Raw genomic sequence first — 71672 nt, forward strand, 5'->3', positions numbered from 1 at the left:
TTTCAACACATTTGTTACCCCTGAGATCCCTGCGTACAATGGTGTCACTAGTAATGGTAGAACGGCCTAAAATGCGACACTCAGACTGCTTTTGATGACACTCTGGCTGCTTGCAATATCAATCAAGAGAGCATTGCCCCCTAAGCTTTTTAACGGGACAACTCTTCCAAGGATGAGATCTGCTACCCTGTACACCACCGTGCGGTTGGAGTGATGGCTGCTGGGACCGACGAGCAACATCTCAGAGTCACACTCTATCAGTTCAAAAGGAGTGTGGATCTTGCCCTTTGCACATGTGGCGATCACCTTGGGTGGCTGAAACGAAGTCGAGATGAATCCAGGCGTCTTCTCATGGCGAGGTGGGTCGATCTGAAAAATCTGTAGTTCATCACTGCTTGATGACGTGGGTTTCTGCAACATGTAAATTTTGCCTTTAGATGATGATATGATGCTATTATCCGGGGAGAAGGTCCAGGCCGAGAAACTCCATTGCTTGTCCTTGGTGGTAGCGAATAGCACGCGCGACAGATCTACAAGCATGATCATGAGCATGGGAACTCTTTCAGCACCAATGCTCAGGGAGGTGGTCACCCTGCCTAGCGACAAGTAAGGACGCTCCATGCGTGAACTCCAGTGGATTGATCCCAAGCTCATTGTGGCATACGTGATTGGCGGGAACTTGGCAATGCTCCCCGTGAAGGGGTGAAGTAGGCAAACATCACCGCCGTTTTCATTATCGTGTTGCCGGTGCCGCTGCAGCAGGAGAAGGCCTTCAACTAGGTAGAGGACGCGATAGTCCTCGAGAAGAGGGGCCCGAGGGCAGACGAACACTCCAATGTCGAGGTTGAGGAAACCCATCCGTCCGTCTTCAAGGTGTAGTTCGTGTTCCTTGGGCAGCATCATCCGTCGACGTGGGTGGAAGCACGGGACAATGATGCCGTTTGCGTGCGGGTAGAGCATGTTGGACCGCACGTACGTGCACATGGCGCGGAAGCAAACGTATCCATGTAGGTCGTCTTGGGCGAGCACCAGCCAGCCGACGAGATCTACCAAATCAGCGGGCAACGACGCTACGGGAGACACGTCGTCGGCGCTGGTGGCGGAGTCGACCGCATCGATCGATCTAATCGTTCGGGATTTTTCCCCTACCCTAGCCACCAGCATAAGCGTCTTGCGACTAAGTATTCGTGATGGGAGCTACGATGCATTGTGTATGGGCTCGTCGAGAGCCAGTCCAAACCATTTTTGGGCCCGAGGTGACGTGAAACCATTATTTTTTATACCAAATATTTATACTTATTTTAAACTAAGTGTACATATAACAATTTTAATTAATACAATTTTTATTACTTAGCCACATAACAATGTTTTTAAATAATTGTTATATTATTTGTTGTTATACAATTGTAGTACATCTTTGAGAATTTTGATTCTACACAATTTGGATTGTAAGATATCTATACCAAAAAAATATCTTCTTTGTTGAAAAACCTATTCGAACTAATTTTACAATATTGCATTAATTGTATAGTGTATATACATATATTTGCATAACCATGCGGGAGTCCATATATCTTTTAATATTAGATCATAAATATTATAATAGAGTTTCTACTGTATATCAGGCAACCATATTCGTAGAAACTTCTAGGATATATCAAATGTGACATGGAAGTTGGGTTTAGTAATAGAGTCATCTAAGAACCAATTATGTTCTTGAGTGTACTTTTGCGTATGATTCAATTATATTTGACATGATCATCTAGATTCACGTAATTTGATTTGGTGCAAATGAGATGTACTATCTGTTTCTCAAATGAAAAATTATGGATTGATTTGAACAATGAAAACTAATTATCATAAATTCCATTATGATATTAAGAAATCTATCATAAAGAGAGACTAGTGTATCTAAACTTTGCCAGTCGAGTTGGTTTGACTCCGTGTGGTATTCTAATGATCACTCTATATGCTGGCTGGGCTATGCTTTGTCTTGAGCACCCACTTTGTTCTTTTTCTTTTTTCTCTTATGTTGCTTGTCTGGTGTATCCGTGCCATTTTCCTCATAAATAGAGCAATTTTGTTTAGCTTTTTTTGTCTGATTTTCTAATAAACTGAATTAATCTTTTTTAAAATCATATTTGTGTGAGGATTTCTCCCCCTTAGCTTTTAAAAGAACGGCGAAATGATGACCCATGTTCACGCCAGCCATGCATGCTGCCTCTCGATCCTCATGAATCACCAAAGTTTTCTTGGTTAATCCTCCTCGAAGAAAAAAGTTTTCTTCGTTAACCGCCGCCCAAAATGATTACCGGGAGCACCGACGCGCATGCTTGCGCCGACTACGTGTAACTCATCCCTGCACATAGCCGAGACTTTCTCTTATCACCCACTGAGATCTTGAAAAATGGAAAGGCTTGTCTCGTTGACACGTCCAAAGCGTAACACGCCACCATGGGCCGTACCGTTCGATGCGCCACCCTGCCGTCCCGATCATTGATCGCCAGTGGAACTGTACATGTGTCCGCGCGCCACGCATGGCATACGTAGTGCACGCATGCTTGACGCTCCCGCATCGCACACCGTGTCTCGCGCTTCACCTACTACGTGCTGCACCGGGCCTATATATACACCTTCGACCGCTCTCCATTTCCCGCAACACACTCGGACGAACACTCCCATATCCTATAGGAGCTCACTCTGTCAAGCTTCCTCTTTGCTTCCGAAGAACCCAAGCAGGTATGGCTGCCAAGGCGACCCTCGTCTGCTTCATGGTTGTGGCTCTCGCGACGGCGCTCCTGGCGGCGCCGAGCATGGTGGAGGCGGCGACGTGCAGCCCGACGCAGCTGACCCCGTGCGCGCCGGCGATCATCGGGAACGCGGCGCCGAGCGCCGCGTGCTGCGGGAAGCTGAAGGCGCACCCGGCGAGCTGCCTGTGCAAGTACAAGAAGGACCCCAACCTGCAGCGCTACGTCAACTCCCCCAACGGCAAGAAGGTCTTCGCAGCGTGCAAGCTGCGCCTGCCAAGGTGCTGAGCGGTCGACCCGTGAGCTCCGTCCATCCATGATCCATCTCCCTCGCGTTTTGCACGTACGCTACGTGTGGTGTGGGTGTGTGGCATGGCATGGCTTTGTGATGTCACTTGAGGACGTATGAGGTAATAATAAATCGTACGAGAGTGCTATATTACATATAAAGAGAGAGAATTATACGGTGAGTGGAAATAAATCACGCTGATCGATCGATCGGTCGTGTACTATGTGTGGTATGGAGGGAGTTGCCTGGACTTATGTTATGCCAATGTGACGATCATGTACTCTGTGTGGCACCATATGATTGTTCCAGCAATAAATATCTTGTTCTGATGTCTTCAAACTTTAGCCGAGCGGGCGTGGCTACTGGTCAATCGACTGAAATAAATTTTTGGTCAGTCGATTGACCCCAAACTCTGTTTCAGTCAAGCATGATTAATTAGGCAGCCACACAAGCCTACGCAGCATCCGCACAGGTGCAAGCTGGACCATGGGCTGCTCCAGTCCAATACTATCAAGTCAGCCTACTTTTTTTTTACGTTAGTTACTAGCTGCTCTAGTATAGTAATTGGCCAAGTCTTTGCAGATGACCTATGAATAGCATTCTCACACATAATTGCATGCAATGGTTAGTGGCTATATGTGTAATCTCACACATGTATATTCATTTTTATACATGTGCAATCTCACCTATGAATAGCATTCTCACACATATTTATTTTTATACATACATATATTTGGAAAATATATTATTACTATGCAAAACTTAGCATATTATAGTGAGATTTCCGCAAAAAAAATTAAAAAGTAATGGATTAGTGTCATCCGTATTACCCTTACAAAAGAAAAGAAATGAAAACTAAAACAAAATGAAAAATGAATAAAAAACAAAGTTTTCTATGGAAGAATGAATTCGTGGCACTGGTATTACCCTTTCAGAAAAAACTAAAACAAAATCAAAATAATGAATTTTTCTAAGAAAGAATGAAACCCTTTAAGAAGAAAGAAAATGAAAAAGGATAACTTTCAAAACTTACACACAATTTGCACTGAAATTGCACTTTTTGAAATATGCAAAGAATAAGCATATAATAGTGCATTTTTCGCATTCTACTATAGTTTACACATAGTGTAACTGAAATAATGTATTTCCTTTAAGAAGTCAGAAAATAAAAAACTTGCGCAGAACTTTGCAACGAAATTGCACTTTATCGTAATATGCAAAAATAGTCATATAATCATGAAATTTTGGGAAATATTATATATTATTTGTTTGTATATAATTACACTTAGCCAAAAAAACACAAAAAAGCAATAAAGGAAAGAAAAAAGAAAAACACATAGAAACATAAAAGAGAAATAAAAATGAATCAAAAATACCCACAAAAGAAAGAATTAAATTTCCTTAGGAAGAATGAATTACTGGCATTGGTATTACCATTTGAGAACAAAAAAATGGGAAAAAGAATCTAGAACAAACATTGACAAAATTTGCACGAAATTTACATAAAAATTGCGCTTTTTAAAAATATGCAAGACTAAGCATATAAAAGTGGAACTTTTTTCCCGAATACGCAAAGCTTGCGTATCATTTCATTGATAGAAGAAAGAGAATTGAGTACAGAGGAGGGTTACAAAACATGACATGAACGCGAGAAGGCATGAGCATGGAACCCATAGCAGAGAGACAAGGGATGCTCAACCCGAACAGGAAAAAGACACAACTAAACCCACCAAGCCTAGAACTAGGGAGGCAAGCCAAACTAGCAAGACGTCAAACATCTTCAAATCCAACACCGGGGACGCCACGAGTTAGCAAGATAGCGCCTTCAAAAAGGGGAACGACATCGTTATGCCGCCGCTATCCGATCCGGAGAACCGGATCTAGGGTTTCCCCCGATACTCGAAGAGGGGCACAGATAAAGGCCATGGCAGCGCCTTCAGGAAGGGAAACGACACCCACAAGTGCCGCCGCTGCCAGCATCGGCAAGCCGAGCAAGGATTTCGCCTGGCCTTAGTTCGAGCAATCCCATTGTCGCCAGATGAGGATCCGAAGATGAAGAAGTCAGCACGCCAGACGACCGCCGCCACCATATAAGGGGCAAGGTGAGGCTGCACCTGCCACCGTCGAAAAACGCGAGCTTTGGAGCCGGCATGGCGTGTGGGGTGGACGGGGTCGGGAAGGCAGCGGGCAGAGAGCTGATGCGGAGGGATGGTGGTGGCCGACGCCGCTAGCAAGCCAGGAACCGGAAGGAGACGCAGATCCTTACTGCGAGAGACGTGGCCGCCAGAACACCGACAAGCCAAAGTAGCTGGAAGGGACGCAGCTACCGGAGCGTTGAGGCCGAAAATCCTCACCAGCATAGCACCGACAGACCATGAACACTGGAGAACGCAGGTTCATGGCCGCCGGGACTGGAGTGATGTCGACGGGGATCCACCACAAAGCTTTGACCGACTGCCAAGAGAGACCACCATGACCAAACATGCGCAGAGGCCGCCACCGCCGCTCGGAGGAGGCGCCGTCGGAGACGAAGGGTGGTCAGCGTCGGAGCAGGACCAAACCCCGGCCAGGCCAGCCATGGGCGTGGCCGCGCCACCGCATCAGACGGGCAGACGAACCGCAGCAGTTGGAGGAGGTGCGCGACCACGGAGCGCCAGATCAGATCGGAGGGGTGGTGGTGGCGGCGCTCCGGCATGAGGGGAGGGGGGTGCGGGGGCGGGGGCGGGGTGAGACCTCACCGGCACCAGCTCCGGGCGCGGCGCCGCCTCGCCGGCCGGCCTACCGGTAGCGGCGCAGGAGAGGGCGTTGGTGGAGGTGCCCTCGGCCAGATCGAGGGTTGGCGGGGATCTGGCGCAGGGGCAGGAGGACGAGGCCGCCCCGCCGTCACCATCCTCGGGCGCGGCGCGGCTTCGCCGGCCGGCCCTCCGTCAACGGCGTAGCGGGGCGCGGTGGTGGAGGTGGCCTTCGAGCGGTGGCGAGGTCTTTCCCCCGTGTCGCCAGACGCGGGGGATGCTTTTGACCATAACTCTTGCAAAAACAAAATCCAAGAATAAATGAATAGTGGTATTGGTATTAACCTTAAAGTAGAATGGAAATGAAGTAAAGACTAAAGCAATATCAAAATAATGTTTTTTATGAAAAATAATGAATTAGTGGCGTTGGTATTTCTTTTAAGAAGAAATAAAATTTATAAAAAAAATGTGCACAACTTCGCACCAAAATTGCACCTTATCGTAATATGCAAAAATAATCATATAATGATTTTTTGGCACATATTATATAGTATTTGTATGTATATTACACTCACCCAAAAACCCACAAGAACAACATATAACAATAAAGGAAAGAGAAAAGGAAAAAAATGCAACCCAGAAAAGAAAAACGAGCCCAGGAAGCAATTCGACTGACCCAAAATAGGGGTCAATCGATTCGACACAGCCCAACTTATTTTTTCATGGACTGTCATGGGCTCAAATTTAAGGGTCAGTTATAGTACGCACGGGCCTATGCTCCAGTTAATGGGAAAGTTGCTGGAGAGCGAGCGAGGGGGGAAGGCGCGCAAATTCTCTCGTTCTCCCGCCTGAAACTCCCTCTCTTTTTTCGACCACCCACCGATTCCTCATCGGCCGCCCCTCTTTTTTCCATCTCGTAGTTTCTCCAGCGATTATTTCGCTCGCCGCAAACGGACATCAAAATTCAAGGTATGGTCTTCGCAGCCTGGATTTACCGAAATAGCTACCAGAAATTTTGTCGGGATCTTTGTTGAAGAAACCATGCGGCGTCAAGTGTAGATCCTTGCCCATCCAGTTCAATTTGTGCTAGATTTCCTTTCCTGTACCCAACGTGTTCAGATCTGCTAGTGTGCTCGTTCGGGTATACAATTTTTAGCCCTTCTTCAGTTCTTCTGTGGTATGGCATGGGGATGGTCGCTGATTCATGACCTGATTTATTGGGGAAAAAAGGCCCGTGGTTAGATCTCTAGATGGACGAGGTTATTTCGCCTTTTCTTGGTGCGATTTGTTGTATTTTTGTAGCTTCTTGAATTCCTCTGACAATTTTTATCCCTTTTTTGTCTGTGAAGATGGCAGAATCTGCAGCACTTGCTTCTGACCCTAAGAGGCTATTCAGAAAATTGGATGGGATCCTGGCACTGACAGACCAAATCCCTACAAGATCTACCGCTGACTACGCTACCATGACAGAAGAAGAGATATGGGACGAGTGTCTCGAGTGGCTAACATCGATGTGGCCGCATCGACTAAATGTTATACTAGGGGATCAAATGGGAGCTGGGGGTGTAATCCCAACACTTGTGTTTCTTGACCGTCCCAAACAGAGTGGCCAGCATGGTCCATACCTGATAGTTTCTTCTCTGGACAAGGACAACGGTATTGGAGACTGGTTGAGACAGATAAGGTAAAGTTTCTAAGTTTACACTGCATTTCACCGTTAGTTCATATCTTACATGGGGATTACATGGTTTCAGGCTTTTTCCATCTATGAAGGAACTGTTTTACTTTGGAAACCAACAGGGTCGCGCAACAATGAGAAAACAGTTTGCGCGCAAAGCTGTTGGCCCTGATTTCCCGATCATACTGACCACATATAATATGGTCATGGTAGAAAAGCAATTGCTTGCTCAGTATGACTGGAAATATGTTGTTGTCGACGAGGTGATGGAAAAACACTTATATCAATAACAAACATTTTATCCCTTATCCCTTTTGTATTTACATGTCATTTCCATGCTTCGTGTTCCAGGGCTATCAACTCAAGAAAAGAGAACACGAAGTATTGGAGGCGGTAAAGCGCCAGCCAATGGATCATAAGCTCCTTTTGATAAGGGAGCCTTTTCAAAATAACCTAGCAGAGCTGTGGTCGCTATTGAACTTTGCTCTGCCTAATGCATTCTCATCTCGTGAGGAATTTGATTCGTGGTATGATTTGCTACTGAACACTCAAAGTTCTGAACACCCCTTACCTTATGAACAGTCTATATATGCTATTCTATATCTTATTCATGTTCTTCATGAGCTAGAAGCACTTCCTGTGCCCAAATTGCTGTTGTGATGCTAAATTGCATTTCTTGATTATACTTATAGTTACCTGAATTTTCTGATGGAATGTTACCTATCTTCCAGAATGGTCTACTCTGCATGGCATTGGCCTGATAACTGTTATATTGGTATATGAATTTAATAGAATTGACATGCTGATTGTTGTTCCAGCCCAAACACCTATCAGGATTTGTAAAGGTAGAATGGTCCTAAGAAGCACATAATGTGATCAGAACATTGTAAACGTATCTGTTAAACTAGGGGAAAACAAATTTTCTTACTATCAGTTATCTGCCATAAACTCATAATTGCAGTGATTTTACTATTTAAATACTACTCTTGGAACATATTCTTCTGCAGTTGTATGTAAAAACTACAGTGCTGCTGCTAAATTGTCTATCAAATATTATCATATACTTGATACTTTGTATTTTGCTTAACTCTATTATATATTGTTATGTTATGTTTGCTGAGAAACTTACTTATAAATCAAGTAAGATTCATATATTTCTAACAATTAAGCTATTTGTTAAATATTCTGTGTATTACTTTTTTTCGCCTCGGCTGACAACCACCTTCTTTAAAGGTTTGATAAATCTGAGAAAGAAGGTGAGGAACAACAAATTGAAGAGGAAAGAAGGGCCCTTCTTTCGAAGCTTCATGCCATTTTGCGCCCATTCCTTCTAAGGGACATGAAGGGGGCTGTCCAAAACACGGTTCCACAAAACAAAGGTGCCACATGCTACAAGACTAAAGTTGTTCGGAACTCGGTTGCAATTAGCATCACATGCTCCGGTGACAACGCGACAAAAGAAGGCGCAAAGACTGATGGTGAGAGTTGTCAAGAGGTATCAGCAGAGGTTGTTGGTGTAACTGATGGTGAAGGTAGTCCTAACACGCAAATCGGTCAATTGGGCCTGGAAGTTGAAGTTAATAAGGTCAGTAAGAGGCCGAGAACAAATGATGCACCTATCTCACCATTAGGCGAAAGCAATCCAGCTGTGCATGTGCAAGTGCCAAATTCAAGTTCCCCTGAAATAATCTTCAAGGCACTCAAAAACATACCTGACTTAGCCCGTATTGATATTCTGAGAGCCTACAGTGCTCTTATCCGTGATGACCGCCGATTTGAGTCTCTCATGGCACTCCCGATGGACATGAGAAAGGATTGGCTGCTCATGGAGATTGGAAACAACTAGTGGTTGCTCTGTCGCTCCAGCAGTATGAATGCGCCTGCATGTTTAGATGTTACCTGATGGAATTCATGCTCCTGATGCTCCCTTCCTGATTAGTTAGTCTCGGTAGTGTTGGACCATGTGATGCCGGCCATGGCCCAGGAGCAATGCTGTATATATGGAGTTATTCATATGATATCCTTAACTAGTACTCCCTCCGTAAACTAATATAAGAGCGTTTAGATGATTAAAGTAGTAATCTAAACGCTCTTATATTAGTTTACAGAGGGTGTACTAGTATGAAGTCTCCTTGTTTCCCAACTGCATTGCCATTCATGCATTTGATACCGAGTGTTAAATTATATAAAAAAAAATCAGATGCATTTACTTGTTTCTGCTGGTATAGGTTTTTTTTTTAGAAAAGGAGGATGACCCCCGGCCTCTGTATTTGGAAGATGCATGTGGCCATTTTATTGATTATTCTCGAGGACCTTACAAAGTAGTACAACAATATGCATGAATCCACCATCTTGGCAACATCTGCCACTACTCCAATCCATATGATGAAGGGGTGCAAGCTGGGCCAAATACCCAGACCTCTCACCTAAGCCTAACATCTAAAGCTGGAGGCCTCGACTGAGCCACATACCGGGTCCGGGGCACAAACCTGTCTGACGCACTCACATATGTCGTCGCCGCCATCTTCCACTGGTCCATCTTCAGAGCAGATTGAGGTGCCAACCTTGGCAGGTGCCTCCGCCATCGACGCCACCATGATGCCAAACAACGACCTTCACCTACGCGAGTCCATCTCCAAGCAACGGACGCAGATCCATGCTAGGATAGGGCCGCACCACCGCCGTCGCCTACCACTCACAAGCGCCACCCAGCCCCAAGGTTCCCAAAGCGGCGCCTTCAAGAAGGGAACGGCGCCGTGAGCGTCGTCGCCGCCCAACAAAGTTAGGGCTTTCGCCCGGGAGACCTAGGGGAAGGGGAAGTGAGGGGATCAATCCATACCGACGCCTCAAGGAGGGGAACGACGCCCTCAGGCGTCGCCGTCGACGCGGCCGGCCATGGCCGACCAAGGATTTCTCCCGAACTAGATCCCTGCCACCAGCAGCGCCTCCTGTACAGAACCGGCGACCCAAGGAAGCGCGGCCCGACGAGGTTGGCCCGCACGCCGAACAGGGGAGGAGGGGAGGCGCCAGATCGCGCGCACCAGCCACCGCAGAAACCGCCGCCGACCGCCAACGACCACCGGATCCCGCCGCCCGCGCAGCCGGGACGCCAGATCCACCGCCCGCATGGCTGCTAGCCGGCCGTGCCTTGCCAATGGAGCCGCCGCTCCAGATCCGGGGTTTCCCACACAGAGGCAGGGCAACCGAGGCCCCGCCGCCACCATCCTTGATGCCCCGGGCTTGCCCGGCGGCTGCCTCAGGCGGCGACGAGGAAAGGAAGAGGAGGAGGGGTGGCTAGGGAGGAGGAGGGGCGGCTAGGGTTGGGAGGGAGGAGGAGGGAGGAGGGGCGGCTAGGGAGGAGGGGCGGCTAGGGAGGAGGAGGGGGTGGTGAACCAACCATGCAGGTTATTTCCTACTCCTACTTTGTTGAAATTCAGTTTTGGCGCTTCTCCAAGACTTGGACTCTCGGGCTTAACAACGACGAATCTCGCGACTCTACGGTGTTTCCTTAGAGCAACTCTAGCAGACCCCGCAAAAATTCGACCCGCAAAACGCGTTTGCGGTTTCACGAAGATCGCGTTTGCGGGTCGAAAACATGTGCGGCGAACAGAACCCGTATCAAAACCTGCATAATTTGAAAAAACACTTTCGCGGGAGAAATTGCACTAATAGTTTATCACATGATCAACAAACTACAAGCATAGTTTATACTACAAACTACGTTAAACTACTAGCAGAGGGGTTGGATCTGACGGCGGCGAGGTCGCGGCAACTGGACGACGCCGTGGAGGAGCCGGACGCTCAATCCTCCTTGCCGGAGCTGCATAGGTCGACGTACTTCGCCGCCTGCTCCGCGCGGATGCGGCGCCACTCCTCAGCCTTCTCGTTGGCGGCGCGGTTGTCGGCGACCGCCTGCCGCCATTCGAGGGCCTCGAGCTCCTCGGCGTGGCGCCGGCGCTCCTCCTCCTCGCGCACGCTCCGCTCGGCGATGGCGGCAGCGACGGCGTCAAAGTCCGCGACGTAGTCCTCGGGGCCGACGACTGCGCGGCGGCCGAGCGGAGCGGGTTCCTCGGGCTCCTCCTTCACCGGGACGAAGGCGAACGGCGCCGGCGGCTCCGGCTCCTCCTCGTCGTCCGACCACTCCCTCTTCACGGGGAGGAAGCCCGCGCTGGAGGACGAGGAGGATCCGGCGTAGGACCTCGCGGAGGAGAAGGACGCGCGCCGGCGGTCGTACTCCTCCGTCTCGCGGCGGTTGAAGCTCGCCGGCGGCGACATCCCGTGGTTAGTCCACCTCCGGGCGCCGCGCTTCCTCGCGCCGCTCGCGCTCCGGGTCACAGTCACGGCCGGATCTGCTGCCGAAGCCGCGTCCGGAGCTCCACATGCGCCCCCACATGGCGGCTGGAGGCGGGGCGGGTGGTTGCCGGCGGTGAGAAATTGTGAGAGGGGAAAGGGGAATCAGGTGGCTCACGGCGGCGGAGGTGAGGGAGTCCTGGATTAGGGGGTCCTCGGACAGCCGGACTATATCCTTTGGCCGGACTGTTGGATTATGAAGATACAAGATTGAAGACTTCGACCCGTGTCCGGATGGGACTCTCCTTGGCGTGGAACGCAAGCTTGGCAATACGGATATGTAGATCTCCTCCTTTGTAAGCGACTCTGTGTAACCCTATCCCCCTCGGTGTCTATATAAACCGGAGGGTTTAGTCCGTAGGACAACAACAATCATACCATAGGCTAGCTTCTAGGGTTTAGCCTCTACGATCTCGTGGTAGATCAACTCTTGTAATACTCATATCATCAAGATCAATCAAGTAGGAAGTAGGGTATTACCTCCATCGAGAGGGCCCGAACCTGGGTAAACATCGTGTCCCCCGCCTCCTGTTATCATCTGCCTTAGACGCACAGTTCGGGACCCCCTACCCGAGATCCGCCGGTTTTGACACCGACATTGGTGCTTTCATTGAGAGTTCCACTGTGCCGTCATCATAGGACTGGATGGCTCGTCTCGTTGTCAAGGACAACATCACCTCTGGGGGAGCCCTGGCTGTAGGCCAAACCCTCCGACTAGGCGGTTTCGTCATGACCGCCCGTTCGGCCGCTGCGCCGACGATGACTTCTCGGGTCATCGAAAACAGCCTCCACGTCGGCTCGGAATTCGCCGAACAGTTGGATCCAATGGAGCTCTCTTCCTTGAACAAGCTCTTGGATCGCATCGCTGCCTTGGGAGTCGCTACGGACTATGATCAGATCGGGCTTAAACCCGACCAAAGGGAGATCAACTCCCCTCCGGTCACCCATCAGATAGAGGTGGTGGAGGAGCAATGCGGCGATTCTTCCTCTATCTTGAGGACAAACTATGTCCGGATTCCCGAGCTCTCCGAGCCGGATACTTGTCTACGGGAGGACATGGCCCAAACCTTGAACCTAGAATCAGGGAGCGGGCTAGACCTATTGGGCAATATCCCGGAGCCCGAACTTCCAAGATCGGAAACTCCTCCGCCCCTGGGTCTCCGATCGGGTCAGGGTTCGGACTTAAATCCACCCACCCACCCAGATATAAGCGATCTTTCCCACATTCGACAAGAGCCCCAGGAGACAGTACATCACTATTGGGCCAGATTCCTCCTTGTAATGAGCAAGGTCAAGGACTGTCGCGAGGAGGACGCAATTTCATTCTTTTGCAAAAATTGCACGGACAGGGGAATCCTCAACGCCATAAGTCGCCGTGACATAACACGCTTCGCTGACTTGGCGTCCATAGGACGGAAGTACTGTGCGATGGAAAGCGCCTGGAAAACCCAAACAAACTTTTGGGATCCTCTGGCTCTCACTAAACCCCCCGTCCGAACTAAAAGGGTGTACTCTCGTAAGTCACCCGATCCAATTACAAAGAAACAAAGGCCCACTACAGGGCGTGGAACCGTATTGGAGGGATGGCTTAATGGGCCATGCAAAATTCACAGTACAGCGGATACCATACCAACATACAGCCTTAGAGCATGTTGGGTACTCCGGCAGGTGGCCAGGCGGTGAGGATCTCCTCATCAACAATACCGCAGAGCACCATCCCGTGGAGAATAACAATACAGTATTAACAGTCTTCGAGACCTTCGCCTCAAATAATAGGCATAAGCGAGCACTCCGCAGCCTTGCCGAAGTCTGCCACGTGGCAGCAATAAATCCATGGAGCGATACGGCTATCACCTTCAATGCTAGTGACGAACCTAAATTCCGAACAGCCCGAACACCAGCCGCCTTGGTCCTTAGTCCAATTGTGGACGGCTTCCGTCTTACTAAAGTGCCAACAGATTAAACCTCATCTATGAGGAGACTCTTCGAAAAATGGAAATAGATAGAAGCCGCATAGAGCAAAGCAACACGACCTTCAAAGGAATCATCCCTAGTCACGAGGCACGATGTGCCGGGAAAATCACACTGGATGTGGTATTCGGCACGCCGGAGAATTACAGGTCCGAAGAAATCACATTCCAAGTGGCCCCGTTCAATAGCAGATACCACGCCCTTCTAGGCGGGAGGCACTCACGATCTTCCAAGCTATACCCCATTACGGGTACATGAAGCTCAAAATGCCCGGGCCCAATGGAATCATCACCCTAGCTAGTGATCCGGACATAGCACTCCGCGCCGAAAATAAAACCGCCGCACTAGCCCTCGAGGCGTTATCCGAAGCCCTCACGGCCGAAGAACTTACGGCGCTGTGCTCCACAGTGGACAGGGACGACGTGATACTCGACAAAAGACCCAAATCCACCTCTTTCAAACCAGCGGATGAAATAGTCAAATTCCAAGTCCACCCAACGGACCCTACGAAAAAAGCATCTATCGGGGCATAGTTAAACCCCACAGTAGACGCCGCACTACGAGAGTTCTTGCGCGAAAATTGGGACATCTTCGCCTGGCATCCTTCAGACATGCCAGGAATCCCACGCAGGCTGGCCGAGCATAGCCTTAACATTCTAAAGGGGTTCAAGCCGGTCAAGCAGACTCTTCGGCACTTCTCTGAACCTAAGCGGCAAGCCATGGGAGAAGAGCTAGCCAAGTTACTGGAGGCCGGATTCATCCGAGAAATAAAACATCCGGACTGGCTAGCAAACCTGGTGATGGTACCAAAGAAGGACAAATCCTGGCGCCTATGCGTCGACTTCAAGGACCTTAATAAGGCTTGCCCAAAGGATCCCTTCCCCCTCCCTCGCATCGATCAAATTATCGACGCTACCGCAGGACACGACTCACTATGTTTCCTCGACGCATACTCCGGATAACATCAAATTAAGATGGCGGAATCCGATCAAGCCGCAACGGCATTTATCACTCCATACGGCCCGTTCTGTTTCAACACCATGCCTTTCGGGCTCAAAAACGCCGGTGCAACCTATCAACGCATGATTCAGACATGCTTGGAGACACAGATCGGCAAAACAGTGGAGGCATACGTAGACGATGTGGTCATTAAAACCAGACACGTCGAATCCTTAATAGACGACTTGAGGCTCACGTTCGATAATCTCCGAACATACGACATCAAGCTCAATCCGGAAAAATGCGTCTTCGACGTGCCCACCGGAAAACTCTTAGGCTTCATCGTCTCTAATAGAGGAATTGAAGCAAATCCGGCTAAAATTCGAGCTTTGTCACAGTTGGCTATCCCAACAGACCTCAAGCAAATCCAGAAACTAACTGGATGCGTGGCTGCCTTAAGCCGCTTTATCTCCCGATTAGGAGAAAAGGCACTGCCCCTTTATCGCCTTCTTCGGCGCACCAAACACTTCGAGTGGACGGATGCTGCCACGGCCGGATTGGAAGAAATAAAAGCCATCTTGGCCACCAACCCAATCTTGGCCGCGCCAAATGTCGGCGAACCAATGTTGTTATATAAATAGCGGCAACTCACCAAGTTGTAAGCATAGTGCCGTCATCGAACGAGAGACGGATGGACATAAGTTCCCACTTCAAAAGCCGGTATATTACGTATCCACTGTCCTCACTCCATGCAAATCACGATACCCACATTATCAAAAGATAGCATACGCGGTCTTCATGGCATCCCGGAAATTACGACACTACTTTCAAGAGTGTTCAATCACGGTGGCCTCTGAAGTACCACTCAACGACATAATAAACAACCGCGATGCCACGGGCCGGATTGCCAAATGGGCTATTGAGCTCCCCCCGTTCGACATAACATATAAACCACGGTGAGCCATTAAGTCACAAGTACTAGTTGATTTTGTCGCCGAATGGACAGAAGCCGAACTCCCTAAAGAGTACGGCGCGTACTCCAATTGGATCATGCACTTTGACGGCTCTAAAATGCTGGCAGGTCTAGGGGCTGGTGTCGTCCTGACATCCCCCACCGGAGATACAGTTCAGTACGTACTCCAAATACTATACACAGACTCCAACAACGCAACAGAATACGAGGCCCTGTTACACGGTCTCCGGATGGCAGTCTCCATGGGCATTCAATGCCTAGAGGTGCGTGGGGATTCGAACCTCGCAATATCTCAAATAAATGGAGACTTCAACGCTAAGGATCCAAAAATGGCGGCTTATCGCCGTCCTCAAAATGTCAGCTCGGTTCGAGGGGCTTGAATTCCACCATGTGGCCCGGGAAAACAATCAGGCGGCGGATATCCTCGCCCGCATCGGCGCTAAGCGCGACCCTGTCCCACCTAATATCTTCTTGGAAAGGCTGTTTAAGCCATCCGTGGTATGGGAAGGAGAAACCGGTAACAATAGTCCGGACCCGGCCACAACACCAGATACCGAACACTCTGACATAATCGGAGGCTCTGCCACCGAAATAACACCTTCCACCCACGTGATAATGGCTGTCATAGCCCCGTGGACAGAACCATTCCTGGCCTATCTAACTCGGCAGGAACTATCCGAGGACCCAAACGAGGCGCGCTGCATTGTGCGGCGGTCTAAAGCCTACAAGGTCCACGAGGGAGAGCTTTATAAGAAAAGTGCTACCGGAGTCCTTCAAAGGTGCATCTCCGAAGAGGAAAGACGGCAACTTTTGGCAGAAATTCACGCTGGACTTGGCGGCCACCACGCCGCAGCCCGGACCCTTGTAAGCAAGGCCTTCCGTACAGGTTTTACTGGCCGACGGCCCGAGCAGACGCACAAGATCTCGTTCAACGATGCGTCGGTTGCCAGCTTTTTGCAAATCAAAGCCATATTCCGCCTACCGCTCTCCAAACAATCCCCATCACTTGGCCATTTGCGGTCTGGGGGCTTTATATGGTCGGACCCCTCAAAGGGGGAAGCCACAAGAAAAAATACTTATTGGTCATGGTGGATAAATTCACCAAATGGATAGAAGCCAAACCAGTCAAAACGGCCGAGTCCGGACCAGTGATAGACTTCATATCCGGGGTTGTACACCGTTACGGCGTCCCCCACAGCATCATCACCGATAACGGCTCGAACTTCACAGCCGACGAGGTAAAAAATTGGTGCAGCAACATGGGCATTAAGCTCGATTATGCTTCTGTCTATCACCCCGCAAACTAACGGTCAAGTCGAACGAGCAAATGGTCTTATCATGAGCGGCGTTAAACCCAGATTAGTGCGATCCTTAAAGGAATCAGATACGCACTGGGTAGAGAAGCTCGACTCCGTACTATGGGGGCTGTGGACCACGCCGAATCGCACCACCGGATACACACCGTTTTTCATGGTGTACGGCGCAGAGGCGGTACTGCCCTGCGACATAATTCATGACTCACCTCGAGTGCGCATGTACGAAGAGAAAGAAGCCGAGCTCGATCGGCAAGACAGTTTGGATGCCTTGGAGGAAGGGCGTGACGTGGCAAAAGCCCGTTCCGCATTCTATCAGCAACAGGCTCGAAGGTATCAAAGCAGGGAAGTACGGGCCAAAACTTATAACGTCGGCGAACTCGTTCTACGCCTACCGGAGAAGAAAAAGAACAAACTCAAGCCCAAATGGGAAGGTCCCTTCGTTATTGACCAAGTTCTGACCGGTGGAGCGTACCGTCTGCGGGGTGCATCGGACAATCGACTCGAGCCAAACCCATGGAACGCAGCCAAACTCCGCAGGTTCTACGCCTAGTGCCGGACTCTATGTTCGCCTCCTTACCTCCGTCAATTTTTATATATCCGTTATCTGTCTTTTATTTCTTTCTTTCTTCCCCTTTTCTTCAAGGCCTTAAAAGGCTAAATGGTGTCTTGACTACACAATCTTGACGCGCTAGCCGCGCTCATTATACCTGGGGGCTTCTTATACAGAAGCTTAATATAACTATTTGCCGGGCTCTATGCCCCACACATGTGTTATTCTTCCACATGTACCTTTTTTCGCCATTATATGCATCGATATGACTTAAGTTTTGGCCAAGCTGGGTTGTCTGGCTCTTGTGTTTATGCCCTACGTTCCCGTTAATTCGGCTAGGGCATAAGGGGAGCACCTCTGCGATTGTTACTGTCGGGTCAGCCGGATGTACCTCAGACTGGGTGAAGCCGAAAGCTAGCGTTCTTAAGGGAATATTCGGTCGGTGAATAAAAGATGACCTTTATTTATTGTCAATACATGCCCCCAGATGTTTATATCCTGCATTTCTTTTTCGCAGCTCGGACATGCACATTAGGGCATGCGTACCCAGGGAAAGGAACCCTTAACGGAACTATTCTCCCTGGAAGATGTTTCTTACTATCCATGTAATATAACATAGCTAGTTGGGTACTTGTCTGTTCAAGCACTTATGACCCCTACGCCTGGTTTCCACGCGTACCCCGGTTTTTACATAACTGAGCGGGTATTCGGATACACTCCGGACTATCGGGTCCAGAGGCCGAAGCGAAAAGGTCCGCCATGACAAATGATTTACAATCCGGCTAGGGACAATATATGTCACTTGAAGTACACAGTCACTTAGACTGACTAAATTCTTCTTCTATACCATCCAACAGGCTGTCTAGCCTACAATCCTGTTGGGAATACTTTGCGGCTAATTCTACTTGGTCATACACCAAACTGACGGGGATCTCTTTCCCATCAGGCCCCACAGGTCCGACCTCGGCCCTGTGGTTAGGGTCAGCCTTGGTATATCGCGTCTTCACCATGGCCCAGGCTTCCCTCGCACCTGGTCGGCAGGCGGATATCTTCCATAATCGGAAGCGCCGCCGCGCTCCCTTGAGCTTCTCTACAAGCTCCCCCATGCCTCCTGGCAGGGAGGCGGATGGCCACAAGGCTTGGGCAATGCCCTGCATCACCTGCCGAGCTTGTTCGTGCAGTTGTGAGAGCTCTGGCAGAAGATCACCCGCAGACCCGGGCATCTCCTCCGCGGGACGACCTGTCAGCATACCTGCAGACATAACTCTGTTAGCCGGTTTCTTCGCCGAACTCTTTAAAAGTTCGTTCAAGCACTTACTGAAAATGCCGCGTCGAAGCCTCTTATTCTCCTTTACGGAGTCAGCAAGCTGGGCCCGAACATCTTTCAGTTCCACGCCCAGCTGGATATTGGCGTCTTGGAGATTGTTTTTCTCCTGCCTAACCTTTTTAAGCACACGCTCGCCAGCCTTTAGCTGTCGTTGAGCATGAGGCTCATTCCCTATCACGACCTCCGGATTCACTCCGGAGTCATCTGCAGAATCTATTGTTAGATTTGCATGCATGCCGCATATTATCTGGTACCTGTCATTCTTTGCAATAGAAATAAGTGTTACCAGATGGGGCCTTCTCGGATTCCTTTACTGTGGCAATTGCGGCCTGAAGCTGGGCTTTGCACTCCTCCAGCTCTTGGGACAATCGGGTATTCTTCTCCGTAAGAACCTATGCACACAATGATCCTTAAATCAGCTGTGCCAACTATTTCAAGTCTCAGGGGCTACTGATATACATACTTATTAGATTTTCTTACCCGTATATCCTTTACATACTGGTATGTGGCTTTGGCAAGACCACTTTGAGCAGCTCGGATGTACGCGTCTCCTGAGTTAAAAGGCATCGAACGCCTCTTGGGAGAAACAAGCGTCACGGAGTACGGCCCGGCGGCGCCTGTGATTCATGGCACTCTCCACTTCGGAATTCGTGGCAGATAGCCCATCCGCATCCTCTGTAGGAGGAACATCCGGTGTTGGCCCCATGTTAGCCTCCGCCTCTAAGTCCGGCTCTGGAGCCCGGCTGGTGGAGGCGTGGCCGGCAACCTCTCCGGATATAGTCCGACGAGCGTTTTTCCTACTAGGAAACATGGACGTTATTATATTTTAAAAGACGACAACCACGGAGAGGGGTTTTGTTTCATACCTCTGCGACGGCGTCTCAGTCCTGACCGCCTTCCTTTTAAGCCTGCCCGGCTTCGGTGCCCCTTGTTGGTGAGTAACTGCGGGTTCGGCATGGCGTCCCGAGGGCCTTCCCTGTAAGACACCATATGTGTGGTAGGTGAAGTGCAGAAAAAGGGATCCTTCTCGGAAGTTGGGACTCCGGTTTTACTTACATGCGATGCAGGGAGTAGTCCAGGATAATCGGCTATGATGGCCACCATGGCATCGTCGCAGCTCAATTGATAGAACGTCCTGTCAATCAGCTCCACAAATATGTCCGGATCCTCTTCGAGTCCGGGGTCGAGGGCCCGGTCAGGGTCCTCTGGTTGTGGAGGCGGGTTGTGGACCTCCCTCACAGCTTTTCGCAGCTCCTGCTATGAAATAGTAAGGTAAATATTCATGACAAAGAATGCGGGAAGGTCTGGAGTAAAAAAGTAGCAGGTCACCCAGCTTGGGGGTTGTACATGGAGAATCCATCACGTGGCTTGATACGGATGAACTCCTCTTCCTCTGCTTTGTATAAACCGGACAGTATTTTCGCTAGAGCAGCGACGGAGTCCGGACCTTTACGACCGCAGCGGGTGGCATCGTCTTCTCCATTGAAGTGCCACATGGGGTGTCCCCGATATTGAAGTGGCTGCACCCCCCGCATTATACATATAGACATAACCTCGATTATTGTCAATCCAGATTTGGCCAGCGTTTGTATCCGGCCCATCAGGTAAAGGACGTCTCTGTTATCTTCCTCCTGGGGGCTCCGAGGGCGCCACCTGCGGCGTTTCTTCAAAGGGGCGTTGTTAAACTCAGGAAGGCCCATCCGAACAGGGTCCGGAAGGGGGACGTCCTTCATATAAAACCACTCCAAAGGCCAATCTTCGGACGTCCTCTTCGGAGTACCGGACAGATATCCGGTCCCGGCGATGCGCCATATCTCGGCTCCGCCCACTTGATATATCGACCCCTCTTGTGTACGGGGTACGAGGCAGAACAGCCTCTTCCATAGCTCGAAATGAGCTTCGCAGCCCAGAAACAGCTCGCAAAAGGCGACATAGCCAGCAATGTGTAATATGGAGGCAGGAGTAAAATTGTGCAACTGGAGGCCGTAGAACTCCAGGAGCACGCGGAGGAATGGATGAATTGGAAATCCAAGCCTTCTTAATAAGTAAGGGACAAGGCATACCCGCTCCCTCTTGGATGGGTCGGGAAAGCTCTCCGCTTGCTCCCCGCCGTTATAGGTGGCGAGCCCGGCTCGAACAGGGACCATATACGCTGGAGGGAGAAATCCCTGGGCTGTGCGGGACGGAACACTTCTTCCAATTGCCGGGCTTAGGGCTACAGGAGCGAGAGGAGGAGCTGCGATAGCCGGCCATGTTGGAATGGATTTTTTCCGGGCGCGCTCCGATGGATACTCGTCGTGGGTGGGTGGTGTGATCTGGATCTGAGAATCCCCGTCTCTTTAATAGACGATTTACCCACATGGCTAGGGTGGCAAATGTAAAATGCCCTAACTTCTCGCATTCGCTCGACACGTGGAGGATAGCCATTATTAGGCGCAGAAGCCAAGGAGTGCAACATTTATGGGAAGCCGGACACTACTCAACAGGTACTCAGGACTTGGAGAAGAACCCGCCTTGCAATGCCGAAGACAATCTGCGCGCCGGACTCATCGTCATTGAAGCCTGGTTCGGGGGCTACTGAGGGAGTCCTGGATTAGAGGGTCCTCGGACAGCCGGACTATATCCTTTGGCCGGACTGTTGAATTATGAAGATACAAGATTGAAGACTTCGATCCGTGTCCGGATGGGACTCTCCTTGGCATGGAAGGCAAGCTTGGCAATACGGATATGTAGATCTCCTCCTTTGTAACCGACTCTGTGTAACCCTAGCCCCCTCCGGTGTCTATATAAACCGGAGGGTTTAGTCCGTAGGACAACAACAATCCTACCATAGGCTAGCTTCTAGGGTTTAGCCTCTACGATCTCGTGGTAGATCAACTCTTGTAATACTCATATCATCAAGATCAATCAAGCAGGAAGTAGAGTATTATCTTCATCGAGAGGGCCCGAACCTGGGTAAACATCGTGTCCCCCGCCTCCTCTTACCATCCATCTTAGACGCACAGTTCGGGACCCCCTACCCGAGATCCGCCGGTTTTGACACCGACAGGAGGGATAGGGTTTGGACCCACAAAAGGGTCGCGGAACCGAAGTTATACTGCTCGGGGCGTGCGGTTTGCGGGTTGCCACAAAAAAATTTGCGGGCCAGGCGAGTATGCGGGCTCTGTTCTGCCCGAAAAATTGGACCGAGCTCGCATACTCGCCAGAATTTTTACGGGCCAGGCGTTTTGCGGGATCTGCTAGAGTTGCTCTTAGCTAGGAGCACAACCTGAAACACTTAATGGTCTATCGTGGACTCGTGAATTCATTTACTCAAGGTTCAACGACGTATATCGGCGGGCGTAGCTAGTCGATAGGCGGTAAGTCTGGTGATCCATATGCATCATCTGCACATAGGATCTGAATGTCTCGCTCCACTTGGTAAAGAAAAGAATCATCTTCCCTTCTTAGATTAGAAGAGGAAACGTGCTTATTGTTTCCATGAAAGTCGTTCGATGATGTTCAGAAAAGTGACAACAATTGTCGAAAGGGTAATGGACATGCAGCCGTCGAGAGGGAGTCCCCACCGGACACAGGCGCAGATGAGAGATGAGGTCGTCGGCCGGTGGCTTTGCGACCAGCAACTGGAAACCCACCTCCACACCCGCACCCGTCCACCATTTCCCAGCCGCCACCAACCTTTCCCCGAAGCCCCATCCCCGCAGGTCAAAGTCTCGCGCGCGCGCGCGCGAGCGGCCGCCACCAATCCAAACGACAGAGCACGAGCAGAGCGAATGCATGGAACCGGTCTAGCACAAGCAGCTGCCACTGTGCCGGTAGCTTGCTCAATCGCTCGCCATGCCGCTGCTCCCCGTTCTCCTCCTAGTGGCCGCCGGGCTCGCGGCCTCCCACGGCCGGCGTCGGCGACGCCCGCGCGTACAACTCGAGCATGTGCCAGAGGTCCTCCGCCTGCGGGAGCTCGATATCCACTAACCGTTCTACCTCTCCAACGAGTCCAGGTCCAGCGTCATCATCAGCCTCGCCGACGCCGACGCGCTGAAGGAATGATAACTGCAATTAGTGTGTAGTGCATTCGATCTGATGCCGCTCTATCTAGACCGTGGCGTCTTCAGACTTTGGCCTTTAATTGGGTCATATGACATCGTGGGCCTACCTGACAGGGATTCTTTCGTTAGTTTTTTTTTAAGAACCAGCATCGCTGGCATTTCATTGATAATAGCATGAAGCAACAGAAAACAACAAGATGATGAAGGTCCTAGGACCAGATCCGAAGATTAAAGAAAAAGAAAAGAAAAGAAAAAACAACAGCCCTAATAGCTGCAGCACAACACTCCACACAGTCCATACTAGACAGCGCAGCTCTGACTCCGACGGTGTACTACTAAGGAAACTAGGCAGGGGTGGCGTCACAAGGAATCATCAAACGAGCCATCTGTCACGTGTCATCGTATACCACCGGCTACCCACCGCGGCTTCGACTTCACAGCAACAGGCAGTCGAGGCACACCCACGGACACGACGGAGAAGAAGAGCCGACTACCACGACCAAGGCCACGCCTCCGACATTGCACACCACCGTCATCGTTGCCACAGAAGCCACCCTGCACGTCCAGATGTAGGAAGCACCAAAGGGATCAAAGTCTTCAAGACGGTGCCCTAAAGAGGGGAACGACGTTGAAGACGACGCCACCGCCCGACCCTGCAGCAGGATCTGGGTTTTCACCCGAAGGACCTGATCCGAGAGATCTAGCTGTGTGAATCCCGACGACGCCTCCAAGGAGGATAGCGACGCCCACAGACCCGTCGCCGCCGGCCGGCCAGCACCAACCAGGCTATCACCCGGGACAGCCACTCCCACGCAGCAGGCCGAGGTCGACCTGTGCCTCCACTGAATCACGCCCCCACACAGCAGGCGCGCCACCGCTGCGCAGGGCCACCGCCAAGCCTCCCCGACGGGGGGCCTGCAGAGACCAGATCGGTCCTGCACCCCGCATCCGTACCGCGGCCGGAGCCCCCTCTGCTCCAGCACCGCCCACGGTCACCATGCGCCCACCGCGCCCAGATCCACGCTGGCCGGAGCCCTCCCGCCCAGCATGCTTCCTACGCGCCAGATCCGGGCGTCCCGGAGCCCCACGCGCGCCACCCGCGACCGGCACGCCGCAGATCCGTGCAGGGGCGACGGCAGAGCACCATCCACTCGCAGCGCCCCGGATCTGACCGCCACGCCATGCCGCAGCACCACTCGCCGCGCTCCCCTGCAGACGAGCGCCCTTGCGCGCCGCGTCCAGCCGAGCGCCTTCGCGAGCCCGCCTGCGCCCGTCGCCTCCGTCGGTGCCAGCTCGCCGCGCCCAGATCGGCACCTCCGCGAGCCACGCGCGCCCGACGGTGCCAGCTCGCCGCGCCCAGATCCGCTCCTCCACAAGCCCTGCCCGCGCCCGTCGCCGCGCGCCTCCGCGAGCTCGCACGCCTCCGCCAGCTCGCCGCGCCGTCCCCAACACCCCTGCAGACACGAGCGCCCCGCACCGCCCGAGCTGCACAAGAGGGTGAAAACCGAGAGGCCCGCCGCCGCCGACGCCGCCGGGCAAACCGGCGGCGGGGGGGGGGGGGGGGGGGAGGTGGAGTTCGGGGGCGGCTAGGGTAAGCGCCCGAGTCGCCCGCGGGTGGGCGACGCGGGGCTCCTCAGAACTAGTCAAGTCAATATATTCTTTCGTTAGTGGTGCGCCGTTAGTAAAGCTTGTTTCGTCTATGGGCTTCCATCTCAACGGAGCAATTTTGTTGCAACCCATACGCTTGAAAAAACAGTGGCCAAGAAATCGTTAATGTAGACTACAAGATGTCGACAGTCATGACCTTGAAAGATCGCTATCCTAAACAAGTTGGTACCGAGAATGATCAGAAGATAACCCTAACTATGGCCAAACAGAGGCGGGGGCACAAACCTCGCTAGTTCCCTGATGGAGCCCCATCTGGCCCAGCTTCATCAGATGAAGTAGGAATCAAGGAACAAAAACATGCAGGGCGCTAGCAATCACCTAGACAAAAATGAGGGCCAAGATTTCATCCTTTTTGAACCTCCACACACCTTGTGCCAATGTAAAAAGGGTCCTAGAACGAGGACATGAACCTTGTTGTTGATAGTGTCATCGTCTCACCACTGCTAGCTAGACACTTAATGTCAACCCTACTTAAAGTTAGGGTGAAAAGAGACTACAGAGACAACCTAGGCAAGGTTCCCAAACCTCGCGCGGCTTCAGAAATGTTTTAGAGGTTACAGTTACAAGTTCATAGAGAACACGTGTAAGAGCTTCAAAAATTTCTAACAAAATATAAGCAGATGAGAATTGATATTAACATGATTTTCACTTGATCTTTCCTTTTGAATACAGCACCGCAGATGCCCACATATACTCATTCCTATGATCACACTCACACACACCCTCTATCCTATCAACACCTCCGAGATACTGAGTTAGCACAATAGCTTGAGATTAACAAAAAACCACCAGATGTTTTTGTAGTCGAAGAAAACGTCTCCTCCCACTGAACGAGCATCGATGGAATGCTTGTAATAAATTCAGGAAATTACGAGCACCAGTGCCAAGTCTAGGACATGAACCCAGATGGGCTGGTTCCACCACAACGAACCTAACAATCTGAACTATGCTAAATTCTTTCACTTGATTTTCATTGGTCACCATGGTAACATGATTGTCACCGTATATTTCCTCTTTTTTTTCATTTGATAGTTCTTTTCATTATTTTTCCAACAAGCGTGCATGTGAAGTCACAAGACTCACGTCATGGGTCGGTTGATCGTTTCTCCCACCTCATGTTGATCAGAGGTGAACTCGACCTGCAAGTTTTGAGAAGGGTGTGGCTAGGTTTCAGTCGATTGAGATTTAACCAACCCTCAGTCAAATGACATAACATGTAAGAAAGAGAATGATAAAACTAAAAAGAAAAGTTTGCACGAATCTCAACGTAAGAGAAACTCCAACAGGCCGACCCAAACGGACGGCGCTTTTGTCCGCATCTTTGTCCGTTTAGGTCGGCCCGGCGGACACAAACGTCCGGCACTGTGTTTGGGTCGGCGCGAGCGCCCAACGCTAGTCCGACCCATTTTGTCGGCGCGCCAAAAAAAAGTTTGAAAGCATTTTAAAAATAAACACATGCATTTAATTAAACATAAAAGCCGGCCACGGAGGCCGGCGAAAGTCCACATTACATTAATTAACATAAAAAACTAAAAACTAGACGACGCGATGCCCTAGGCGTCCTCGTCGTCGTCGTCGGCTGCGTCGGGGCCGGTGAGGTCGATGTTGTCGCCACGGAGAGGGCCATGGCCTCCGCCATGGCAGCCTGGAAAGCCGCCTCGTCCGCCTCCCTCCACCGCTCCTCCTCCTCGCTCTCCTTAATGGCCGCCTGGCTGGCGGCCTCGGCCTTCTGGTCCTCGTCGCGGACGACGAGCGGGGGCGGCGGCAGGCTGCGGTCGACGCCGCGTCGCCTCGCCTCCTCGTGCTCGAAGGCGAACCATTGAGCCCAGTTGGGCGAGTCGACGGCGTCGTGCGGTTCGGCGCGCTGCTCCGGCGTCAGCAACGCCCGCCAGCACTGGGATCCTCTCCGGATCCAAATGCCAGTCATGCGGCAGCGTCGCATCGGGGTACGGCAGAGGCACGCGGTGTTGCCAGTGCCACTCGGCCTGGTGCACCGGCACATTGATGCGCTGCCTCTGTCGGGGAGCGTGCGGCGGCGCGGGGAGGGCGGGGAGGGAGGGGGAATGGCGGGCGGGGGCCTTGCCCTTGCTGCTGCTGCCGATGCCGGAGAAGAAGCCCATGCTGGCGGTGGCTAGGGTTGTCGCCGGCGTAGGGGCAGGGGTGAACAGATGGGGACGGGGGCGAGTGGCAGTGGATGAGGACGGCCCCGCCGCACGCCCGGCTTAAAAAAGGACGACCGCCGTCGCTGACGCGTGGCCCCAAGGTGGGCGGTCGTTATAAGTAATGTTGACCGTCGTAGTTGGACGGCCGCCAGGTGGGGACGCGCGGCGCGTCCGCGTCGACGCATTCCAGGCGCAATTTTGGGCCGGAAATGGATCGGCGCGGACGCCAAGCGGACACGATTTGAGTTTGGGTCGGCGCGTTAGGCCTTCACTTTTGTCCGCGCCGACCCAAACGGACGCGGGCGGACGAAATGGGTCGCTCCATTGAAGTTGCTCTAAGACCTCACGAATATAACATGGACACTGAGACATAACCAAGTTTTAGTCGACCGAGATTTAGGAAGACTGTTTCAAGGTGAACTATGCATGTTATTTCCTACTTTGTTGATCTTTCATTTGGCGCTTCTCCAAGACCTGGACTCTTGGACTTGACAGGCCGAAACTCGCGAGCCCACTGTGTCTGTTTTCCTTAGCTAGGAGCACAACCTGGTTACCTGAAACACTAAAATAATGGACTCTCGTGGTCGTGCAGTCGTCAGCTGAATTAACTACTCCAAATTTCACTGTCATCACTCGCAAAAAAAAGAGAAAAATCACTATCGTATATCCATGCTCGTTGCTAGTCTTGTGACCCATTCGCCGCATGCAAACGTGTGCAAGGAAAATGTCGTTAATTATTGTTTTCGCTGACGATCGAACGCGTTCATTTTTGTTTCTCTCCGCTGAGCAAAGAAAGAACATTCTGTTCTTTGATTATTACACAAGGGAACGTGTTTGTTAAAGGTGTTCGACAATGTTAAAAATGTGATACGTAACAACTTTAGACAAGAAAATGCAATGTGCATGCAGGATGCAGCCATCGAGAGGGACTCCACACCGGACAAGCGGACAAACGCCGCCGCAGGGAAACACAGATGAGGTCGTCGGCCGGTGGCTTTGCGACCAGCAACCGTAGACCCACCTGCCCCATACAACCAATCAAGCCTCGCCACGTACGCACCCGCCCACCATTTCCCGGCCTCCACCAACCTTCCCCGAACTAGCCCATCCCCGCAGGTCAAAGTCTTGCGCGCGTGCGCGCGAGCGGCCGCCACCAATCCAAACGACAGAGCAGAACAAATGTATCCAGCCGATCGAGCGTGTACCTACCGCTACCTGCGTGCCGTGCCAGCGTGCTGCTAGGCTGCTAGCTTCCTCGACCAATCGGTATCGCCATGCCGCTCCTCCTCCTCCTCCTCCGTGTCCTGCTCCTGGCCGCTGGGCTCGCCGTCTCCCGCGGGTACCCCACTGCCGGCGCCGGCGAAGGCAGCCTGTACAACTCGAGCATGTGCCAGAAGTCCTTCGCGTGTGGGGGGATTAACATCCACTACCCCTTCTACCTGTCCAGCGAGTCCAAGGTCGTCGACGGGGTGGCCTACTCCTACTGCGGCTACCCCGGCATGGCCGTGCTTTGCGACGACAGCCGCGCCAACGCCACCGCCACGCTCCGGCTCGCCGGGGGCACCAACTACACCGTCCACGCCATCGACTACGACAACCACACCATCACGCTCGCCGACGCCGACGTCATCAACGGCGTCTGCCCCATGGTCCGCCACAACGTCAACATCCCTCGCGAGGCGTGGCTCAACTTCACGCCCACCGGCAACAGCACCATCTCCTTCTTCCTCGACTGCAGCTTCACCACAAACGTCACCGTCGCCCCTCTGCCGCCGCCTGAGCTCGTCCCGATCAACTGCACCGGCTTCGAGCGAGGGCGCGGGTCGTCGTTCCTCGCCACGCAGCTCGGCGCGCCGGACGGGAACTGGACACGGGCGTGCAAGGAGGTGTACGTGGCGCCCGTGCTGACCGGCGAGTGGCTGACGAGCCCGGACTCCCGCGGGCGGCTCGGGAGCGGCGGGTACGGCGACGTGCTGCGCCGCGGGTTCCGGCTCAGCTGGGACCCGAGCGCCGGCCCCTGCTTCAAGTGCGAGCTGTCCGGGGGCCGGTGCAGCTACGACCAGCCCGGCGGGTTCCTCGGCTGCCTCTGCTCCGACGGCCGCGTGCGCAACATGGACTGCGGTAAGAATTTCTCTCTTGTTTCCTCCCGCACGAAACGAATCGTGGTTACTTTCGGCAGAGAAATTTACATTTGGCTAGTGGAGCACAACCCCTGCGGCGGCGGAGCTAACCGCCGGGAGTCAATTGCAAAAAACCACCACATTTGTGGCTAGGTTTACAGAAAACCACCAACTCGTTAATCCATTACAAAAAACATCAGATTAGCAGCAAACTCGTTGCAAAAAACACTGATCGGGTGATTTGGTTCATTTAATCACGTTCTGACGGGTAGGGCCGAATTGTAAGGTGCTGACTTGGCAATCAAATGTCATACACCCCCAGTATCTAAAAATAAAAAGCAATCAAACCCCCATTCCAATCCCCGTGCCTTGCTCCCACCGGCTCCCGTCGCCCCGCCGCCGGCTCCCATCGCTGCGCCGCCCCCATCGGCTCCCGTCACCGCAGCCGGCTCCCGTCGCCGCGCCGCCCCCACTGGCACTTGTCGCCGCCGCTGGCTCCCGTCGCCGGCCCGCTCCCACCAGCTCCCGTCGCGGCCCGCCCCCACCGGCTCTCGTCGCTGCGCCGCCCCCACCAGCTCCCGTCACCGCCGCCGGAAGCCCACCCGCTGCACTCTCTCGATGGCACAGACTCCACGAACGCGTCTGCCGTTGCAGCGCCAGAGCGGCCTCCGACTTGAGCTCATCCTCTTCCATGGAGGAGGGCGACGGGAACAGCTTGTCGAGCAGGTGGAACTCGTCGCCTCCTCCTTCTCCACCCTCTTCGCCGACCACATCAGAGGAGGGTGCCGCTCCTCCGCTTCGGCTCCCAACGCGTCCTCCACATCGCTGCAGCACCGGCATGCCAACGCCTTGAAAATGCGCACACCCCGGCCGCCTCCTCATCCTCTACCGCGGCCGTGCCCGTCTCCGACGCCGATGAGGGCGCCGCCGTGCCTACAGGACGGCAGGGCCAGTGCGCCGAGGTTGTCCACACCGAGGGGACTGATTGCACTTTTTAAAAGATCTAGGGGGTGTGTGTCAATGCTTTGCCATGTCAGCTCTTGACAGCCAGGCCCCACTTGTCAGAAAGCGATCAAACGGGCTAAACTACCCGATCAGTGCTTTTTGCAACGACTTAAATGATTTTGCGGGGTTTTTTGCAACGGATTAACGAGTTGGTGGTTTTCTACAAACCTAACCACAAATGTGGTGGTTTCTTGCAATTGACTCGACCCCCGGTCATTGTTGGTGGGCGGTGCACGTACGTAAGGTGAACTGTGGCCGTCACCGGTTTCTTTCCCTTCTAGTCTAGACCCAGTCTTGTCGCGTGCCACAGGACTAAAACTCGATTCCGACGGGTGACGCCGGGCGAACCAGTCCGTTGCCTCCACGGGATGCGCCCGAAACGTTTGACTTCAACCTCAGCTCCACCATGAATTTCCTCTGGTCGAGCCGTCAGGGCGGGAGGAAGACGAACCGGGCCCGTAAAATACCGCGTCCAGCTGACTCCCGACACCACCACGTCCTTGTTTCCAGAACACCAGTCACTATACTCAGCCGTCCTCCCTTGACCTGCCACCATGGACCATGACCGTTGCAGAGCAATGCATGCCTGTCTTAAGCACCAGAACACTACAAACTCTGCTGGCACATACTTTGCGTTTGTGCACACACATTGCTCGTCTTGTTTCGTCTAGCGCGGGAACCACTCGACCAAATGTGTAGCCAGCATTCCGTGCGGCTCCTCGTCGCCCTGCTTGTCCTCTCGTCGGCGCCACGAGCCGTGCCGCAGCCGCCGCCCGACCCCGGTGCCTACTTCCGGTACACCAACTGCACCCCGACGCCCTATCAGTGCGGGTCACTCGCGTTCGATGTCAACTACCCATTCGCCGTCGACGGCGTGGCCCGGCCGGACTACTGCTCCTCCCCCGGGCACCGCCTCGGCTGCGCCAATAACACTACGCTGGAAATCTACATGGATTCCGGCGGGTCCTTCCAAGTCACGGGCGTCGACTACGGCAACCAGGTGCTCACCGTGATCGACCAGAGCCTGGCCCACGAGTCAGCGTGCCCGCACGCCTACCGCAGCACCACCATCGACGCCGCCGAGTTCGCGTACACAGACAGGGACCGGTTCCTGACGGCCTACGTGAACTGCACCAGCGCAAGCTCGTCGTTGCCGCCGGTGTACGACGCCTTCGCCTGTGTCGCCAGGGGGCGGGCGTATTACAGGCTGGACAACGGCATGTCGGCGCCGGAGGACGTGCTGGGCCTGGGGGTGGTGTGCAGCTCGACTTTGGTCGTCCCGTACGACTCGGCCATGGCGGATGCGCTGGCCGCCGGGAACGCCACCCTCGGGGACGCTGTCAGGGCAGGGTTCTCGGTGAGGTGGAAGGCCGGCGCCGGGTGGTGCGGCGAGTGCCAGGCCTCTGGAGGGCGCTGCGGGCACGACAGTAGAGCGCAGGACGATCACACGTGTTTCTGCCCCGGCGGTCAGGCTATCGGGTCGTGTCCTTCGTCAGTTTCAGGTACCCCGTGTTTGATCTGAGGAGTAACTTGTTGGTCAACGATCTTCTATTCATCCAAAATGTTCTGGTCAGCCAAATTCAGGGACATGGTTTTAGATCACATGTGGTATTGGTTTACGATTACTTGCGCAAGTCCAAAGCAACCTTAAGATGTCCTAATTCCTGACTAATCTGTTTACTGGTCATGGAAGACTTCTCTTCTTCGACGCTGACACTTCATCCACAAGTATGTATGAATCTTTGACTATAGGAAATCAGGACGAAGTAGGTAGGATGATGACATAGGCACAAACGAGGTAGTACTATGAACTAGACCATGTCCTGAAATCCTCCACATTTAGCATGTTCTCTACTCCATATGTTTGGTCAAAAAATAGTTTGTTTAAATCTAAGCCGTGTCTGACTAGAGTTAGAACTTAGAACTTGTCTGCTCCTTCTTCCTTGATACATTTCCTTTTGTCATTGAATGAATTTTAGCATTGATTCTTGATTTTGCAGGACCAAAGAGAACGAGCAAAAATGCAATAATAGCAGTAGGTAAGTACCAAAATCCATCGTCCACACCGACCAATTCAAGCATTTTTCCCAGTCTGTCACAAATTCAAGCATCAATGTGCATGTTCTAATCGGCATTTGCAATTGCAACCCCAGGATGCTCCGCAGCAGCTCTGGTTCTATTCGTGCTTCTCCTCGTGGTGTCGTTCCTGTACATCCGCAAGAGGAGGCAGTACAAGATGACCTCGTCGTCCAGGCTCCTCAAGTACAGCAACTCCGGCGGGACGCCCCGCTCCAGAGGCGGCAGCGACCTGGAGTCCAGCGGCGTCCACAACCTGCAGACGCACCACTTCGCCTACGAGGAGCTGGAGGAGGCCACCGGCGGCTTCAGCGACACCCGCGAGCTCGGCGACGGCGGCTTCGGCACCGTGTACAAAGGCCAACTCCGGGACGGGCGCGTGGTGGCCGTGAAGCGGCTCTACAACAACGGCTGCCGGCACGTGGAGCAGTTCCTGAACGAGGCCGCCATCCTGTCGCGGCTGCGCCACCCGAACCTCGTCACCTTCTACGGCTGCACCTCCAGCCGCAGCCGGGAGCTGCTGCTCGTGTACGAGTACGTGCCCAACGGCACCGTGGCCGACCACCTGCAGGGCCACCGCGCCGCCGAGCGCGCGCTGCCGTGGCCGCTCCGCCTCAACGTCGCCGTCGAGGCCGCCGCCGCGCTCGCCTACCTCCACGCCATCGACCCGCCCGTGGTGCACCGGGACGTCAAGACCACCAACATCCTCCTCGACGCCGACTTCCACGTCAAGGTCGCCGACTTCGGGCTCTCCAGGCTCTTCCCGCTCGACGGCGCCACCCACGTGTCCACCGCGCCGCAGGGCACCCCGGGGTACGTGGACCCGGAGTACCACCAGTGCTACCAGCTCACCGACCGGAGCGACGTCTACAGCTTCGGCGTCGTGCTCGCGGAGCTCATCTCGTCCAAGCCCGCCGTCGACGTCACCCGGGACCGCGACGAGATCAACCTGGCCGCCATGGCTGTGGGCAGGATACAGCGGTCGGAGCTGGACCAGCTGGTGGACGCCGAGCTTGGGTATGGCTCCGACGAGGCCACGACGAGGGCGATCACGATGGTGGCGGAGCTGGCGTTCCGGTGCCTCCAGCAGAACAGCGAGATGCGGCCGCCGATCAAGGAGGTGCTCGACGGTCTCAGGGGCATACAACAGGGCGGCGCGAAGGAGAAGAAATACGACGTCATCGTCGTGCCCCGCTCCCCGAACACCGTGCACGCTCCTTGGGACAGCATGAGCACCACCCCAAGCATTAGCCAGTAGCGTACGTAGAGATCGATGGCCGGAGCTTCAAAATGTCACCTCCCCTCCCGTTGTTGCAAATCAGCGAAGATGAATGTAAATATAAATGGCGATTGTGTGTTATCAGTGACAACTTGTAAATACCGGTCATGGTTGTATTTCTGTTGTTGCAAATCAGGAAAGAGGAAAGCAGTGTTTCTAGTGGTCTGGCTTTAGACAGTCACTAGATGCAGTCGCGCGCGTTGCTGCGCCGTTTTCTTTGGCGTTTTTCCATTGACCATCTACTCATTAAACTATTATTTTTCGATAAAGGGCGGATTTTATTGAATCAAAATGAAGCATCAAGAAGATACAAACACAATGAGCACACACTCGGCCTTTGCATAGCTAGGACGTACACAGCCAACACCAACGCACGCACACAAAAACACGCCAACAAATAGCAAAGTCATACAAGACCAAAGCTATGCGTAGGTGAGGAAAAAAGAAAAAAGCCCCAAAGCGATCACATCACGATCGGCAAACTATAACAATGACCATATCTGCACCGACAATCTCATGACACCACGCGGACGACGAGGTTCTTCAACAGCAACGCCTTAAGGAAGGGAGTGACATTCAAGTGTCACCGTCACCGGATCCAGCCACCCAAGGTTGGAATCTAGGTTTTCACCCTGAAGAATCAGTCTGAACATTCCGAACAATGCCTTCAACAAGGTAACGCCGTCAAAACATCGCCATTGTCAGGTATACCCAACTCGGGCCAGACCAAGGCTTTCACCCCGGAGCTCAAGACCGGGTGCTCAAGTAGCACCACCATCGAGGTCATTCATGTGTTGTCGCCGCCACTTTTCCACGATCCCGGCAGCTACAAGCGATATGACCGCCACCACTACACAACAATCCCTCTGCATCAAGACATCGTCCATAGTTTGCATCTCGCCGCCGAAGTGAACCACCATATCTGCAGAGATGAAACTCTCACAAAATCTTTTGATGGCGACAACAATCCGCGGCCAGGCCGCCGCCGTCCTGGATCCAATCCCCAATGACGTAGTCAACTAGGTGGACGCCAATACCATGGGTTGCAGCTAGCCAGCAGTCTGGGCGGCCGTCGATCATCTGCATGCATGTCCACGCAGCTAGCCAGCAGTCGAGGGGAAGAATAGAAGAAACCGGTCGGAGACACCCCGCCGCCGCCGTCCGCCGGGAAGCCGGCCTCCTCCGGCGGCGGCAAGGGGAACGGGGCTGCGAGGGAGGGCCTCCGGAGGCTACAACGGCGACGCCTCCGGAGTCGCTGGAAGCGACCCAGGAGGCTAGCGGGTAGTTTTGGTAGGATTAAACTGTTACGATGATCCGTCAAAGATATTTGTCTTGCAATGATGTGTCAAAAATATTTCTCACATGACAGTATCCTCGGTTTTTTTGTCCTACATATTGGTTATATATGTGAACTGCGAACAATTATATTGCTTGCTCGTTTTGAAACAACTATCAAGTATCTACCAGGCGGTCTAAAAGGAATCAGACAATTATGAATACAACTTTAGCAAATATGAAGTGATATCATTTGGGATGCATAAAATACGAATATTTCAACCTCACTCCCAAGGAGCACCAAAACCATTTTTGCAAAATATAACTTGCTTTATATTCCAGGTACAGAGCATTTGTCTAGCAGCCACTTTTTCTCTTTTCTGGGGTATCATCTCTCACAACCAAGCTTTAGCCAACGCAAACAAAAGGCCATTATCACCATGCCGTAGAACAACAACTGACCAAACTGCCAGAGACATAGATGCCGTCAGAAGGACACAATACTAAATGGATACTGAGATGCTAGCTCTAGGTAAATATACAACAAGAAGATACGTTAAATATGGTTGTAGCATGCTCGATACCAGATTGTTAGCTGCCAAGGCTGATCTAGAATATCATCAAATGCAGCCACCTCTCCCAGACCATACTTAACAAATTATGGAGGAAGAAAATTTGAACAACAAAAATACAGAGACCTCCCAGTAAAATTGAGAAAAGCAAATGGTTAATTAATATGCTGGAAAATTAGGGTGATTAGGACACATCTTGCAGAAACATATTGGTGAAATAATAATCACGCAAAGAATCATGGCAAAAGAACTATTGTCAGGATCATGAGGCTAACAATCAATTGCATAGCTAGTAGAAGTAGTGGCCGTCGATTAACAGCTTAGTTGACCTGCAAGTAGACATGGTGAATCTGCTCGTCAGACAGACAGTTCGCGTCCCACGGGCCTATCTTCTCCCGCAGTGTCTTCTGGAGGGTAACCTCATGACCGTGTGCGCCAAGTTCTTCAGCCTGATCTGGTGGAGCTCCGGAGTGCCATCTCCCGAGGCAGGTCCTCCCGACTTAACAATTACACAAGGGTATCTTTGCTGGTAAAATATAGGCGTTGTTTCTCAAAAATTAAAAAAAAATACATTAATAAGATGCAATTATTATATAGTTTTGTAAAACATACTGAATTAGTGAGATTATATGGTCATCTGCTGTCAAATGAAATCATTATTTCCACCAATAAAATTATTCAGGGTATCGTCCGATGGTGTGTAGAAAAAGGATTTTCCGCATAAATAGCGCCACGGTCACCTCAAGCGATAGTTATAAACTTGCAGAGTATCCAGTCAATCTATTGCAGTTTCAACAAACTATGTGTCGTGCCCTTAGGACATCTTTCACTTCGGAAGCAGTTCCATCATCTGTTTTCCTATTTGGTACTTCAGTGATTTCCCCCCGGTTTTGAGCTTGGTAAATTATTTTCCAGCTGAAGTCAGTAGAAAAATGAAACTGTGTTACATTGAGGCTTACACTGCAATTAAAGTGATGTTAGGGCTATCTATGTATTGTCAGCTAAAAAAATTACGATATACTGGGAGGGCTATGTCCAGACTTACAGAAAGCACATAGGAGGAACGTTTGTAGTCACGCCACATAATCTCGACCAAGCCGCATAAGGCTGAATGTATCAAGTAAACATGCAAATAAAGTGCATGTTGGTATCAAGTGCCAAAAGTTTATGTTCCTTGATTCCTTCGTTGGAGAGTAAGCAGGTGTTCCACCACTTATTATACGGAAGAAAAAAAATTATCAGCTAGAGCTCTCATGTTCGAAATAAAATGGCCACATATATCTACTTTGTGATAATCACTGATATGCAAACTTGCAGCTAAATCAAAATAGCACTATATGGAAATGCTTGTATTTTAGGAGTTGTTGTACGGAAATAGCTTAGACAATATAAGCAAAGATAAATGCACACCTTCCATATCTCCCAAACCTGCATAGTTCAGACAATAGCCCATTAGTGCGAGACCTACAATTATTTATACCCAACAGTTCAGCTAACTAACCGCATTGTGAAGGAACTACTCCCTCCATTCTTTTTTATAAGACATTTTGGACAGCTGACATTGAGCTGTTTTGTGCTTTGTCTGAATTATCTAAATGTCCTATAAAAGGGAAGAGAGGGAGTATATGTTTAAAAAATACAGAAGAAAGAATGTATAATTGCAACCATACATAAGCATATTAAAGTAACTCACCATATATTTAAAGGAACCCACCATTTCTCATCTTCACTATGTACAACTTAAATTTGTGTACTACCTCCGTCTCGATGAATAAGCCATTCGCGTAGTTTTAGGTCGACGATTTAACTATTTAAATATGTATTATATGTGACAAAAAATATATATTTAGAAACTACATCCGTGTAGAAATCTAATGATATACTTTTCATGACATATAACACATATTTAATTCCTCAAATCGATGACCTAGAACTACGCGAATGACTTATTCACCTAGACGGAGGCAGTAACAATTTTTATGGGATTGTGAGAAGGCAACCAATGCCTAGAACCAGATGAGAAAATGCTAGTGTAATGGTACAATTAAGAAGACTATAACTGCAGTCATAAAGTAATCCAGATGTAAGTATAAAATTTAAATAGAGGATAAACAATGAAATTGTTCACTTCAGAGAATAATTTCACAAGTGTATGTACATATGGATCAACTTTTCATGGGCCTCACTTTGGCCAAGATATAGAAAATCAAGCTCCTCAAATAGGCAAGTTCGAAACTCTCAAAGCTTGATAAGTTGATCAAGTAAACATAGAGCCAAAGTGAGGCATCCAGAAATATTTGATGAAGCATCTCAATAAGTGATACGTACAACAAATCGGTAGATTGCAGCCGTGGCCCACACCATTTAATCACTAATCCAAAAAAGCAAAAAAAAAGAAACATTGTAGCCTGAATCACACATACAACACTAAATTTCTGAGGATAAAATAACACACTCCAAAATAATTTCATCTGCACCTGCGCTCAATAAAAAAATCGAAACAAATACTAGAAAATTCAAAAAAAATCCATTTTTTTAGCATGGTAGATAATTTTGTGAGTGATGTCCGCTCCAAATTTCAAAGCATTTGGACATCTGAGTAGCTCTCGGCAAAAAAGACAAATTTAGGGTCTGTTAAATAGTGTACTGTTCATATACTGTCATATACTGTTCTGATCCAATTTGTCTTTTTTGCTGAGAGCTACTCAAATGTCCAAATGCTCTGAAATTTGGAGCGCACCTCACGCATCAAATTATCTACCTTGCACAAAAAATTTGGATTTTTTTTAAATTTTTTGAATTTTTTATGATTTTTTTCTTCAGCAGGTGCAGATGAGCCCAAGCTCAGAATTGGATATTCGCAAGAAATCCCACAACTTAGCAAGAAAGCAACCAGGAAGAAGAAATAGCCCACATGCAAGAATACAATTAGCAAGTCGGCTAGATGTGTAGTACGACAAACAGAGCAACACTGGAAAAAAAAATCAGAAACAAAGACACTCAATTGTTTCAAGGCGATCCTTTTTGTCCATCCTCGTCGGCAAAGCCTCCCGTCAATTGTGTAGTATAACGATTTTCCATCACATCGTCAAATGCTTGTCAGACCTGATTCTCGGAATCGCAAGACCAGGACAGACAATAGGGATTTCAGGTGTAGCTGAGCCTGGGCACCGAAACTTCGCGTCTGTCACTTTTGTCTGTTTTCTGTCGTCTCTACGTCGTTATTTCGTTGTAGTGTCTCCATGCATCTCGTGCATGTGCATGTGTGAAGTTACTGAGGTTTTTGTCTTTTTTTGGTTTGCAAATCTTTTATTTATATTAAACTTTTTTACTTGTTTTAGTTCTAACTTATGCTCTTGAGATATGATCTTAACTAGTATTTTTTTAATTAAATTTAGCAACTTTGTAATGGTATGACTTGAAATAATTATTACATAATTAATTCGAACATTTTTTTTGTGGAAATGTAATTTTTAATTTTCTAAATCATACATATAACTTACTTTTCGAGACATAACCTTTTTGGTTTAACATAAATTTTCTAGATTAGAGAAAAATGAAAAAGCAACAAGATTACAAGTATTTACAAATATTGATGCCACATATAAATTGTAAGTATATCTAGGCATTTGTGTCGATTTCAGTTTTCTTGAATACTAGTATGATAGAGAGCTATAAATTAGTTGATTGAGGTTTCTAGAATCAATAATTGCCAATATTGCGTGGAAGTAAACAAAAGGGGGGTTTTCTTTGAACTATTGTGTTCGTTGTTCATTTCTTTCATGGGCAAAATATATCTTTCATGTTATTGGGTCGAATAATCTTCTGGCATCCCACACATAGTTTGTAGCTGATCTTAAACTAGCCTCATTCAACCCAACATGCATTAAATGACCTTCTTGCCCCTACTCGAAGGGTGATTTGAAGAGAAGAAAGAGTCAATGGATGGAATTTCAAGAACATACTATTTGGTTGGAACCCGCCATTGCCCTACCAAAACTTTAGCTAGTCAAAAGTTGCATGTGCCCAATGGGTTCTCTAACTTTGATTTAGATTAAAGTCTAGAGTTGGTAAGAAGCTATGCCCAAAATTTACACATGTATCCAAACAAAGACCAAGCTGATTTTCGGTTTATTCCTGTGAACCAGTACTTGCTAGGGTGGCGAGCGAGTTAGCCACCAGTCGAGTGGTTAGCGGGAACAGTTAATGATCCACGGCTCGCCTAGCTATACGTGTGAGCTTTGGTTCCCCAAGCGACACGTTAAGAGCTAAGGGCGATTTCCTATTTGACGCTCTCTGCGTCGAATTGTCGCTGGAACACACACTGACTCGCATAGCAAAATCTATTGTTGCGGCCCATTCAGGAGCAAATGTACTGGCCACCCGGTTTTTTGAACATTTCCTGGCAGGTTTTGTTAGCCTTATAGAAGGTTCCTAGCCATTTTTTTTCTTTATACATAGTTTTTCAGTATTTTTCTTTCTAAAAAGTTTCAACATTGCTTAGAATTTTTAAAAAATCACAAAATTTTAATTCTTTGATTTTGTTTAATGAATGTTCTGTTCAGAAGTTAAAAGTTTTTTTTTAGAATTTCAAAAAATGTTCGCATTGAAAATAAGCTTAAAAATTCCAAAATATATTCGTGTTTTCAAGAACATTCTGGTACAGGTAAAAAAACATTCTGGTACAAGTAAAAAAATGGTCGTGTTTTTTTAAAAGAAATTTTCACTGTTTGTTGAACATTTTTCCCCTTTTTTCTAAAACAATGGAAAAAAACTAACCGCTACAGCGCCGAGTTGATACGATATAAGCTGGCTCATGACAGGACCGCTACATGGGCCGGCCCAGTCGGGAGCTGGCTGTGCGTCAGGGTCGTTATTTGACTCAAAATGTTGGGCTGGACAGAGATCCATCACGCGTGTTGTACCACCGTGCCAGGCTGAGCCGAACCGGAAGCTCGTTCCGTCGTCGTTCTTGGAGTAGGCGTGCGGCCTTTCTACCGCGGGAATCGTCTCAGCCCGAGTGAAGTCTGTTTTAAACCTTAAGATTGTAGTGCCGGTTGCATATGAACCCTCACCTTCAAATCCTTGAAATTTGTACCCTGTATTCACGGATCCCGGTCAATCCTAACCCTTAACCTGCCTAGACCAGTTTGACGCACTAGGAAATCAACTTTCCCGGCCGGGATCACTCTGATCTCACTGACTGCACGGGTCCACATGTTATATTCATCTTCTCTACCCGAATCTCTCTATCGCGATAGCTCTGTCTTCGTGCATCGTGACGGGCTAGCTGCAGGGCATGCCGCAGTGCATCTGTCCGTTGAGCCGCCACGGTTGAGACGAGGCCTTCGGCGAGGAGCGCGTATAGGACCTCCCCGCGGCCGGCTGTAGTAGGTAATAAGGAGGACAAGCTCCAACGCAGACACGCTCACGCGGTGGCGCAAAGCTGGGTGCCTGGATAAGCAGTAGCTAAACTATCTAGCACCAAACGCTCATAGTATGTGCTAAGCAACTTAATCGATCTTGGCTTGATGATATGATCGAATCTGCGCGACACGCCACCATCACCTGCGACGCGTGCTGCGGGGGTTTCACGGGGGCCAGCGTGTGGCCGCTCGGGATGGGCAGAGCGCGTCCATGGCGCTGTGCGTCTGCAACTGATCCCATCTCTTGGCCGCCCCCGACACTGTGCCGTGAGCTCGGCCGCGTTGGCGTTCATGGTGGCCATGAACTGCGGCTGCTCACGCGCAGTGAGATTGAAGCCGCAGACGGCAAGGACCAAGCTGCGGAACCTGCTTCGCAAGCAAGGATACGACTGCAAGCCCGTCTTCGCGTGGCACTTGCTCGGCTCCGGCACCGTGATGCCCATGAGGCCATGACAATTGACAATGCTGAGGGTGAACACCTGCCGCGGCGCCTGGGTCGCGTGACTACACGCCATTATCCGTAGATGACCCCTGAGGCGCGCGTCGCTGTTCCGCCGTGTTGGTGGCGTTCAGGTGTCTGCGCTGATTTCAGGAGAGAGAGAGGAGCGGTTGGGAATGATGGATCTGACATGTGGGGTAAGGGTGTAAGTGAGAAGTAGACTTTAATCCCGGTCGGGATGTTTCTTTTCCCAGTGCACCAAACTGGTCTAGGGTCCAGATTGACCGGGATAAGTGACTACAGGGTATATACTTCAGGAATTTAAAGATGAGGGTTCAATTCCGACGAGCAGTACAACTTCAAGGTTTAAAATAGACTTCACCCTCTCGACCCCCGTGTGGCGCCGTGCGCGCGCGAGCGTGGTGCGTGGACGCGGCTGGCAGGCGCGCGGGCGCCTCGTGCCGCACGCGCGGGATTCCCTCACTTTCTGCGACGTGGAATCAGCCGGAATCCACTTGCATTTCGCAAGAAATCGCAATCTGTTTCAAGGAAAGGAAAGAAGAAAAAAAATCTTCCCCGTGGAGCGTGCCCGCTGGGTGGCTCCAAGATTTCGCCTGGAAACAGGCCATCCTTCTCGAATCAGCGCCGGCGCCGGTACCGGCCGTCTGCCTTGTCGTGCCAACTTCAGTCATCAGTGGGCATTTAGCGAGACGCTAACTAACTAGGAGTACTATGATAGTGGCCTAATCTCGAAGCCCCTTCTCCCTTTCCTTCAGCATACGTACGGTGCGCCGTGCGCGCGGCTGGCATGGCAAAGCGCAGGAGCGCCTCGTGCCGGCCCCATCCCTGCGCGTGCCCAGCCCACCCGCACCACACGCCGGCGCCCGTCCAATCCCATCCGCGGTGATGGTTCCGGGGTCGCGTTTCCATCAAGCCGGATCATTTCATTTCGTCATTGCGGCGTGGAATCCGCCGGAGTACCCACCGTCGGGTGCCCGGCTTTTACTCTCTAGCTGAGCCGTGGCAGCTGAAAAAGGTCGATTCGGGCAAGTTTTTTTTTAATATACTGTAGGAGTGTATGTGTATGCTGTACGTGAGAGGAATATTGTTTCTTTTGGGACGCAGGTGCTAGCGCATACGTACGTACTCCTGCGTACAAATACAACCGGTCAAACGAGTCATCAAAGAAAGAAAAATAAAATAAAGGATTGGTTAGTAGGAGTATTTTTTTTTTTGCGGGATTAGTAGGAGTACATTGTGACTACGGGTTTTAAGAGACCCTGCCGTCGCAGTCATGCATGGTGAAAAAGCAAAGCGTGGTGTTAGTCCAAAGTAATCAAACAACTGATCCTTACATTACTAGTAAGTAATCGTAGCGTGTGTCCAAACTTCAGCTGGCAGATCAAATCTAGCTTAGCTGTCACCGTCACGGCGTCACTGTCACCGTTGCCATGTTCGTCTTTGCCCGGATTCCCTACATCTGAAAATGACTGATTAACCAGTAGTAAATTGATTGACCAATCACCAGCTCGCAACGGCACGCGACATTACCTTGCCTCACATGCATGCAGATGAATCCACAAATCTTACCCATGCCATCATCCACAAGCTAGCTTGTGCAGAGATTGTTCCACTTCCACTTGTATTATCGCCAGCTGTCTCGAGAGTTTCCTCCTGGAGCGCGCGCATCGATGGGCTGCATGATTCACGGCTCTGCCTAGAACAGATCTTAAAAAATCAAGCGCCTAAACAGGTCATCAGGTATGCATGTTTCATGTCCTCAAATCAAATGCTGGTAGGGAGTTAATTAGTGGGTTAATAGACAACACCGAATCCCGGCCCCGTGTCGCGACCCGGGTGCGCAACCCTAGCCGTCGGCCCCTCGATTCCCCCTCCCCCTCCCCTCCCCGCCGCCGCCGCCGGGCAAAGCCCGTGCGGTACCGGTGGCGGCGGGATCTGCTCGCGCTCGCCTGGAGTAGGGGCCGTGGGAGGCTTCTTCTTCGATCTGGCGGCGGTGCTCGGAGGCCGGCGCGTCGTGGTCAGTGGGGGCGCGCAGGCAGGAGTTGGACAGGGCAGCGCGGCATGCTGGTCGGTCGCGACGCGCGTGCAGGCTGGGGTGGCGCGCCCCGACGCACCTCCTTCGCGTGAGGGAGCTGCGTCTGGAGGGCGGCGCGGAGGCTGGGGTGTTCGGTCTTGGCGCGAGCGGCGTGGCGGAGCGCGTGCTAGGCGCGGGCGTGGTCTGGCGCGGCGTTCTTCTCGCGGGCGGCGCGGGGGCTCGCGGTTCGGTTGGAGGCACAGCGGGGGCAAGGCGAGGGCTTTCACCGGATCCTGGCGAGGAGCACTTCTGGTTGGTGGTTGCAGGTGGAGCGCCAGCATCGGCGGTGGCGGCGGCGTTGGATCAGCCATGGGGGCGGCGGCGCCGAGATGGCACTGCCAGGAAGGTGTCCTGGCGTGCAGCGGGCTTCGGGCCGCCTCCGTGTGAGGGGATCGCAGCGATGCCCCGGTGGAGATGGCGCCGGAGTGAGGTTGGAGGGGCGGGCCAGATCCAATCTGGCGGCAGTCTCACGGTCGATGAAGGCCGATGGAGCGGATCTGGCTTTTGCTCCGATTGGAGGATGTGGTTGCTTCTCGACGGCGATGTTGGTGGAGGTCTGGTTCGCGCTCTCTCGGCAGTGCGGGTGGTGTTGGACCACGGCGACGCGGCTTCGGCGGATCTGCTACGGTGACGGCGGTGCGAGGCTTCAGGAACGGTGATGCCCGGTACCTCGTCGGACTGGAGATGCGCAACATTACGGATGAAAATCCTGCCCGGTTTTGGCCGGCCGGCGTCGATGGCACCCGCGGGTGTCGTTCCCCTCTCTGGAGGCGATGTCGAGTGTGTTGCCATCTTCCTCGTGCTTGGTGTTGGCAGTTGTCTCCGGGCGAAAGCCTTGGTCCTCTGGAGCGGCATGATGGCGGCGTCGGCGACGTCGTTTCTCTGTTGGGAGCATCGTGCGAGGAGACTGAGTTTCCTGTTGGCGCTCCTCCGGTGTTCGTCGTGGCCCTGGCCGCTCACCTCCGGCGCTATGTATGGTCGTCGCGGATGAATCCAAAGGAAGTTGGAGTTGCTGTTCTTCGGAGGTGTTCGGCGTCGATCAAGACGCGGCGAGGTGTTTCGGATTTGGGCAGGTTTTTCCGTGTTGTAGTTGTGTTGTTGTGTGTGGCTGTCCTGAGGATAGCCGGATGTGGTGTTGTGCTACGCTCGTTGTTCGCAGCGAGTGGTAGATGTCATGTACTAATTTTCTCTCCTTCTATAAAGCTATGATACGCAATTTGCGTTTCCTTGAAAAAAAATCAAATGCTGGTACCCACCGTTGTCTTTTGTGGAACCGAGCAGCCACGTCCACGTGATTTTTTTTTGTACGTTTGCTGGCCCCGGATTGAGCCGTGAGTATTCAGTCACACTCGACAGGGACCTTCCACGTAAGGTCTATTCAGGGAAGCGCATATGCTCCGTGTATGGGAATATTGTTTCTTTTAATTTGTTCTCAGCTGCAGCCTGCAGAGTAAGGTGTATTAATTTTTTTAAGTCAAATATGCTCATGTTTGATCAAGTTTTTAGAAAAAAAAATAGCAACATTTGAAGTACCAAATTTGTATCATTAAGGCATCTCCAACGCTGACCCGTAAACTTTTTCCAGCATCCGTCCGCGGACAGGAAGGACCAGTCTGCAGACACGGATGCGGGAGACGGCCGTCCAACGCCGCACGCATACATTTCAAGCCGGGTTTCAACTAACGGATGAAATTTATGCAAACACGACGGATTTTATCAAAGTTCAGATAGAAAATAGCACAAATCATCCATACATAGCATACAAATAAGTCTAGTACAATAATAGTTCAAATTCAACGAGATTAATCGGATATTTAACAAGTTTTTCATGAACGGATCATGTCATCCCACACATACTGTCCTTTCAGCTTCATCCAACAGTGTGTACCTAAATGGCCGTCGCCTATACTGTGGTACATCACGACAGCGCATACGGGGTACACAATGTGTAGAGCAACATTGTCGATCAATCAACAAATTAAGCAAGAAGAAACAAAACTTACGATCTCCTTGGTTGCCGCGCGCAATGGCCACCTTGCCTCTAGCATATCAACCGCGCCACAGAACTTGGTGACGGTGGTCTGGATGGCGTACCATCGATACGATAACGACTTCACATTGCAATTGATATGCATGTCGTAGGGTGCACTGTGCTTTCGCACGTGAAACGAATCACGCACGCGCTGCCAGAAGCCCCCCCCCCCCCAGCCCCCTTGCTCCTGCCTACGAAATTCATGGATACGGCCAACCATGCGTCGCACAACAATTGATCATCTATGGTCGAGTACCTACTTCGTACTCTGAAACATGACATGACGTTTGACAACAAGTTAATGGCATTTGACCAAACACTTACTTGGCATGGTGTCCCCCATGGACGACATCGACAGGGGCGGAGTGTACTGCCTACGGAAGGGTCCTGGGTGGACGACGTCATCATAAAAGGCGAGTGGGCGCACCGATTCTAGTTGCGGAGGTCCGGCAATGCATGTGTGCCGGCCGGAGAGGTACAACGGCAGCAGCGGCGGAGGAGGGTGCGGGTGCAAAACAAGGGGGGAGAAGGGACGGATGGAAGAAAACGGGACCGGGGGGGAGGGTGGAGTACTACGTGGTTGCTGTCCGGACTCCGGCAAAGCACCCCAACTTTTTTTCGAGAAACTTCCAATCTATTCATTTTCAATCATGGTAGTACAAGAACACCAGAGGTAATAAAAATTACAACCATGTCCACAGACCACCTAGCGACGATTACAAGCACTGGAGCGAGCCGAAAGCGCGCTGCCGTCATGGCTCCTTCCTCTCCGAAGCCGGGCAAACATTGTTGTAGTAGACAGTCAGGAAATCGTCGTGCTAAGATCCCATAGGACCAGTGCACTAGAGTAGCAGCCATCACTGATGAAGAAACTCGTTGATCAGAAGGATCAAACCTGTAAACACTCGAACGAAGACCGGATCCAAACAGATCCACCGAAGACCAGCATCGACTGAATCCCGCGAGATCCGACGGAGACACACCTCCACACGCCCTCCGACTATGCTAGACACACCATGGGGGCGGGGGTATAACGTGGGAGACATTATTCCTACTAAGGGACATCGCCGCCGCCACACAGCCCCGACCAAGACGCTCCCAACTTTGCGGGAAAAAATACGGCCGGACCGCTCGGCGGACCGATACAGGCCCGCTTTGGATGACACAACACGTTCGGACCACGTGGTCCATACGTATGCGAACGGCTTGAGGGTCAACGTTGGAGATGCCCATAGATCTATCACGTAAATTTTTTTATATTTTATTTATTTTGTATTGTAGATGTCGATATTTTATTTTATACTATTGGTCAAACATACGCAAGTTTGATGTGCATGAAAATTTGACTCGCCGGTCCGACATAAATTAAGTCCTCCATGTTGGAGTAGTATCCGTGACGGGCCATAGTTTACCTTTTTGGAACGTTGACTGAGCATAGATTTTGAAACGGAAGCTATCCAAGATCTTGCTATCGCCGTCATGCATGCATATGGGGAAAAGGACCTGAGTTTAGTCCAGAGTATTGTGAAGCTCCTTAAATTACCATAGAACAAAGATCTAGCAAGCTACTCCCTCCGTTCCAAAATAGATGACTCTACTTTGTACTAAGTTTAGTATAAAGTTGGGTCATCTATTTTGGAACAGAGGAAGTACCTCACTAATGTCACTGTCACCGTCACCCGTTGACATGTTCGTCTTAATCCCAATTTGTTAGTACATCTAAAAAGAGTCAATTACACCACCGATGCTAGAACTTGGCGTTAAAGGTCACTTTAATGCTACAACTTGTGGTATACATTGAAGTGGTGCAGAAACTTGGCTTTGTGGTGCGAATACAGTGCAAACCTCATTTGTATACGTCTACGCCACTGATGAGGTGTGCCAGCGTGGCTTGGGGCCAGCTGTCAGTGACCGAGCAATACGGACAGGTCATGTGTCCTGCTTTTTCGCAAAAAGAAAGCTTCGGTTTTATTTTTTCGCACAAAATGCCCTAGGAAGGCCAACCTGTCAGGAACAGCAAAAATTACATTAAGAGGAACAATAATACCTACGGGGCAGATAACCCTCACGCGCGCCTAACCAAAACAACTACTGACTGGGTTCGAACCAACGAACTGCACATTTTAAGCATACGAGATAAATCAGTCACTCAGAACAAAAAAGGTCCTTCAAACCAGCGACCTCCTGCAGGTATCCCCAGAGTGCAAACCAACAGACCCGACGAGTATTGCTTTTTACATAGACTGATGGTTTTTATATTGAGGCAACATTTATATTCTTTAGAAATGTAAATACATTTAACCATGGTAAAATAAATTTAAATAATTGTACATATAATTTTAGAAAGGTTAAATATTTTTTTAAATGTGAAAACATAAAATTATATGAACATTTATTTAAATTTATTTAACAGTTTTAAAACTACATTAAATATTTAGAAAATTATATGAACATTTATTTAAATAATTTACCTCTGTTAAATATATATAAATATATAATTTTAAATACACACGTTTTTAATAAAATATTCTTGCAGTATTAAACGTTTTCATGTTTTCAAAAACATTTATCTACCTTTAGGAAATAAAATACTTAGGATTAACGAAAAAAACATGTGTAACACTTATAAGTAAAAAATTATAGTCTAAAGTATATATGTAAAAGTGGTCTTCAATATAAAAGCCATTAGTCTTTTTTTAGTAACATACATTAGTCATTTTAATAAGAAAATTTCCTCAGCTATTATGGTTAATCGCATATGCGTTAAAAGCTTCAGATTGCTGGTTCGAGCCCCTATTATTTGGCTGCACCTTTTTCATTTGTGTTAAATTTTTTAATTTACGTTGTTTGTGCAAAAGGATATATACATGACTCATAAGTTGCAACTTAAGCTGTAACAAAACATTATGAAAAGAGGTCTCACGCTGTGAATATTTAGTTGATGCACTAGTGTTTTTAGATGTTGCACCTCTGTTTTCATTGTCCTTTGATTCATGTATGCAAGTTCGATGGAATTGTATCCAAAGTATATGAATTTGTAACTCTATGGTTGATGGAAGCTATTGATAGTGATGTTTCTCTGTTCTAAACATTCAGAGTAATGAAATGGCTATGTCTTAGACCATCAATGTTAAGATTTTTTTTTTGTCCATTGGATTCATTTTTTCCTGGCGGTTATGTTGACAGGGATATGCAATTTACCTGGTTTGCCAAACCTGACGACTATGTATCCCCGTGAGGCCAAAACCGTCAGGGAAACAATGAAAACCGACAGGAATAATGTTCCTGTCAGCTGGCCGACAGGCATATGAAAATTTCCCTGTCAAGCTATCCCTGACGGCTAACCCTGACGGTTGGCCGACAGGAAATACTTTCCCTGTCGGTAAACCCTATTTTCTTGTCGGGTTTGGGCTCACAGGAATATTTCAGTTTCTGGTAGTAATTATCTGAATTCTGCACGAATCGTCATCGGGTATTTTGGTTAGGAGCACGCGCGGGTTACCTGTTTGTTCGCGGTTGAAACTCCGCCAGTACTGTTTTTCCTCAACATAATTTATGCTCCAGCACTATTTGTACGCGAAAAATTAAAAAGCAAAGTATTTTTTCTTGGAAAAAGAGCAGGCCACACTCCCCCTGTCCAACATCCAGTCACCGAAAACGAGCCCCACGCCACGCTTGCACACAACGTCAACGCTGTTGAGGTATACAAACAAGATTGCACCGTATTTGCATCGCAAAGCCAAGTTCTCGCACCACTTTAATGTACACCACTAGTTGTAGTACTAAAGTGACCATTCATGCCAAATTATAGAACTAGTGGTGTAATTGACTCATCTGAAAATGACTGATCAGTTTAACTAATACCATAGCAACCGTGGCCATACGCCCATACCTTATGCAACATTTGCTTACAGATATGCACGAAAAAGCTTTCGGTACAGCCAAATATTTCTTCCAAAAGTATAGGAAACTATAATGTAGTACACCTAGTAGCTACTAGCGTCAATTGACGAGAGGGTGTGTTGTAGAATAATATCAGTGCACTTAACCTCTCCAAGAAGATAGACCATACTGCTGCCTTGCTTGGTTAGCTTGAGTGGTCAAATATTACTACTACTAACAATAGCCTAATCTTGAAGCCCTCTCCACTTAGTATAAGACGCACCCGACTTAAATAGATTATCTTGGGCTGCACTTTAGAGGGCTAGCACGTTGAGGGCAGCATGAATACATGCACGTACGTCCATTTCATGACCTAACCACCACCCAGGTTAATTATCAAATCCACTGCACATGCAGCTACAACGTAGTACAGAAATACAGATCACCCCTAGAGCGAGCATGCACTAGCGCGTGGAGCCTGGCCGGGCTAGCCAGTAGTTGTTAAACAGCCGCAATGACGTGACGTGCTTTCTGCCTGCAATAGGTTGGGAGAGCACACACCGTACTCAATATAGTACTACTAAAGATAGTTATCAGTTAACCTATCTGTCTCTCCCACTATCTGGCCCGACTAATTAACAGTTGTACCTGCCATCTCAATGATCATTTCAATAAGCCAAGCTAGCACCATTTGGGCCTGCGGAGGAGGCAAACGGGGCGCGTTGCCTTTCTATTGATGGGATCCGACGAGGAGCGACATAGAGTTGTTTATCTTGAGGCACGGCCCCCGCGTCGCTCTCCCTGGCGACTCGGGGGGGGGGGGGGGGGGGGGCAAATCCCTCATCCTTCACGCCCTCCCCTGGTCTCGCCGCCGTCAGAGGCGCCAGCCAGCGAAGCTTGGCAGGCTCCGGTGATGATGGCGGCGGGGCGTTCCGTCGGTTGGTGCTATGTGGTGGACGGCGTGCGTCTGGTGTGTGCCCGGCTTGGCTCTCGGGTCCCTGGCTTGCTGGATATGCAGCGGCAGGGCTGAGTGTAGCTTGCCCGCCAGGCAAGGCGACCACTCTCGGTGAAGACTACGGCGTTGGGCGGCTGCTATGGCGAGTCCTCCGCCCAGATCTGGCGCTCCCAAGGCTGGCGACCCAACGGTGGTTTCGATCACGGGTGTGGTGTACGTTGCCTGGTTGACCGGCCCGATCTGGTCCTCTATCGACCGGAGGCCTGCCGGCGGAGGTTCAACTGCGGCTACTAGCTTTGGTCATGTCCGAAAAAACCGGATCGACAAGTGCTCACGCCCTTCCACACCAAACCATCCATTGACCGTCGACGGGATCCCTGTGCGCAGCGTCCCCTGGTGGCAGCGACGGATACTATCGGTGCGTCCTCGCCACCAATGGTCCGGTGCGGCACAACGACGACTGCTTTGGCCGTTGGCGCTCATGGCATGGTATGTGCCGTTCGTCGGGCTCTCTCGGAAGTGGACCGCGGCGGCAAGGTAGTGAACTTCCTCGCAGGCGGCGCCCAGACGACGAAGCTACGGCTCACGGACTTGCCTGTGACCTGCAAATTGTGGACGATGACTTGACGCAGAGGGATGGATGCGCGGCGGGGGGCGACATGCAGTGCTGCTGGGATTGCGGAAAAGTGGTGGCGACAACACTTGTGATTTCGATGGTGGTGCTACTTGAGTACCCAGTCGTGAGCTCCGGGGTGGAAGCCTAGGTCTGACCTGAGCTGGTTAAACCTGGCAATGGCGATATTTTATATCGTTACCTTGTTGAAGGCATTGCTCGCACATGTTCGGATTGATTCTTCAGGGTGAAAACCTAGATTCTTGCCTTGGTGGTGGGATCCGGCGACGGCGATGCTTGAGCGTCACTTCCTTCTTGAAGGCGTTGTTGTTGAAGAACCTCGTCGTCTGGGTGATGTCATGAGATGGTTGGTGCTGATATGATCATTGTTGTAGTTTGTCGATTACGGATTTGGTCGCCTTGAATTTTCTTTTTTTCCTTGCCTACGCATAGCTTTGGTCTTATATGACTTTGCTATTTGTCGGCGTGTTTTTTTTGTGTGCTGGTGTTGGCTGTGTGCATCTTAGTTATGCAGAGGCCGGGTGTGTGCTATTTGAGTTTGTATTCTCTTGATGTTTCTTTTGAGCCAATAAAATCCACCCTTTGTCGTCGAAAAAGTAATTGTTTATCTTACACTCACTGACTGATTAAAGTGAGAAATGCTTGATTACTAGTACTACTATATCCATCGCAGTGTGGCTAGATCCGGTTCATGCGTAGCCATGCCATCGATGGGATTATATATTCTTGATCGAGCGCTAGATTTTCTCTGCGGCACGACACTCGCCTTTTTCTTTTTCTTTTTTCTATACTATGACGATCTGAAGGAGTGACACTGCACGCATGCGTGCATGCGTGCATGCATGCATGAATTTGCCCCGAAACAATTTAGGTGTCTCACCAATCAACAGTCACTAGATAAGACCGGTTAAGGCTGCCCATAACGTGTAATATCATGTATACGATATTAGTGTATAATACTATCTTCTTAATGCATAGTATCTTAGACTAGTATCTTAGATGACTTTATTTACTACAATGCAAGACACATACTACTACAATATTTATTATGGTACGGTATTATGATATGATGCTCAAATCTCTCTTTTTTCATTTAATTCTGTCATCTCATTAAAATTACATAGTTGGCATGCATGATATTATCTATAACACTACTCTCATTATGAGGAGCTTAATATATACTCTTATCAAACCATGCCCTTGGCGATTGCTTTGGACCATACAAGGATTTCTTTAGCCTGCATACCTTCCCCATAGTTTGTTTTGTGCCAAAACATAGTGGTATCTCCATGCACACCTTTTCTTTCAAGTCACCATGTAAGAAGGCATTCTTGACATTTAACTAGTGCAATTTCCACCCAAAGTTTGCAGCACACAAGACCAATACCCTTACTGTGTTTATCTTTGCAACTGGAGCAAATGTCTTATCATAGTCAATTCCATAAGTTTGACTATTTCGTCACCTATAGTCGTTTCCTTCTGCAACCACGCAAAACATGCTTAATACATGCTTTACGAGCGCTACCCGGTTATTCCTTTTTTTTTGCGGGTGACTACCAGGTCATTCGAGTGAACACTATCGCGTGACGAGCGATGCCACTTCCACATTATCGTAGCCCCGCATCACTAGTGCTAGCGTACGTGCATGGCTAGAGCGGGAACACCTGAAGGAACCTACCGCCTGCGCTGCATATTTTCTGTTCGATAAATGTTAGTACAAAATTGGACAATGCGGCCTTTATATGCCAAAACTTTGCCTCGTTGCGAAGAAGGGCCGACACTCTTGGCTATGACCCAAAAAATGGTAGTACTTCCTCCGGTCCTTTTTTGTCTGCATATAAGTTTTGTTCAAAGTCAAAGTATCTCTATTTTGGCTAAACTTATAGAAAAAGGGTATCAACATTCACAATATGCCCAAATTCCAGATTTCTGGTCTAGTGAGGCAAACTACATTGAGGAAATGGAAATTACTAATAGCCCGGGTTGTTGTGGGGAAAATTACTCTGACAGAAAGGAAGATTTTGGGGGAAAAGAGATATGGGGGCAAAATGGGCAATGGGGAGAAACGCCTTTGGCAAATGCGCTTTCTAAAAGCTTTGGTAGTATAAATAAAGTGCCTCTCTCCCTGTAGTATAAACCGCCACCAGATAGAGAGTGTGTGGGAGAGATGAACACAGGATTTGGAAATAATCATGGACGAGGTAGATTCAATCGTGGCGGTAGGGATGGATTCCAATACAGGAAAAAAGAAGAAGATGTAGATAGATTCAAGGGAAAATTGCGTTTTTGCCCCTAGTTGGAACCTACCCACGGGTTTTGCCCTTACTTTTCGACTCTGCTCAGTTTTGCCCTTAGATTTGCCCCCGAGGTCACCCGAATGCCCTTTGACCGTTTGACCAATACTTTGAAAATTCATAACAAATTCATATGAACTCAGAAAAATTCAAATAAGATATCGAAATGTTCAGATGAACATTACCTTTATGTGCATATCATTTGCATTAAGGACAAAAGTATCATTTGAACTACCCGAGGTTATTAATGTTATTAACATTATTAAAAATAAAAAGGTATAAAAATTATTTTTTCAAGAATAAAAATTACATGCAAATGTAGGTGAAGTTTTCTAAACATCTTGATATCTTTTTTGCATTTTTCTGAGTTCATATCAACTTGTTATGAATGTTCAAACAACTTTGACCATTATTTGGAAACTTCATAACAAGTTGATATGAACTCAGAAAAATGCAAATAAGATATCAGGATGTTCGGAAAACGTCACCTACATTTGCATGTAATTTTTATTCCTGAAAAAAGTATTGTTTATACCTTTTTAATTTTAATAATGTTAAAAACATTAATAACCTTAGGTAGTTTAAACGGTACTTTTGTCCTGAATGCAAATGACATACACATAAAGGTAATGTTTATCTGAACATTTTGATATTTTATTTGCATTTTTCTGAGTTCATATCAATTTGTTATGAATTTTCAAAGTATTGGTCAAACGGTCAAAGGGCATTCGGGTGACCTGGGAGGAAAATCTAAGGGCAAAACTAAGCAGAGTCAAAAAGTAAGGGCAAAACCCGTGGGTAGGTTCCAACTAGGGGCAAAAATGCATTTTTCCCTAGATTCAAAGGCAACTTCACGCAGTTTGGTAGAACTACCTAAGGGTTCGGATCAAGATCCACCATTGGTACTTCTAGCTATCAGGGAAATGGAGGTGGGACGCAACTCCCAGATGCAAGTAAAACCACAGATGACAAGGAAAGAGAGGGGGGCAAGCCAGAGGCTAACAGAGTGGAATCTGAGGACAAAGGTAAAGATCCTGTCCCGGGTGTCATTCCTCCTCCTGAATTCCTTCAACAACAACTGTGGTTCGGGGCTCTCCTTGCCCAGATGGCACAACAGGGGGTTGGTATGGTTACTGGAGCAGGCAAGCAGAGAGAGGAGGGGAAAAACTGAGGGTGATAGAGAGAAAGGGAATCAGAGCAGAGAGGTTGGCTATGGAGGAGATCACTAGTAGAAAATTGGGCTTTGGTCACAGGGAAATATTCACATTAGTTCCGGTTCAGTCACGAACCGGGACTAATGTGAGCATTGGTCCCGGTTCGTGCGGCCAGGGGCCTGCCGGGCCTCGTGGGGGCATTGGTCCCGGTTCGTCCGGCCCCTTTGGTCCCGGTTGGTGGGACAAATCGGGGCCAATGGGCCACGCTCCTGGCCCACCACCCTTTAGTCCCGGTTCATACCACAAACCGGGACTAAAGGGCCGGTCCTAGTTGCGGCCAGTGTTTAGTCCCACCTCGCCAACCGAAGGGCGCTCACACCAGTTTATAAGCCCGTCCCTCTATGCCTTGTTGAGCTTCTCTTAAAGTGAAAATAGATGCCCTTATACAGGGAATTTCACCTAAATTCACATTAAATTGAAATTTACTGTGAATTTAGGTTTAATTTTCTCTATAAGCGCATCTATGTTCTTTTTTATATTTATAAAATAAATAAACCTTAATAAAATAAATAAAAATAAAATAATTAAAGTAAAATACATAAGTAATTAGAAATAAAATAAATAAGTTTTTTGTTGTAAGTAGAAACAAAACAAAACAAATAAAGCAAAAGAGAAAAAAACACGAGCCATCAACTCCATAACCGCCATATCTGGGATAGAGAAGGGTGATCCCTTGGAGTGGGATTCACATACAGTTGCCCGTAACATCTACCATTCGAGCCTAGCAGGTGGAACTCGGATCTGTCAACAGTGTCAAAGCGGCAAATAGTAGGCGGAGGAGAAGCCACCGATGTCATGTGTAGATCCCTTCTAGGTCTTGCGGATCGTGCTATTACAGCAATTTGGTTGGTTGATCCCAAAAAAAAGGAATTTGGTTGGTTTTCTTGAAGCACTAGCTTGTTGTACCGTCCTATTCTCTCAATGCAATTTAGCAAATGCTACTACAGTACAGTAAAGGGCACAAAGAAAAAGCACGCAGTGAAGGAAAATACCTCCATATCAAAGCTGCTACTTATCTTGTTGGTTATCAGGATGTGGATATGTAGAATTTTCTCTAGCCACGGCAACAGACATGCATTCATCGAGGGGGTTCACTACAGAACAAAATAAATGCTGACGTTAATTGTTGAGGGTACGTTTGACATCCCTGAGAGACTAGATAATGAAAAGATGAATCGTCAAACCTGGATGAACAAAGACGCTACCAAGTGGATGAATCTGATGGCCTGTCCTCCCTTGAAGATCATGCGTCCTCCCTTGAAGGCGCCACCAGGGCCATGGACGCCTCATACACCGCCGCCGACGTGTTGTAGTGATGAGGTATCGTGCAGGATCTGACACAGGATCACCTTCAGGCAAGATGAATAGGTCTTCAGGGGCACGACGGCAGCGGCGGTGCCATGGCCGGGACTGGTGACGACGGCGGCGGCGAGCGAGCGGGAGGGTGGCGGCGGCTGCGTGCGAGTGGGAGGCCGGAGGATCACCACTCATTGTGCTCGACATATCACTACAAGAAACCTGTTAATCCATGACGGATTTCTAATGACATTTTTGGAAACTCTCATCGATGACCTGGTAAAACCCCACAAGCCCGGTGAAAAGCCCGCTAAAGCCCGTCTAACCGTTCCCGTATAAAAACTTAACCCTAAATTCCCTCCTCGGCCCCTGCATCGTGTCCCACAGCACGTCGCCACCCCTCGTCCCTCCCACAGCTCGTAAACCTTAATAAAATAAAATAAAATAAACTATAGTAACTACAATAAATAAACCTTAATAAATTAAGTAAAAATAGCAGCAGTAAAATAAATAAAAATAGCAGCAGTAAAATAAATAAACATAAAATAATTAAAGTAAAATACATAAGTAATTAGAAATAAAATAAATAAGTTTTTTTGTTGTAAGTAGAAACAAAACAAAACAAATAAAGCAAAAGAGAAAAAAAACAGAGGAAAAAAATTATGCCACCTACTGGGCCACCACGGCCTGAATACGACTAGAAACCCATCCATGGGCCAGGATTCAGGCCCGCAGAAGGCCCAGTAGGCCCCACAGGCAAAGAGAACAGTTAGGCCCGAAAGCCTGTAGTTGAGAGGAGTTCGAGAGGGTGGGCGCAGCAGCGCTTATAAACCAGTCTCGAGCTCTCTCAACTAGCGAGGTGGGACTAAACTTTTGACGCGGGGCAGCACAAGGCCTTTGGTCCCGGTTGGTGCCACCAACCGGGACTAAAGGGGGCATTGGTCCTGGTTCGTGGCACCAACCGGGACCAAAGGCCTTTAGCCCCGGTTGGTGCCACGAACCGGGACCAATGAGTTCCCTATATATACCCCATCGCCACAGCAGAGCACTCCAGAGTGCTCTGTTTTTTCTGGCCGGCGAGGGGAGGGCATTTGGGTGCTCTAGCTCACCTCCTATGCACATGAGGTGTTCGATGAAATGTCTGAGCCACACTAGTTAATCTTTGTCCTCTCGAAACTCGACCTCCGAGCTCCATTTTCCCCGAGATTTGTCTAGGTTTAGCGGTCCGTCACGTCCCGTCCCCGTCTTCACCGCCGTCGATCGCCCGCGCCGATCTCGTCGCCAGCACCACCGTGGTGAGCCTCTTGTTCTTATCTTCTTTCTGAAAGGAAAAAATTCTTACTTTAGATAGTTACTTGTCTAATTTTGTTACTTTTATTATTCCTTCTTATTACATAGTGCGATGGTTTTGGTATCCGCCCCCGTCGGCCCTCGTCCTGTCTATGATTCGGATGTGGTATATATTATCTTTTTATAACTATTTGGTTCATTTATTGTTTATGACAAATATACCGACCAACGTGACATAGATTTTATTTATCTAGGAGGTGGTTGAACCGGAAATTCTAACCGACCCTATTGTCGAGAGGTTAAATTTAGTTGAAGAAGAAAACAATTACTTGAAGGAAAAAATAAAAAAATTGAGGAGGAGAAGATGATATTGGAGTTGCATGTTGCGGATGTCGTCGATGATCACAAGATCAAGATGGATGCAATGCGCTTGAAGATTAGAAAGATTAGAAAATATGCCATTCATACCGAGGCTTGGTATCATTATGCCGTTGGATCAATTGTTACCTTGGTTGCGATTATGATCGCATTTGTTTTCGCATTGAAATGTTTTACATAGTTTCAATGTATGGTTTAATTAATTAGATGCTCTGGAGAGCTATATATATGTTGTTAGATGAGAACTATGTATGTACTTTGGTTCTAATGTGATGATGAACTTCTATTAATTTGGTCACTTAATTATCTATTCATGATGTTCTGTAATGGTTTTTGACACACTTAATTATATATAATGCACGCAGATGAACCGGCAATGGATGTACGGTGACAGACACACCTCCGAGTACATTAAGGGCGTGCATGATTTTCTCGAAGTGGCTGAGGCAAACAAGCAGAATGGTTTTATGTGTTGTCCATGCCCTATATGTGGGAATACGAAGTCTTACTCTGACCGGAAAATCCTTCACACCCACCTGCTTTACAAGGGTTTCATGCCACACTATAATGTTTGGACGAGGCACGGAGAAATAGGGGTTATGATGGAAGACGGCGAAGAAGAAGAGGACGATGACAACTATGTGCCCCCTGAATACGGTGATGCTGCAACGGGGGAAGCTGCTGAAGATCAAGAGGAACCAGACGATGTGTCCAATGATGCTGCAAGGGGGGAAGCTGCTGAAGATCAAGAGGAACCAGTGCCCGATGATGATGATCTCCGCCGGGTCATAGTCGATGCAAGGACGCAATGCGAAAGTCAAAAGGAGAAGCTGAAGTTCGATCGCATGTTAGAGGATCACAAAAAAGGGTTGTACCCCAATTGCGAAGATGGCAACACAAAGCTCGGTACCGTACTGGAATTGCTGCAGTGGAAGGCAGAGAATGCTGTGCCTGACAAAGGATTTGAGAAGCTATTGAAAATATTGAAGAAGAAGCTTCCAAAGGATAACGAATTGCCCGACAGTACATACGCAGCAAAGAAGGTCGTATGCCCTCTAGGATTGGAGGTGCAGAAGATACATGCATGCCCTGATGACTGCATCCTCTACCGCGGTGCGTACAAGGATCTGAACGCATGCCCGGTATGAGGTGCATTGCGGTATAAGATCAGATGAGATGACCCTGGTGATGTTGACGGCGAGCCCCCCAGCAAGAGGGTTCCTGCGAAGGTGATGTGGTATGCTCCTATAATACCACGGTTGAAACGTCTGTTCAGAAACGAAGAGCATGCCAAGTTGATGCGATGGCACAGTGAGGACCGTAAGAAAGACGGGAAGTTGAGAGCACCCGCTGACGGGTCGCAGTGGAGAAAAATCGAGAGAAAGTACTGGGCTGAGTTTGCAGCTGACCCAAGGAACGTATGGTTTGGTTTAAGCACGGATGGCATTAATCCTTTCGGGGAGCAGAGCAGCAATCACAACACCTGGCCCGTGACTCTATGTATGTATAACCTTCCTCCTTGGATGTGCATGAAGCGGAAGTTCATTATGATGCCAGTTCTCATCCAAGGCCCTAAGCAACCCGGCAACGACATTGATGTGTACCTAAGGCCATTAGTTGAAGAACTTTTACAGTTGTGGAATGGAAACGGTGTACGTACGTGGGATGAGCACAAACAGGAGGAATTTAACCTGCACGCGTTGCTGTTTGTAACCATCAACGATTGGCCCGCTCTCAGTAACCTTTCAGGACAGACAAACAAGGGATACCACGCATGCACGCACTGTTTAGATGACACTGAAAGTATATACCTGGACAAAAGCAGGAAGAATGTGTACCTGGGCCATCGTCGATTTCTTCCGACCAACCATCAATGTCGAAAGAAAGGCAAGCATTTCAAAGGCGAGGCAGATCACCGGAAGAAGCCCGCCATGCGTACCGGTGATCACGTACTTGCTATGGTCAATGATTTACACGTAATCTTTGGAAAGGGTCCCGGCGGACTAGCTGTTCCGAATGACGCTGAGGGACACGCACCCATGTGGAAGAAGAAATCTATATTTTGGGACCTACCCTACTGGAAAGAGCTAGAGGTCCGCTCTTCAATCGACGTGATGCACGTGACGAAGAACCTTTGCGTGAACCTGCTAGGCTTCTTGGGCGTGTATGGGAAGACAAAAGATACACCTGAGGCACGGGAGGACCTGCAACGTTTGCACGAAAAAGACGGCATGCCTCCGAAGCAGTATGAAGGTCCTGCCAGCTACGCTCTTACGAAAGAAGAGAAAGAAATCTTCTTTGAATGCCTGCTCAGTATGAAGGTCCCGACTGGCTTCTCGTCGAATATAAAGGGAATAATAAATATGCCAGAGAAAAAGTTCCAGAACCTAAAGTCTCATGACTGCCACGTGATTATGACGCAACTGCTTCCGGTTGCATTGAGGGGGCTTCTACCGGAAAACGTCCGATTAGCCATTGTGAAGCTATGTGCATTCCTCAATGCAATCTCTCAGAAGGTGATCGATCCAGAAATCATACCAAGGCTAAGGAGTGATGTGGCGCAATGTCTTGTCAGTTTCGAGCTGGTGTTCCCACCATCCTTCTTCAATATCATGACGCACGTCCTAGTTCATCTAGTCGACGAGATTGTCATTCTGGGGCCCGTATTTCTACACAATATGTTCCCCTTTGAGAGTTTCATGGGAGTCCTAAAGAAATATGTCCGTAACCGCGCTAGGCCAGAAGGAAGCATCTCCATGGGCCATCAAACAGAGGATGTCATTGGGTTTTGTGTTGACTTCATTCCTGGCCTTAAGAAGATAGGTCTCCCTAAATCGCGGTATGAGGGGAGACTGACTGGAAAAGGCACGCTTGGAGGGGGGACTCAATAATATGCAGGGACGGATATTCTTGGTCTCAAGCACACTACACAGTTCTACAGAACTCTACCTTGGTGACCCCGTATGTCGATGAACACAAGAACAGTCTGCACTCCAAACACCCGGAGCAGTGTGACGACTGGATTACATGTGAACACATCAGGACTTTCAGCAGTTGGTTGGAAACACGTCTGAGAGGTGACACCACTGTTTGTGATGAGTTGTACTCGTTGTCCAGGGGACCATCTTCGACTGTATTGACTTACAAAGGATACGAGATAAATGGGAATACATTTTACACGATCGCCCAAGATCAAAAGAGCACCAACCAAAACAGCGGTGTCCGCTTTGATGCAGCAACCGAGAGGGGAAAGGACACATATTATGGTTACATAATGGACATATGGGAACTTGACTACGGACATAATTTTAAGGTCCCTTTGTTTAAGTGCAAATGGGTCAATCTGTCAGGAGGCGGGGTACAGGTAGACCCACAATACGGAATGACAACAGTGGATCTGAACAATCTTGGGTACACTGACGAACCGTTCGTCCTAGCCAATGATGTGGCACAGGTTATCTATGTGAAGGACATGTCTACCAGACCGAGGAAAAGAAAAGATAAGGAAGCGAATACATCATACGATGAGCCAAAGCGCCACATAGTTCTTTCAGGAAAAAGGGACATTGTGGGAGTGGAGGGCAAGACAGACATGTCTGAAGATTATGAAAAGTTTCCTGAAATTCCTCCCTTCAAAGTCAAGGCTGACCCAAGCATCCTGATAAACGATGAAGATTATCCATGGTTACGGCGCAATAAGCAAATGACACAAGCAAAGAAAAAGTGAAGATTTTCTCCCGCAACTATTATGATGATACCATGCCAACTTTGTAATAGACGAGTATGATACCATTGTCCGTTTTGTACAAGAAGTGCATCTAGTTTTTGCCGTAACCCTCTCAACTTTCTTGCATACGCTATGTGGATGAAATGATGATACCATGCCAACTTTCAACCTTCTCAGAGTTCCTTTGAAATGCTTTTCAATTTTAGGGTCTTATAGCTCAAAATAATTAGTAAATGCATGAAAAATAACAGGCCAAAAATTAAAAATCATGCCACCTACTGGGCCACCACGGCCTGAATACGATTAGAAACCCATCCATGGGCCAGGATTCAGGCCCGCAGAAGGCCCAGTAGGCCCACAGGCATGTAGAGATAGGTTAGGCCCGTAAGCCTGCTTTAGAGAGGAGCTCGACAGCTCAGGCGCACCGCACCTTATAAACAGGTGCGGCTCTCTCTCAGCTAGCGAGGTGGGACTAAACTCACCACCACGTCGCTGTGCAAGGCCATTGGTCCCGGTTGGTGGCACGAACCGGGACCAATTCCACCCTTTGGTCCCTGTTGGTGCCACGAACCGGTACTAATGAGGCTGTGGCCCCACGAGCACCTTTAGTACCGGTTCGTGGCACGAACCGGTACTAGAGTTCTTACTAAGCAGTTTTTTTGTCCCACCTCGCTAGCTGAGAGGCACTACGAGCGCTTTATAAGCCCTGAGTGCAGAGACGATGAAGAAGAGGCGCAATGCTCACGTTGCTTAGCTTCAAGCCTTGAGGAATAAGGTAGACTGCATGGAGCTATGTGTAGTGCAGTCTACACTATTCCGAAAGGCTTGAAGCAAATCAACGAGCATTGCGCCTCTTTTTTATTTTTAATAACTTATTACAACTCCGGACTTCTTGTGTTCCGACAAAATAAAATAAACTTTAATAAAATTTATGAAACTAAAATTAACAAAGTATTTTCTGTTCAAAACATTATAAGAAACCTCTATTATTATTGAAACTAAAATCATATAAAATTGATGCAACTAAAATTATCGAAGTATTTTCTGTTCAAAATCATTAAAAGCAAAAAGAATTTTCATAAAGAACTTTTTTTGATAGAAACTTTAATAGCAAAAAGAATTATCATAAAGTAAAATAAATAAGTAATTAGAAACAAAATAAAATAAAATAAATAAGTTTTTTGTTGTAAGTAGAAAAAAAAAGCAAAAAAGAAAACAAAAAAAACTAAATACAGCAAAAAAAAAATTCATAAAGAACTTTTTTTGATAGAAACTTTAATAGCAAAAAGAATTATCATAAAGTAAAATTAATAATTAATTAGAAACAAAATAAAATAAAATAAATAAGTTTTTTGTTGTAAGTAGAAACAAAACAAAATAAATAAAGCAAAAAAGAAAACAAAAAAAAACTAAATACAGCAAAAAAATTGTTGGGGCGCTGCCCGCTTAGCCTTCCAACCCTCAGGTTTGCAAATACAGGCCCAGATGGGCTAGGAGGCTAAACAGGCAGCGCGCCAAAGTTAGGCCCAGAAGCCTGCTATAGAGAGGAGTTCGAAACAGCAGCCGCGCCGGGGCTTATAAACCACTCCGAGCCCCTCTCAACTAGCGAGGTGGGACTAAACTTTTGGCCGCGACGCGGGCAGCAAGAGGCCTTTGGTCCCGGTTGGTGGCACCAACCGGGACTAAAGGGGTGCATTGGTACCGGTTCGTGGCACCAACCGGGACCAATGCCCCCCCTTTAGTCCCGGTTGGTGCCACCAACCGGGACCAAAGGCCGCCGCTTCCCGCCCTTTGCGCTGCTGAAAAGGGACCTTTGGTCCCGGTTGGTGGCACCAATCGGGACGAAAGGGTGGCATTGGTCCCGGTTGGTGCCACGAACCGGGACCAATGCCCTTGCTATATAACCAGGACTTGTGAAAATTTCACATCTCCCTCGCCTCCCTCGCTAGTTGCCCCCGCCGCCAGGCTGCCCAAATCGCTCGCGCGCTCCTCGTCGCTGTCGCCGCCGCCGGCCGCCATCCCCGTCTCCCCGTGCCCCTGCCCCGCGCCCGAGCCCACGCCGGCCGCCGCCCCGTGCCCCTGCCCCATCCCGAGCACGCACGGCCGCGCCCCTGCGCCCCGGCCCACCCCCACCATTGTTGTCGTCGTCGGCGCCCGCCCCCACTGCCGCCCCTCCTCCCCGTTCGGTCCGGCTCCGGCGACCCCCTTTCCTCCCTGTCCCCTCGATCCTCTTCATATAATTTTTTCATATAATTTTTTTTCATATGCATATGTTGATTATATGGATGGATGGATGATGTATATGTTCATTATATGGATGGATGGATGATGTATGCTTTTTTTCATATAATTTTTTTAGGCGGATTTTTAGAATTTTTTGTGTATGTATGTTTATATGCAAAGCATATGCAAAGAAAATGTATGAATGGTCATATGCAAAGAAAAATGTATGTATGGTCATATGCAAAGAGAATGTATGTATGTATGTTCATATGAAAGAAAAATGTATGTATGTATGTTCATATGCATATGCAAAGAAAATTTATGTTCATATGCATATGCAAAGAAAATGTATGTTCATATATATGATGATATGTTCATATAAAAAGGAAAATAAGAAGAGGAAGAAAGGAGAAGAAGAGGAGAGGAAGAAGAGGAAAAAAGAAGAAAAAGAAGAGGAGAAGAAGAAAGGAATAGAAGAGAAGTAGAAAAAATAGAAAACTTCTCCTCTTTTTTTTTCTTCTTTTTTTTCTTCGATCTTCTCCTCTATTCCTTTTCTTCTTCTCCTCTTTTTATTTCTTCTTCGTTTTCTTATGTTTTATCGGGTCTGTCGTCGTCGATATACCCCTCTCCCGATAACTTCAACACGAGGGGGGTCGATATACCCCCTCCCCGCCGATAATATTATTTTCCCATGTACGTATGTCGTCGTTGTCGATATAACCCCCTCCCGATAACTTCAACACGTGGGGGGGGTCGATATACCCCCTCCCCGATAACATTATTTTCCCATGTATGTATGTCGTCGTTGTCGATATATATAACTCCCTCCCAGATAACTTCGACATGATGGACGGTCGATATTTATACCCCCTCTCGACCGTGATAACTTATACCACGAGAGCACCCCCCCCCGGCCCTCTTGCTCGACCAAAACTCTCGAGGACACCCAAACCCTAGAAAAAAACGATGTCCATCTCCTACCCCCTCCCGCCGCGCCCCTACCCTTGAAGCGTTGCCTAGGCCACCCCAAACCCGGAATAAGCTAGGTCTACGTTTGCACTAATATATCCACCTGCTGTCATGTTTGTGTAATAATTGCCATGTTGTAATATTTGCAGAAACAATGGAGCACGGACGAGATGAGCAAGCAGAAGAGGTGTTGGGGGACATAATCTTAGCCGGAGGTGATATCTTGTCGTATCTTAACGACAATGATGGTCTGGAAGAACAAGGTGAAGAAGCAGGCTATGGTGATCGAAGAGTGGAGGAGGAAAGACATGATTATGATGGCTCCGGTGACCCAATGCTGGTGCAAGAAGGAGCCCGTGGTGACGGCTCCGGTGACCGAACAGAGTCCGGCCAGGTAAATATATTAGTTAAGCCTGTGCTGACTAGCTAATTGATGCATTCATTGTTTTGGTATGTACACATATTAATTAACACTCGTCTTTCTTCTTTTTTCTAGCCCTCCGGATCGAGCACAACTTCAGTAAAGAGACGAGGCCCGAAGAGAAAGTTGCGCTCGGATGAAAGGTTTGAGATCACAGCAATCGCGCGCGACGGCTAATCGATTGAACCCCTCCGGACAAAGGATGCATTTGCTGCTCAGTGCGGGGTTCTAGTTAGGGACAAGATCCCGATCAGCATCCACCAATGGTATAAGCCTAAGAAGGAAGACCCTGAGGTGTCTTATGTCAATGATATGCAGAAAGATGATCTTTGGACTGAGCTGAAGGCAAATTTCACCCTACCGCCAGAGGAGGATCCGGAGAAGCCAGTTATAGAGCAATTAATCAAGTCTCATGCTCTTAAGAAGATGGCAGACCTATTCAGGAGGTGGAAGAATGAGCTGAAAACGTTTGTCGACAAAGAAGAGACACCAGAATTCATCTGCCGGTATGAGAAGATCAGAGATCACTGGCCCGCATTTGTGGCCCACAAGACATCGGAAAAGAGTAAGAAGATGTCAGCGACAAACAAGAAGAATGCTGCGAAGAAGAAGCTTCACCATCGCACGGGGTCAGGTGGCTACCTCAAAGCCCGACCTAAGTGGGCCAAGGCTGAGAATGATCTGCTTGAAAAAGGGATCGAACCACAGACAATAAACTGGACAGACCGTTGCCGGACTTGGTTCTTCGGGGCTGGCGGAACCTTGGACCCTGTATCAGGGAGGTGCGTTTGGACGAACGAGCTTTTGAGAATACCAGTCAAGAAGATTCAGCAATATATCGATGCAGCGCAGGAAGGGACGTTCGTTCCAGACAGAGAGAACGACGAGCTCACAATGGCCCTCGGGAATCCTGAGCACCCTGGACGGACACGAGGCACGCCAGGCTCCATTCTGTGGAAGGCTGGTTTTACGGACGCGGGCGGTTACAAAAGCCAGGAGAGGAGGAAAAAAGTGGAGCAGATCCAAATTCAGAAGCTGCACGAAAGGGTTCAAGCGCTAGAGGAACGAGACGGCAATTGAGATGCCGAAACTGCACCCGAAGCTACACCGCCATCTCAGCGGAGAAGCAGCGTGGCTTCCACCGAGCTGCTTCAGCTGGAGCATGCGGCTCCTGCTAGCTACCCCGTGGATACTATCACGGAGTCTCAACATTGCCACCTTATGGCGGAATGGCAGAACTTCAAAGTCAAGGCGGCTGTTGGCTCTGTTTTACCTCCTGAACCCGGCGCAACCTACCACTGCCGGCCGATTCCAGAAGGATATGCTAGGGTGATGGTGGATGAAATAACGGAGGGATTTGAGGAGCTCCAGCTTGACCACCCTACCGGTGAAGGGGAGACTCGGTTGGGTTCTGCTCTGAAGACTCCATGCCTATGGCGGAAGGAGCTCATCAAGCTTCCGAACTGGACGGCTCCGGCGAGTAAGGGCACTCCGCCTCCTCCTCCGCCTCCTCCTCCGGCGAGTGATCAGGGCATTCAGCCTCCTTCTCCGGCGCGTGGCGGCACTCCACCTCCTTCTCCGCCAGCGCCGGCGCGCCAGAGCAGCCAGCCTCCTCCTTCTCCGCCTCGTCAGCAAGGGCGGAAGAGACCCGCCGCTGCTGCGGCTGCTCCGGTGCGTCGTAGTCCTTCTCCTCCACCTCGTAAGCAAGGAAAGAAGACAGCCGCAGCCGCTCCGTCTGCTCTACCGGCGTCTAGCAGTATAGCTGCCAGAGGCGGGAGGCAATACAGATTCGGTCCTTCTCTGAAGACTCCAGAGAAGTTACCATACGAGAGGACCGAGGAGGAGAATGCGAAGATCGTGCGAGCCGAAGTGAAGAACTTCTTTGAAGGGGTGAAAGGAAAGAAACATCCACCTCCGGAGGAGAAGGTAGATCCGGTGAAAGCAAAGCGCACTCTGGCTGCCCTGACAAAACCACCAAAGTCTCCGCCGAGAGGCAACTATGAGCGCATTCTTGCAAAGACATATGCCGAAGCGGAGCGGTCGGGAAGTACTGTCAGTGATAAAAGGTTAAAAGAACGACGAGCTAGGAAAAAAATTGCCCAGCTCGGCGAACAAGCGAACCAATCGTGCCCCCCGCTCAAGGTGTCAAAAGGCATCGTCGCTAATGATCCGAGTATGGTGCCCGGTTATAGCAATCTTGGAGATTACCTGCCCGACGATGTACATTATGAAATCATGGAGGTGGATGAACACAAATACCATTACGGGAAGCCTCTCGTCAAAGATGAAAGATCTCTAAGCACGATGATGCGAAGACTACATGATTGGTACATGAAAACCTGCAGAGAGTCTGATGGGATGGATACTTTGACGCTGAGAGTTAAACCGGAGCATGACCTCGTTGGAATTGATCTGCTGAATGTTCCATTTGAGGATTTCTTCCAGTTTTACAATCAAAAGGCCCTCGATAAAACAACGATCACTTGCTACTGTCTGTAAGTAGTACTACTTCTGTCATTAAGTCTCTCTATATAGGTCAGCTCTTTCATTGCATGTATTTATACTTATCCTCACTATATTATGCAGATTGAAGATCGCCGAATTGAAGAAAAGATAAATCGGTGATATTGGGTTCATTAACACAAATCTCATAGATCCATATACGGTTGAAAAACATCCCAAAGAAGTCGAGGCCAACTTGCTACAATCGTTGGTATTAAATCAAAACAAAGATATAATACTCTTTCCTTACAACTTCAAGTGAGTGTTACTGTCTTGTGCATATTCGGTTTCCCTTATTAGTCCAGGTTATGGTAATGTAATTGATGACTTATGCATGCATGCGCAGCTTCCACTATATTCTCCTAGAGATTAAGCTTGAGCAGGGAGTAGTAACCGTCTTAGACTCGAGACGAAAAGATCCCCAGGACTATGCGAACATGACTCAAATGCTCGAGAAATAAGTTAAATCGATCATTATCCACCATATCAGCAACTTTGTTCATTTCCTGATATCAAGTAATTGTTTTCTTTGTCTGGCAGGGTTTGGAGAAAATTCACCTCAAAAGCTCCGGGACTGCCGAAGAAGCTGCAATTTAATCACCCGAAAGTAAGTACTATAGTAGCATGTTCCGCGCATCTCCTAGTGATTCAAGCGCTAGTTTCATCAATACCATTTAGCATGCTTTCTTATTAGTTTAACCCGGGAATAATTACTGTGGATACTACGTTTGCGAGTCCATCCGCTACACGACCTGTGAGCGGGGCTACACTGAAGAACAATATGAAGTGCGTAAGCAATAATATTCACAATTTTATTTTATTACCATCATTTGTGTTGAGTTTCATTTATTCATATATATATGTATTGACCCCCTTCTTCAAATTAGATGTTTCGGAAGCGGGATGAACTCCTAGCACCAGATCGTATGCGAGGAATTCAAGAGGAATTGGCGGCATTCTTCCTTGACCACGTGATCGCTGAAAACGGACAATACTATGTGGACCCTGTGTTCCTACAATTTAATTAGGAGATTGTATTGTAAGAGATAATTATTGTATATATGTAGCCGGTAGTGTCGGATAGATATACGAGAACTTATTGTTCGACCAATATCTCGGAGAAGGAGAGGTGGTCGATATCACTTCTCTCTGTATGCATATGTTCATGACGATCTTCTGTTTCCTTCATTTGATTACTAGCTAGCGTGTCTACTCCTCTCCATACGTATATAGTACGTAGCGTCGACCAAGCACGGAGATAAGAGAGGACACTTCTCTCTATTAATTAGCTAGCTAACACAATATATGAAACACCTAAATTAACCCCCCAAAACCCCTAAACCACCCCCTTTCAAAAAAACAAAAACCTCAGCTCCTGCCAGCTATTGACGCGTGGATGCCTATTGGTCCCGGTTGGTGACACCAACCGGGACAAAAGGCCCTGCCTATTGGTCCCGGTTGGTGGCACCAACCGGGACCAAAGGCCCTCCTGCCTGGGCTCCCCGCACCGGCCACGTGGACGGCCTTTAGTCCCGGTTCGTGTAAGAACCGGGACTAAAGGGCTAGGGCATTAGTAACGACCCTTTAGTCCCGGTTCTAGAACCGGGACTAAAGGCCCTTATGAACCGGGGTAAAAGCCCCTTTTCCTACTAGTGGATGTTGAAAATGGTTCAGGATCTAGGCAAAACCAGAACACTTGAGGGGGGGGGGACTGACAGATTTCCACAGAGAGAAGGGCCTGAGTTGGGAAAAAGTGGGAACAACTTCAGAATGATCTGCAACAAGTGCAAGGATTTCAAACATCAAACTAGAGATTGCAAGCTCCCTAACTGCATTATCTGTGGAAAAATTCTCACACTTCTGAAGACTGCAACTGGTTGAAACAAATTAAGCCCCTGCCTAAGTATGTTGGATATGCAACTAGAGGTCTGGGAGTACTCTTGATTCAGAACTCCAAGGAGGTGGTGAGCAGTGAAAAGGTTAACCCAATGGGAATTGTTACTATTGCCTCTGGATAGATCAATGAGACACAATTTTTGGAGGGCTTCAACTACATGTTCAAGTGGGACTGGCAATGGAGATGCAAAAAACATGGAGACAGGGCATATCTCATGAGGTTCCCTAACAAAAGCAGGCTGACTGAATTGCACAAGTTTGGTAACTTTAACCTATTAGGGACAAAGGCTGTCATAAATGTGGATAGTTGGACTTATGATACACAAGCCATTGGAAAGTTGTGCTGGAATTTTATCTATTTATGGGCCAGCCCAATAACAATTTCAGAAATTCCTAATAAATCCTAGAGGCCCACTTAGCCCATTGGTGCAAGGCAAGGGATACTACTAAAATTTAGTCCCACATTGCTAGTTTAGTGGGAGTTGGACCTCCTTATAAGGGAGGTTCTTTCCCCACTTGTATGAGCATGAGAACAAGAGGGACATCCACGCCCGCTCCTCCTCCGCCGCCCGCCTCGCCTCGCCGCGGGTTGCGGGTTGCGGGAATGAGCCGAGCCGATGTCTAAATTTTTGCCACGCACTACGGGTATACGAAAGGCCACTCAGTTTTTGCTACGCTGCACCCTTCGGCTGCTGCCCGTTCGTTTCGCCTCCCGCGTTCCCTTCAGCTTCTGGCGCAGCCTCTCGCCTCCTTCTCTTGCGCCTATAAAAGGGAGGCCGCCCCTCTCAGAGAGACGCACCAGAACCTCTTCCTCCTCTCGCCACAAGTTCCTGAGCACTGCGCTGCTCCTACGATTTTCCCCATCCCGGCTTGCGGCGTGCACCGCAGGTCGGGACAGTAGGCCTCCGAAACTGCACCTCTTTGAGTCATGTACGGGAGAAGGGTGATAAGGTTTTTGGGGAGCGCTCCGCGCGACTACTGACTTCTTCGTCACGGACTCCAACGACTACTTCCCCGACGACGACTTCTTCCCCGATGTCGACAACCTCCTCGACGACATGGCCGGCGAGGACATCGACCCCAAGTCCAGTGCAACTGCTGCTGTTGTCCCGTATGTGTCCTTCTCCTTTCTGTTCGAGGTTCTGCCACAGTTCCTTGTTCTCTTGTTTGCCCTACATGTGTTAGGTTCTACTTCATATATGCAACTTCATCTAGTGTCTGTTCTAGATGTGTTTAGTTCAAGTTCATATATGCAGATGCTTTTTACCTTCTCTCTGTCAGAACGCATGACTTGTTTTATCTCTACTATACTAGTCATGCTTTATCTAGTATTTCTGTTAATAAAATCATTTTGTAAGTTGCTCGTATTTCCAACAATCCAAAAACCTTATTATAGGCAATTTACACCAAGTGGTTTTGCTGCTTCCATGAGACCTCCTATGTTTGAGGGTATCCACTATAAGAGGTGGCGCGTCAGAGCAGTCTTATGGTTTCAGACCATGAGTTGCTATGACGCCACTCTTGGCAAACCTGAAGGAGAGCTTGATGCTCAACAGGCACAAGCTTTTCAGAAAATGGATACTCTGTTTAAGGCTGCTCTCTTGAGTGTTCTTGGTGAGAACATAGTTGATGCTTATGCGTCAATTGATAATGGAAAAGATATGTGGGATGCACTCGAGGCCAAGTTTGGGGTCTCGGATGCTGGCACTGAGCTGTACATCATGGAGCAATTCTACGATTACAGGATGACTGAAGAGCGTTCCGTGGTTGAGCAAGCTCATGAGATACAGTCATGTGCTAGAGAACTTGAGCACTTCAGTTGTATGCTACCGGACAAGTTGGTTGCCGAAGGTATCATCACTAAGCTTCCTCCTTCGTGGAGGAACTTTGCTACCTTACTGAAACATAAGAGACAGGATTCTTCCGTCCCGGATCTCATTGGCACTCTTGATGTGGAAGAAAAGGCGAGAGCAAAGGACACACGTGCTCGAGATATTGAGGGAGGATCTAGTGCCAATCTGGTACAGAAGAAGAACTTCCAGCCCCACAAGTTCAAGAACAAGGGCAAGTTTGATGGTAAAGCAAAGTTTGATGGGAAGAACAAGGCTGTGCAACACACGAACTTCAAGAAGAGAATGACAAGAAGAAAGGCGCTTGTCATGTGTGTGGGGATCCTGATCATTGGGCTCCTAGTTGCCCTAATCGCTATGACAAGCGTCATCCTGGGAAAGGCGGCAAGACCGCTAATGTTGTCATTAGAGACACTGACATGAAGGATGTTGGGTATGGTATATTTCCCACTATTCTTTCAGTATGTCATTCTCCTGATTGGTTGATTGACACGGGTGCTAATGTGCATGTATGCGGTGATATTTCCATGTTTTCGTCTTATCAGACCGCAGGGACTTCAACCGTGCTGATGGGCAACGGTTCAAGTGCTTCTGTTCGTGGTGTTGGCACGGTCGATCTGAAGTTTACTTCGGGGAAGATCGTGCGGCTGAAGAACGTGCATTATGTCCCCTCCGTCAATAAAAATCTTGTTAGCGGATCTCTTCTGTGTAGAGATGGCTATAAGCTTGTCTTTGAGTCGAATAAATTTGTAATATCCAAGTATGGAACCTTTGTTGGTAAAGGCTATGAGTCAGGAGGCCTGTTTCGTTTATCCTTATCAGATGTTTGCAATAAAGTTGTTAATCATGTTTGCAACAATAGTGAATCAAATGTGTGGCATTCACGTCTTTGTCATGTTAACTTTGGTTGCATGTCGCGACTAGCAAAGTTGAACTTAATCCCTAGTTTCACCACTGTCAAGGGATCTAAGTGTCAAGTGTGTGTGCAAGCTAAGCAACCTCGTAAGTCTCACACGACTGCGGAAACGAGAAATCTTGCACCACTAGAGCTCATACATTCAGATCTATGTGAAA

At 49.1% G+C, this 71672-nt stretch overlaps 3 protein-coding genes across 5 annotated transcripts; all 3 read left to right on the forward strand.

Moving 5' to 3' along the window:
• The first annotated feature begins 2671 nt into the window (after nucleotides 1-2671).
• LOC123175260 (non-specific lipid-transfer protein 2-like) lies at nucleotides 2672-3384 on the forward strand. The gene has a single exon (XM_044590187.1). The coding sequence runs from the start codon at nucleotides 2742-2744 to the stop codon at nucleotides 3033-3035; it is 294 nt and encodes a 97-aa protein (XP_044446122.1). The 5' UTR covers nucleotides 2672-2741; the 3' UTR covers nucleotides 3036-3384.
• A 3180-nt stretch (nucleotides 3385-6564) lies between these two features.
• Nucleotides 6565-9515, forward strand: LOC123175275 (ATP-dependent DNA helicase DDM1). 2 transcript variants are annotated; one of them, XM_044590189.1, is made up of 5 exons: nucleotides 6565-6737; nucleotides 7118-7452; nucleotides 7523-7709; nucleotides 7798-7973; nucleotides 8680-9514. In XM_044590189.1, the coding sequence occupies exons 2-5, from the start codon at nucleotides 7118-7120 to the stop codon at nucleotides 9290-9292; spliced, it is 1311 nt and encodes a 436-aa protein (XP_044446124.1). In that variant the 5' UTR covers nucleotides 6565-6737; the 3' UTR covers nucleotides 9293-9514. The 2 variants fall into 2 exon arrangements, with proteins under 2 accessions (XP_044446124.1, XP_044446123.1); XM_044590188.1 differs by lacking the exon at nucleotides 6565-6737 and adding an exon at nucleotides 6769-7027 and having other exon boundaries at nucleotides 8680-9515.
• Nucleotides 9516-27884: 18369 nt separating this feature from the next.
• Nucleotides 27885-33387, forward strand: LOC123182934 (LEAF RUST 10 DISEASE-RESISTANCE LOCUS RECEPTOR-LIKE PROTEIN KINASE-like 1.4). Of its 2 annotated transcripts, XM_044595632.1 has the most exons (4): nucleotides 27885-28570; nucleotides 30573-31375; nucleotides 31874-31912; nucleotides 32027-33387. In XM_044595632.1, exons 1-4 carry the CDS (start codon nucleotides 28023-28025, stop codon nucleotides 33205-33207), a joined length of 2571 nt encoding a protein of 856 aa, XP_044451567.1. In that variant the 5' UTR covers nucleotides 27885-28022; the 3' UTR covers nucleotides 33208-33387. The 2 variants fall into 2 exon arrangements, with proteins under 2 accessions (XP_044451567.1, XP_044451566.1); XM_044595631.1 differs by lacking the exon at nucleotides 30573-31375 and having other exon boundaries at nucleotides 27890-28869.
• Nucleotides 33388-71672: the final 38285 nt, after the last annotated feature.

The sequence above is a fragment of the Triticum aestivum genome, chromosome 1D (genome assembly GCF_018294505.1).
Source record: "Triticum aestivum cultivar Chinese Spring chromosome 1D, IWGSC CS RefSeq v2.1, whole genome shotgun sequence".
NCBI lineage: Eukaryota > Viridiplantae > Streptophyta > Magnoliopsida > Poales > Poaceae > Triticum > Triticum aestivum.

Coding starts and splice junctions, on each gene's coding strand:
- LOC123175260 (XM_044590187.1), top strand. CDS start 2,742: ATGGCTGCCAAGGCGACCCTCGTCTGCTTCATGGTTGTGGCTCTCGCG.
- LOC123175275 (XM_044590188.1), top strand. Junction 7,453..7,522: donor GACTGGTTGAGACAGATAAG/GTAAAGTTTCTA, acceptor ACATGGTTTCAG/GCTTTTTCCATCTATGAAGG. Junction 7,974..8,679: donor CGTGAGGAATTTGATTCGTG/GTATGATTTGCT, acceptor CCTTCTTTAAAG/GTTTGATAAATCTGAGAAAG.
- LOC123182934 (XM_044595632.1), top strand. CDS start 28,023: ATGCCGCTCCTCCTCCTCCTCCTCCGTGTCCTGCTCCTGGCCGCTGGG. Junction 28,571..30,572: donor GGCTTCGAGCGAGGGCGCGG/GTCGTCGTTCCT, acceptor CCAAATGTGTAG/CCAGCATTCCGTGCGGCTCC. Junction 31,376..31,873: donor GTGTCCTTCGTCAGTTTCAG/GTACCCCGTGTT, acceptor TTGATTTTGCAG/GACCAAAGAGAACGAGCAAA.